Below are 72,089 nucleotides of genomic sequence, written 5' to 3'. Positions count from 1 at the left end.
TCGGAGGTGCCGTAGTTTCGGTGCTTGATCGGTCGGGCCGTGAAGACGTACGACTACATCAACTGCGTTGTTATAACACTTCCGCTTTCGGTCTATGAGGGTACGTAGACAACACTCTCCCCTCTCGTTGCTATGCATCACCATGATCTTGCGTGTGCGTAGGAAAAATTTGAAATTACTATGTTCCCCAACAGTGGCATCAGAGCCAGGTTTTATGCGTAGATGTTATATGCACGGGTAGAACACAAGTGAGTTGTGGGCGATATAAGTCATACTGCTTAGCAGCATGTCATACTTTGGTTCGGCGGTATTGTTGGATGAAGCGGCACAGACCGACATTACGCGTACGCTTACGCGAGACTGGTTCTACCGACGTGCTTTGCACATAGTTGGCTGGCGGGTGTCAGTTTCTTCAACTTTAGTTGAACCGAGTGTGGCTATGCCCGGTCCTTGCGAAGGTTAAACCAACACCAACTTGACAAACTATCGTTGTGATTTTGATGCGTAGGTAAGAACGGTTCTTGCTAAGCCCGTAGCAGCCACGTAAAACTTGCAACAACAAAGTAGAGGACGTCTAACTTATTTTTGCAGGGCATGTTGTGATGTGATATGGTCAAGACATGATGCTAAATTTTATTGTATGAGATGATCATGTTTTGTAACCGAGTTATCGGCAACTGGCAGGAGCCATATGGTTGTCGTTTTATTGTATGCAATGCAATCGCCCTGTAATGCTTTACTTTATCACTAAGCGGTAGCGATAGTCGTAGAAGCATAAGATTGGCGAGACGACAACGATGCTACGATGGAGATCAAGGTGTCTCGCCGGTGACGATGGTGATCATGATGGTGCTTCGGAGATGGAGATCGCAAGCACAAGATGATGATGGCCATATCATATCACTTATCTTGCTTGCATGTGATGTTTATCTTTTATGCATCTTATTTTGCTTTGATTGACGGTAGCATTATAAGATGATTCCTCACTAAATTTCAAGATAAAAGTGTTGTCCCTGAGTATGCACCATTGCCAAAGTTCGTCGTGCCCAGACACCACGTGATGATCGGGTGTGATAAGCTCTACATCCATCTACAACGGGTGCAAGCCAGTTTTGCACACGCAGAATACTCGGGTTAAACTTGACGAGCCTAGCATATGCAGATATGGCCTCGGAACACTGAGACCGAAAGGTCGAGCGTGAATCATATAGTAGATATGATCAACATAGTGATGTTCACCATTGAAAGCTACTCCATTTCACGTGATGATCGGTTATGGTTTAGTTGATTTGGATCACGTGATCACTTAGATGATTAGAGGGATGTCTTTCTAAGTGGGAGTTTTTAAGTAATATGATTAATTGAACTTAAATTTATCATGAACTTAGTACCTGATAGTATTTTACTTGTCTATGTTTGGTTGTAGATAGATGGCCCGTGATGTTGTTTCGTTGAATTTTAATGTGTTCCTTGAGAAAGCAAAGTTGAAAGGTGATGGTAGCAATTACACGGACTGGGTCCGTAACTTGAGGATTATCCTCATTGCTGCACAGAAGAATTTCGTCCTGAAAGCACCGCTGGGTGCCAGGCCTGCTGCTGGAGCAACACCAGATGTTATGAACGTCTGGCAGAGCAAAGCTGATGACTACTCTATGATATTCATTTTTTAGTTCATCCATTTTTGTAATGAACAAAACTTTAAATCCATTCTAAATGTAATATTTAGCACTTTTTATGACATTCGTAAATGACTTTCGTACTCATATTCGAATAGATACTGTTATAAAGAACAAAGTGATAATAAATTCATCAAACAATTTCTGTCTAAGGGTAGTACAAACATTTCAACACACAACTCTTTCCAGAATCTCAACCTACAATTCCAGAAAAGAACTCGACAACAGATTTTATGAGAAGCAGATTCTTGAGGAATTTTCTAGAATCTTGATTCTGCAGAATCCTGTGTGAAAAGAACTAGGCCTAAGAAAGGTTAACAAGACCTCACAAAAAAGGGTTGAAAAGAGATCATGCATGTGTGAGAAGATTGCTACGGGGGACAAAATATTAGTAATTCCTACTTTAAGAGGTTTTTTACTCTAGACCTTAGTTTGGAGAGTAAATTTTATGCCCGCTCTATGCCTGCCATGTGTCACTTCAACTGTACCTGATGTAAATTTCCTGAAGTACCATTTTTTTTATACAAAGAACATGAGCCGTGACTGTTTACAACAAAGTTCCTTCGCTAGCATGGTAAGCCGTCAATAGAGTAGAACAACCAAAGCTAGACCACGAATGTTCAAAGCTTCTGATTACCTAGTACTCCCTCTGTAAACTAATATAAGAGCGTTTAGATCACTAATTTAGTATTCTAAACGCTCTTATAATAGTTTACGGAGGGACTACAATATATATGGACACGCTAAGTGTACCCAAACCAACAAACCTAAAGCTTCCTTCTAGCAACGGAAAGGTGTGATAGGTCCCGGGAGTCCCCACACCCCCTTATCGTACCTGTTGAGGCCTGCTGAGATTCGTGCTCTGGTGTGTGGTGTCGCAGACAATTAACAGCGGCAGCATGCTTTTCCATGCATTTGACAAAGCTGATATCGGTGGCTAGGTACTAGCCTGTGACCTATCCGACATGAGCCACAGGCAGTAACTGTACAGCTCACATGTGAAAGGAGAAAGAGAAGAAAAGACAAAAGAGGGAGAGAGAGCGTCTTGTTTCTGTCTCTTCCATGCGAATGTGTGTGAGAGAGAAGAGAGGGGGTGAATGAAAAGAAAAGTGAGAGAGACCAATTTTTTAAGAAAGAAAGCTGAGGGGAGAGAGCAGTTTTAACAGAGAAAGCTGTTGGTGGTACTGTACACTTGACGCATTTGGAAAGGTCAAATCAAGTCAGAAGGAACAGTGCTAGACTTGGCCCAGATTCCTTGAAATATTGTCAATTCTCACGCGCTTAATGAAGCCGCAGACCCGCTAATTGATATAATCGCTACAGTTTGTGGCACAGATCTCTATGCACCATATTCTGAATGGACGGTATAGATAACAGGGTGTCTAGGCACCCGGGTCCTAAAAGACCACTCTTCTAGCAATGGCAGTTCAAACTGGAGCAACACTCCTCCTGGCTCATAATTAGAGCTTGGTGGTGTAAAGGGCATCTCCAACACATGCCCTATTTTAGGACACAAAATGGAGGTGGAGTAAAAATAAAAATAGGCACAAAAACTGGTTTTTTGGGCATGGGAATTCGCCGTCTCCAACAGCACTTAAATTGGAACGATGCACTTGCACTGCACATGTTCAGAAACTACAGAGCACCAAATCGGCTGCAGACCTGAAATTAACAGAAGCACCAAATCAACAGCAGCAGCCAGATCCAGCTGGATCCCGCCCGCAGCAGCAGCAGCTCGGCCTGGGCGCGCGGCGGCGATTTCAGCTGGATCCCGCTTGCAGCAGCAGCTCATCGCCTGCGGCAGGGTCGAGGCACTGCTCGTCAGTGTTCAAATTGGGGACGCCGCTGCTCTCGCAGCCGGAGCTCGCGCAGCTCGGCCATGGCGCGGTCGTCGCCTTATCTCGCAGGGACGGGGACGAAATCAAGCCTAGGGAAGAAGGAAAAGGAGGAGGGGCTCGGTTGGAGGTCGTGGGGTTTGGGGGGCTTCGGCGGCCGGCGGCGGCGCTCACGGGAGGAGAGTCCGGCCGTGCGCGGGAAGAAACGGCTGCCGGTTGGTGCCTCGCGGGAGGGCCTCCCTCGTTTTTGCGGCAGCCGGCTGCGTGCCCCAAATTTGCTGCACGAAGTGCCCTTTTTTTGGGCTGGTCAAAAAAATATCTTTTATCGAATATTTTTGGAGCACATTTCTACAACCGTCCATACCCTCTTGTAGAGCTGCTGTTTGGAGATGATCTCCCCTTCAGCAAGTCCAGTTTCTGACCCGTTGAAGGAGCAATCGAGATGGGCCAGCCCACGCGTGCGGGATGCCACAACCTCCTTTTCTGTTTTTTACGTTTTCTGTTTTCGTTTTTTGCATTAATTTTTTAGGTTTGTTTATAATTTAAATCATATATATATATATATATATTAAAAAACACTGTACAGGAAATATTTGAAATAAATGTTGAATAAGTATTTGAAAATGTTGACGAAGTATTTGAAAAAATGTTCAACAAGCATTTAGAAAATGTAAAATGGGTATAGAAAATTGTTGATCATGTATTAAAAAAATGATGATTTTTTCTCATGTATACAAAAATTTTAATCACGCATTTAAAAAATAAAGAGCAAGTATTTAAAAATATTAATCAAGCGATCCAAGAATATTGAACATGTAGAAAAATTGTTGATTGTATATTAAAAACATGATAATTGTATTGATCACATATAAAACAATGTTAATCAAGCATTTGAAAAATGTTGAATTTTTTTTTGAAAATTGTTAATCAATCATTCTGGAAATGTTAAATGTGTATAAAAATGTTGATCCTGTATTAAAAAATGATGAAAAAAGTTGACCATGTATATAAAAATGCTAATCAAGTATTTGAAAAAATGTTGAACAAGTGTAAGAATAATGTTAATCATGCATTTGGAAAACATTAAATGTTTACAGGAAAATGGTTGATCATTTATTCAAAAGATAATAATATTCTTATTTGACAGCTTTTAATCAAGCATTTAAGAAATGGATTGAAAAAATGTTGACAATGTATTAAAAATATGATAATATTGTATATAAATTTTTAATATATCATTTAAAATTGTTTAAAATGTGTATAGAAAAATTGACCATATATTAAAAACATGTTAAATTTGTGTTGGAAAAATAATAAACATGTATTATAAAAAATGTTGTTGACATATGCAAAAAGTGTAGAATGAAAACCAAAAGAAACAACTAAAACCAAAAAATGGAAAATAAAACCAAAGAAAAAATGCAAAAAGAATAGAAAAAAGAAAGAAAAAAGAAAAGAAACAATAGATATAGAAAAAAAAGATGAAAAACCCTGAGAAAACCGGGTCGAATTTGCTCAAGAAGGACGCCCTCCTGATTACTAGCCATGAACTTGAAGCGGGCGGAGTGGCTAGCACCGCCGGACTTCTGCCTGGAGGTACTGGGATCCATCCCCGCGCGTGCTTGTTTTCTCCTCCTTCTGTTTAAAAAGTGTGCCGACGGGCTGGCCCAGTTGCTTGCGCGAGGAGCGATTCCCTTCACTGAGAGCAGCTTCGATCTCGCTTATTGTGAGACATAGCTCCAGCGCTCTAATACTCTTTATTTTGTAACTATTCAACACTGTAGCATACGTTTTTTTTTGCAACATGCAACATATCATCTTTTTATAGGGGACTGCAACATATCATCCGAATTAGCCACTGATTGCGATATCCACGGGTAGGCCCAAGACAAGGAAAAGGTCCAGCAAGTCCTGAGGTGGCCCAAGCGTACTCAAGAAAGCCACTCGGCCTCCATCCAAAGATTTTTTTTTGTGAAAAACAATCTATGCAGCAAGGCATGATTGTCTTTCTCATCAAAAAAAAACTTGTGCTCGAGAAACAATTTACATAGAGGCTTTTCGTCGAACAACTAGTGGCCAAGGAAGAGAATTCCGGCCGACTGGTCGTCCGAACCGAGGTGCTGGCCAAGTCGGCTAGGAATGGCCTCGAGGGTGGTCTTCAAGACGCTTGGGAGTTGGGGGTTGTGGCAAGAGCTGCGTTGTCGCGCCGTCCGAAAGGCGAGAGCTTCGAGGGAGCAACAACTCATCTCGGCGGCCACACTCACGTGGTGGTCGCGACGGACACTAATTGACCTCAAAGTACGCATATATAAACCTTAGAGAAGACTAACATAGTTTTAATGAATAATTTGATCATAAACCCACAGTTCATCAGATCCCAACAAATACACCGCAAAAGTTACGTCGAATGGATCTTCGAAGAGATCAGAGAGAGAGAGAGAGAGGGAGAGAGAGAGGGAGAGAGAGAGAGCCATTTAGCTACTGCTGAACCTGTAGGTCCTGTGGGAACTACTCGCACATCATCATGGAGGCATCAAGTTTGATGAAGATGGCCTCCGTGATGGATTGCCCATCCGGCAGGGTATCGGAAAATGCCTCCAAATGGGATCGCGGAAGAACAGAGGCTTGCGCGGTGATAAAATTATTTCTGTTCTCGCTCTGGGGGTTTATGAATTTTAGGTAATTTATAGCGCTGGAATTAGATCAAACGGAGCCACATGGGACCCACAGCTCCTACCTCCCTCAATCATTGTCTGGTGCATCCCCAAAGCTTCTAAGGTCTCTTCTGGTCCAGAAAAAATCACCGTGAAATTTCATCATGTTTGGACTTTGTTTAGTATGATTTTCCCGCGAAGCAATAGAATAGGTGAAAACAGGAACTGACATTGGGCACTAGGTTAATAGGTTAGTTCCCAAAAATGATATAAAACTACATATAAAGCGTACGATGGACATCAACAACACTAGTCACTAAAGAAATAGGCAAAAAAGTAGGAACTGGTACTACGCATTAAGTTAATAGGTTAATCCAAAAAATGATATAAAATGACATATAAAACATACAAGATTAATAATATAATAACACGAAATAATAAAAAATTATAGATATATTCGAGATGTATGAAGAATGAGGACATCAACGACGACAACGATGGTGACGAAATGCCAACATCAGCAGCAAGAAACGTCCTCGCGAAGACGATGTCGTGGGGCCATCCAACAAAAACAATAAGAAGAAGGACTAAAGCAGACTGTATATGTCCATCGTCGTTCGCTCATATTAATTTCTTCTGTTGATCCTCTCTGACTATTATATATGTGGACCTTAATATGTAATGGACGATTAATATTTGAACCTTAATATGTAATGGACTTGATTTAATTACCAGTCTGGTATGTACCTGTTGATCTCATCCTAAACGTTTAATAATTCGGAATCGATAGCGATCTTTCACATTATCGCACATAGTTGGTTTTTTCCATTGTGTGCCCGGTAGAGCACAAAAAATCGTATACGCTTTCTAGAATTATCACACATGAGTGTCCTTCAAAACCCGACTGTGTACCTTTAAACTCATCACACACGTGTAATCTTGAAGTCGAACATGTGCGCTGCTTTAAGTCATTGCACACACTTCGTTTTTGCAAAGCGTTTGTCAATCAATGCCCACAATTACAAATCCAAGACCGGCTGTGTTACGACGACATATCGTGCACGTGGAAGGACACGTGTGTCCTTATCGCACACCGTCTGGTTACCAAAATCGTGCCTGATGTATGAGCCACCACACACGTTTCGTTTTTTGGCACACGAGTATAATTTGTTATCGTCTGCGATTTGTCGACCGCACACATTTGGTCAAATGGTCTCCGATACATGTGTCGTCTTAGGTCCTTCCTGCAGTAGGGAAGCGAGCCGAATACGGACCGCCCTCGTCGCCCCTCCCTCACTGGAGCTAGGCATAACTTTTTGCAGTAGACAGTCAAGAAATCGTTATGCTAAGGCCCCATAGGACCAGCGCATCAGAACAGCAACCAATGTCGATGTAGGAAAGTATAGCTCGAAAGGATCCAACCTAAACACACACAAACATAGATGAACGAAGACCTAATCTGAGCAGATCCACGAAAGACAACCACCAACAGATTCCTTCGAGATCCGTCAGAGAGACACCATGGCCTCTCAAATCTTTGTACCTGCAACTTTTCTTTTTTCTTTCTCTTATGCTATTTTTGTTGCTTACTTATCATGGCCTCTCAAATCTTTACCATATGTTCTGCCTCATGTATGTGCGAATAATTTGGATGTTAATGACTCTGCGTTGGTCACATGGTTCTCCACTGCCAGCTGAGGAACATGATTTCTTTTCGAAAGAGCATCTTTGGTAGATCCACACATTCATATTTATCAATTTGTTTCTCCAGAAGATTCAACTTAGATGCAATTACCGTATATATTTTTGGAATACACCGGTAAATATACTACGTAATTGTAAAATCTCTTCGCCTCCTAGGATTGTTCATTTGTTTTATCGTCAAGTTATGTTGCCCAATACTTATTTTACATAAGTTTCGTTCTTTGTTTCTAACACTAGACAAATTGAAGACAATCCTTTCGGGACAGAGGTAATACCAAACCAACAAATTTTAATAGTTGACCAAAAGAAAATCTAAAAGTTATTTTTCCAAATTTTATTTCTAATGTTTTGTTCACCTATAAAGTTTGAAGTCCATTTGTCATTTCATTTGAGAAAAAAAATGGAGGCTTACTATGTATAACTTTGAACATCGTTTCAACTGAAGTTGAGGACTCTCTAGTGAAAGTTGTATTGCCATATCTGCAGAGAGTCCAATTTTTGTTGAGGACTCTCCAATGATGTTGTGTTACTGTTGGCTTTGTGCATGACTTGGAAGGCCTCTACGACCACATACTCTCCTATGTGAGTGAGAAGAATACCCATATAAAACATGGTTTCCGAGCCATCTGTAATAGGGTTCTCCTTAGTAGTGTCAGGCTCATCTTACAAAGAAAGATCCATCCACCACTACTCCCGATGTCTCTTATTCCCATGGTTCTCATGTCTTCCATGTTTTTCCAGCTCTCTCTTTGATCAATTTGCATGACTACCACATATTTGATGAGAAATAAGTTAACACTACCAACATGCCAAAATATAGTGAGTTGGTCGAGCTATTCGGTTTAAGATGAAGTGGTTTATATAAGATGAGAACAATAACGTTTTGTGTACTATAGATAAAAAGCATTGTATACACAAGTGGAGGTTGGTGGCGTAGTACTATTTGCCATATAGCGGCCAAATCCGCGGCACGAGTTGGGCGGCTCATCAAGGGTCTTGGCTGTGTTTTTGAGTGAGAAAATGTCTGTCTAATCTAGCGCTACTCCCTCCTTGTGTCGGCTTCATTGGAGGCAAGTACTACGCCTCGGGAGGTGGTCGGCTTGGTGGTCCTTTAAGCACGTGCTTCATTAACACATGCTTACAAGGACTTACGGGAGAGGGGTGCAACTTTTTCTGGCGGAGACCACGGCGATTCAATGAGGAGTGCGTATAAAGATGGAGATTAGCACATCACTTCATGTCGGGGGGGGGGGGGGGGGGGGGTCAAAACTCCCTTTATTGGTCAAACTCAGTAACCACAAACTTGCGTCTCACTGACTTGTTGAAGCACTTTCTCCATGTTTATGTGAAGACCTTGATTGGTTTGTCTCAGGATGGTTTTAAATAGCGGATAGCGGGCTGGTAGCGAATTGGGGTCCACGTTGCGGAATGCGGATAGCGGGGGACACTGCGGACGCTATGTCCGCGTGGCGGATTTTTAAAAACACTAGAATATCACGTAAGCTCTGCATATCATTTCAAACACCTCTGAGAGCACAGACTCTCCTATGTAGACGACAAGAGTGCCAATATAGAATGAAGTTTCCAAGCCATCTGAGATGAGGTTTTCTGTACTAGTGACAAACTCGCCCTACACAAGAAGATTGTTCACCACTACTCCCAGTGCTTCCTATTCCCATGGCTTCTCATATCTTCCATGTTCTTTCCGACCATCTCTCTAATCTATTTATATGACTACCACCTATTTTACAAAAACAAATTTACTACTACCAACATGCCAAAATAGAGTGAGACGTTGGGGCTATTCGGTTTAAGATGAAGCGGTATTTATGTAAGTCCAGTTTGGTGTAAGTTTCTATACACGTGTGGAGGTTGATGGTGTAGTACTATTTGCCTTAGAGTGGTCAGAGTCGTGACACGAGGTGGGAGGTCTCCATGAGGGTCACGGCGGTGTTCTTGGGTGGGAAAATGTCCCACTCATCTAGCGTCACCATCAGTCCATCACTCGCTTTTTTATGCAATTCTGGGTTTGTTAATCGTTGTTTTCATCCCACCAGTACCACGAGCCCTCTAAGAGAGCATCTCGGCCCACCAGCCAGGAAACTGAGAGCATCACGAGCTTATAATGAGGCATTATTCCACTGCCACACCCCAAAAAAGAAATACTACCCTAATAGGAGCGAGCACCATCACCCTTATAAGTTGTGCTCTGCCTTCTCCCACAACATATGTGAGACTAAACCCAACATCCTCCTTATGTTCTCAGCGGTGGCTACAGAGCTCTCTGCCCAGGTGGTGGTTGGCTAGGCGGCTCGTTCGAGCATGCGCTTCGTTGATGCATGCTTAGGAGGATTTCTTGGAGAGGTGCAGTGCCTTTTCTAGCGGACACCATGACAAGCAGACTGACGTGAAAATAAGCCCAAGTGCGCAAAGTGGGACGAGCGACCGATTATGAATGGCCAGCAGATCTGGAGCACTGAGTCAACAAATCAGACGGTTTAAAGTGCCAAATAACTGTGTAAGGCCCTAGCTGGCCTAATTTTACCTTGAGTAAACTGCACTGAGTATAGGAGCCCTCCGCCTGCGATGGATATAAAGGCTCCTGTGAGGCCAAGATAAAAGAGAAAATAGGTGCTGCTATGTGGTAACTAGCCTAATTACGGACGACTCTATTGTATTTAAAGCCGGCCGGAAGATCTAGTTAACGTGGCAGACACTTTTCCATTCTGGACAGCCTTGCAATATGATTATCCTCGCCAATTTTCATTGAGGCTCTCCATTTCACTTCGAACTTCTCTGGGAGCACAAACTCTCATGCGTAGATGGCAAGAGTAGTCATATACAATGGGGTTTCCCAGCCATCTCAGATCGAGTTTTATGTACTAATGACAGACTCGTCCTCAATGGAAAGGTCGTTCCACAACTAATCCCGATCTCTCCTATTCCCATGGGTTCTCATATGCTCATGTTTCTTCTGGCCCTCTCTTTGATATATTTGTATGAGCACCACCTATTTGATAAAAAATAAGTTAACACTACCAACATGCCAAAATAGAGTGAGACGGTGGAGCTATATATAAGATGAGAAAAATACTCATGCAAGTTCGGTTTACTATAGATAAGGAAGCATGGTATACAGAAATGGAGGTTGGTGGAGTAGTACTATTTGCATAGAGCATCTCCAATAGATGATGTAGAAGTTGGTACTGAAAAAAGTTTAGGGAAGGAGAGAGAAGGTTTTAGGGCATCAGAAAGTTTTTTGCCATAACAAATGATGTAAAACTTGTGTCCAAAAAACATTTACCCTAGAAGCTTTTCATCGAAAAACTAGTGGGCAAGGAGGACAATTCAGGTCATCTGCTCGTCGGGGAGGAGGTGGTTTATATCGAGCCATTAGAGCCGGAAGAACCTCGCAAGTGCTATGGGAACCAAGTAGGATGCATCCTACGGGAATGCGCGAGCATCAGCGATGATGACTTAAGGAGTAAAGAACATTTGAGGCAGTTGCTCCTGACGAAGTTGCACAAGAGATTCAAATTCCCCGACCGGGATGATAGCATAGAACAACCGTGGGATGATACGAAGATGAAAAAGATTAACAATCACGCCATGGGCATGTTCAGCAATGATTTGGCCTCCTAGAAAAAGGAGGGTGAAACGAGCTATTGAGGTTGAGGAACACCTGTCCAAGATTCTGGAGGAAAATCCGACACTTAGGAAGATGAGTTTGAAAAGTTCAAGGACACTTGCGCTACCGAGGCAGCCAAGGCTAAAGCTGCGAAATTCATGAGCCTTCAGCAAGGGAACACGGGGAAGCATCGCCTCGGAAGCCATGGCTATCTCGGTAAGAGGCCCATATGGGATAAGGAGGACGTGGAAGTTAAGCCGCGGGTCTCCCAGACCCCTTCACGAAGTTCACCAACCCCTTGGAGCGAGACTTCTTCAGGGCCGCTACAAGTGGGACAAGAAAAAGAAGGTTTTTTACACGGACCATATCACGAGGAGATTGATTAGAATACTACTAATTATTCTTTTACCACCTTACATTTAGCTCCTGATCAAGTCGACTACACATTCGTAAACGGTTCACGTTCCTTCTGCAGGAGAAGCAACACCAGCTTGTAGCCAAAAGCCCTACTTCTCCGATGTGGCCCAAGTGGGACACCCCTCTCAACCGAACCTTGAACAAACTTAAGGGACTCCATTTGGGCCAGCGGCCGCAATATGGACGTGTGCACGGCGCCGGAGACGGCGCCACATGGAAGGTGTTTTACAACGAGGGCCCGGAGGCCAAGAAGCAGACAAAGAAGTTTAGTCAGGCGGACATCGACGAGAAGGTGAAGCTTGCGTTCGAGAAAAAAGCAGCTGCACTAGTGCAGAACCGGGCAATAGCACCGGTTCGTAAGGCCCTTTAGTGCCGGTTCGGTAACCGGCACTAAATTGTAGGCACTAAAGCCCCCCCCCCCTTTAGTACCGGTTCAGCACGAACCGGTGCTAAAGGGCAACCACGTGGCACGAGCTAGCTCCGTGGGCGCGTAGGACATTAGTACCGGTTGGTGTTTAACACCAACCAGTACTAAATGTTTGGGTGTGTTTTGGTTTTAATTTTTATTTTTACTTTAATTTTGTGTTTTCAATTTAATTTAGTGATTGTTTTACATTATAATGAGTTGTTAAATCATTAGGTGAATGTACCGCAGATTAGTTTGACTGGATGCGTGGATCCTAGGCTAAGTCATCAAGTATATGTCATATCCATATTATATATACTTGATCACCTACTTAAATGATCGAGGTAATATGGATATGGCATATACTTGATCACTTAGCTAGAATCCATCCAGTTGAAACTAATATGCAATTTCTTTCATAAATGATATAATAACTCATCATCATCATCATATTAATATAAAAACTCTTGCATCATATATATCATCACCAACGGTTTTCATAGCAAAGATATCCTCGAGTTCAACATGGTAATGATATTATAAGCGTTCATAACACCATAAAAGCAAATCACTCTTTGAGATTAAGTTCAGGACGAAGAACACGGATATGAGAGGACAAGTACTAAGAGCATGAACTAGCTAATTAATCACTCCTGCTGCTCTCTCTCAGGTAAAATAGCATAGAACATGTATAGCTTTGCTGATTTATCATATTGGAGCATGCAGATGAACCTGTCTCCTAATCGTGGGTTGCGCTTCTGATTGCTGCCCCCTAGTACTTCTCTGTGATCGTTCACAATTTTGCTCCAGTCTTTTACTATTAAGCATTCCTCACTATTAGAAATCATGAATGCACTAAAGTGCATTGTAGGATATCTTGGCCGTAAGCTAACAATATTCATGGTACCTTTAGTCTCGATCCAATCAGGCACAACATTCATCGGGAGTCCCTGTTGAAGAACATCGTATAGTAACATACTTAGCAATGAAGTTTAGCTTAAAAAAATAATGTACGCAAAAGATGCACTGAGGAGAAATAGTAGAAATCTTACCATCTTTCCTAAATATATGTGACCATAGTTCAGTACGAAGACTATTGGTCGCACGTTTTGAGTACTAACATTTCTAAGTGCAGGAAAGAAATTTGTCTTGACAGCATCAAGATCCTCAAGCCATGAAACATAATGACTTGTCTCCTTGCAGTTTAGTTCAACCCCGGGACAGTGGACGGTCCTGTCTACCAAGCGCCGGACATGTTTGCTTGATTGGAAGTAAGCTGTCAATATAAATTGAGATCTATTAATTATTCAACTGGTTGAAATAATCTCATATCGAAGACAAATATGATTGAGAAACTGACATAATGGTAGAACTGGAGGCGTCTGCACATCGACCCTGATGTCTCTATTACCTTCAATATCATCTTCCGGACGAATATCAAAGGTGATAACCATATCAGGCTCAAATGCATAAGCCTTGCATAGTGCTTGCCAAGTTTTGCATTCAAAATAGGTGTATGTGTCTGCATTGTATAATTTGACGTTGAAGGTATAACCATGCTCGGTCTTCAAGTAAACTCTTTTTACCTCCATAGTTTCGTTAGGACTGAAACCTATCTTATCCAAGACAAAAAATTTTGCATGGCAGGGGATACGGTAGTAGAATAGTGAAAAATTAAAATTAAAAGTTGAAGCAAATGACGCATAAGTCATGCTTAATTACGAAAAAAGACTTGTCGTTGTGACTTACTGTATCCACTTCGAAGTTCTCATCCAGCTTGATGCTGAACCAACTATCATCAACTAGAAAATTTCTGCCGCACAGGCCGCGCTGGTCTTCGCAGTATTCACACATAATGAAATCGTGTTCGTCGTGAGACGACATTCCTATGTTCATAGGTGAAACATTAAACACTTATTAGTTCTATTAATTCAACTAATTCTGTTAATTCAACTAGTTCAACTAATTAATTTAACTAATTCAACTAAGCACTTACGAAAAATATACCTAATTAATTGAACTAATTCAACTAACTAGTTCAACTAATTAATTCAACTAATTCAACTAAACTAGTTCTATTAATTTTCTTACTAAAAATAAGGTAGCTAGTTCTATATAATAAAATGTTAATTAGATAATGAAATCTCATATAACTAAATTAAATATATATCTAACATATAATTTATATCTAATTCATCTAATATTTGACATTAATATCTAACATATGTTCATATATAGTTGAAACATTAAACACGTACTAGTTCTATTAATTCAACTAAATAAACTAGTTCTATTAATTCAACTAAGCATTTACTAAAAATAAACTAGTTCTATTAATTTCTTACTAAAATAAAGTAGGTAGTTCTATATAGTAATATTTTGATTAGATCATCAAATCTCATATACCTAAATTTTCTTACTAAAAATAAACTTGTTCTATTAATTTTCATACTAAAAATAAACTAGTTATATTAATTCAACTAGTTCAAATCTCATATATATTTAATTGGGACGCAAAAAACAGCCAGGAGAAAAATGAGTTGCTACAGCAGGCAGTCAATGCAACTGTAACTGCCTGCAGAAGTGATTTCGCTACTAACTTGGTTTCGGCTATTATCAACTGGACGAAGGAAAATCCAGACAAGACGGTACATGATTTCCCCATGCCCAATTTCATGGCGAGCAACTCCGTGAACAACACCACCGTACCATCACCTGCTCACGCAACCGGGCCTGCTGTTGCACCCGCACCCGCTCATAGCAGCCCGTCCTCAGTCTCTGGCACGCTAGGCGGGCCTTCGTCTTTGGCTGAGTTCGACGCCCTGACGGTAATTACATGTTGCACCAACACGTGTATCTAGAATATTCCATTTTCATTGCCTTTCGGATGTTTTACGCGGCAGACATGTGTTTGCAGGCCGACAAAACCCCGTGCACCGTACTCTACTTGATCAAAGGCCAGAAGGTGGATGTGGGAAAGGGGGTGATAACGAAGCCCTTGGGACTCACATTCCACAGCCAGCTGATCCCCGTTGGGCACTTCAGGGTTACCTAGTCGAGTGTGAAATTGGCGCACGAGGATTTTCCTCCTCTAGTGCGGCTAGGGGGGAGGACGACGAGACCCTGCTGCGGATTGGAAGCTGCAAGGGTTGGGTGCTGCTATGGCCGAAGAATCTTCTTCATCTAGAGCCGGACAAGAGCACACCAATAACCACACATCACCAAGCATGTATGGAGACCACCACCCCGCCTACGCAATTACCAGCTCCTGGGTGAGAGCTGCGGACGATGTGATGAAGGGGGTCCAATAGTGGCTGATGTAATCGGCCCCGTAGAACAAAGAATGGATGATCAGATGGAGGATTCAAAGGACCCAATGGTGTAAGTGCGTCTAGTGCCACCCCTAGTTGGTTTTGGAGTACTGATGACAAACCTGGTTGAGGGACTAATGTGTTTGTGAGAATTGCAGGTAACACAGGTAGTAGTCCCTCATTGATTCGGTTTACCTACCGGAGATGACCCCTAAAAATGTATGAAGACATTGAAGACAATGGTGGTGTGTGAAGACAATCACATCGAAGCTTATGACTTGAGAAGACATTCACGTGAAGACTATGGAGTGCGAAGACATAGTTGTTTCGTAGTTTCCTTTTCTTCTTTGTTGAGTTATAGGAACCACCGTACTGTTAAGTGGGGTCCAAGTGAACAAAGTCAGATTGACTGAAGTGATGCTCAACCAAATCCTATGTCTTCGAGCGAAGACAATGAGAGCAAATCTTATCCAGAGCTGGATGAGTCAGCTTTACCTGTAGCCCAAGTCAAGCTGCCGCGTGTGTTTGAAATCTGACCGTTGGAACACGTGTCAGTTCCTTAGTGACCCAGGGTCATTCCGGACAAATCAGGTCGGATTGCCTAGTGGTTATAAATAGCCCACCCCCTACACCATAAATTTGTGGCTGCTCAGAGTTAGTGCACGACTTTTGTCGTTTGAGAGCAACCCACCTCCGAAGCTTTTGAGAGAGAGAAATCCTTGCGAGGACAAAGCCTAAAAACACCCAGAGCCAAAGAGTGTTAGGCACCACTGGAGTCTTTCTGTCCGCATGACCTAAAGACTTGTTACACTTGAGGACTATGAATCCTCCAGCCGGTTAGGCGTAGCGTTCTGAGCATCCAAGAGTCATTGTGGATCGCCGGTGAACGAAGTCTATGAAGGTTTGGAAGTCTACCTTGAAGACTTAGCAGAGTGATTGGGCAGGGACTGGGTGTCCTTAGCTCAAGGGGAATAAGGTGAAGACGTGGTCTTCTGAGTTGAATCTTAGCCTCCCTAACCAGACGTAAAGTTGTCACAGCAACTGGAACTGGTCCAACAAATCCTTGTCCTCTCCAAGAGACTGGTTCTATCTTCTCCCTCTCTTTACTTACAGTTTGTCTTCATGAAGTCATTGCCTACTTGCACTATCTGTTTGACTTTATTGTGTAACTACTTGTTCCGATTGGCTTCATACTATCTTCCATCCTAATCCATACTGCCTAGCTGTTAATAGTCCTCATGCTTTCACTTCATTGAATACTTGACTATGGCTTGCCTAGTGTAGTCTACCTTCTGTTGCATGTTAATAGGTTCATTTCTATTGTTTGTCTTCAAAACTTTCATCTTTTGAAGACTTTGATAAAAATCTCCTATTCACCCCCCTCTAGTCGATAACTAGCACTTTCAATTGGTATCAGAGCAAGGTACTCCCTTGTTCTGTGTGATTCGGTTTAACCACCTGGAGTTTTAGCTATGTCCACTATAGGGATAATCAAAGTCTCCACTGCGTGCCCTGTCTTCGATGACACTGATTACCCCTACTAGAAGAATAAGATGCACATGCATCTTGAAGCCATTGATGTCGACCTTTGGTATGTTGTCAAGAACGGCGTTCCCAAGGGCCGCGAAGGCGTCACTCCTGCTGATGTCTAGAAGTTCATTCAACTAGATTCTACCACGAAGAACATTGTAACACCCTCGATGCGGCTATATCTCCCACGTGTCGAGGCACGATTTAGAGGCATAACCGCATTGAAAGCAATGTCGCAAGTTAGGCAATCATCACAACAACCCATGTAATATATAGATAATAAAAGGGGAGATAACATAGTTGGCTTACACTCGCCACGTTAATCAAGTACATAAATAACATTACATCATCCAAACACTCATGGCCCGACTACGGCGCCAAAATAAAAGATAACCCAACATGCGACACGGTCCCGATGACCCCCAACTGGGCACCACTACTGATCATCAGGAAAGGAAACATAGTATCGTTGAGAGTCCTCGTCGAACTCCCACTTGAGCTCAAGCGTGTCACCTGGAGCGGAATCATCAGGCCCTGCATCTGGTTGTAATAGTAATCTGTGAGCCACAGGGAGTCAGCAATCTCGCACCCTCGCGATCAACACTATTTAAGCTTATAGGTAAGGCAAGGTAAAATATGTGGAGCTGCAACAAGCGACTAGCATATATGGTGGCTATCCTGTTCGCAAAAGAGAGCGAGAAGAGAAGGCAAAGCGCGAACGCATAACTAATGAGGGCAAACCTGCGGCAAGAATTACTCCAACACCGTGTCCACTTCTCGGACTCCGCTGAGAAGAGGCCATCACGGTAACTCACACGGTTGATTCATTTTAATTAAGTTAAGGTTCAAGTTATCTACAACCGGACATTAACAAATTCCCATCGGCCCATAACCGTGGGCACGGCTTTCGAAAGTTCAAATCCCTGCAGGGGAGTCCCAACTTAGCCCATGACAAGCTCTCACGGTCAATGAAGGAATAGACCTCCTCCCGAGACGTTCCGATCAGACTCGGTATCTTGGTTCTTCAAGACACTTCGACAGGTTAAAACTAATCCAGCAACACCGCCCGAATGTGCCGACAAATCCCGATAGGAGCTGCACATATCTCGTTCTCAGGGCACAGTCAGATGAGCGCTCCATATAACTAAAGCCAAACCTCGAGTTTCCCTGAGGGGGCGCTGCACAGGACTCTAGTTTGGACCAACACTCAGAGGAGCACTGGCCCAGGGGGGCTAAAATAAGATGACCCTCGGGCTCCGGAAACGCAAGGGAAAAAGAGGCTAGGTGGCAAATGGTAAAACCAAGGTTGGGCATTGCTGGAAAAGCTTTAATCAAGGCGAACTATCAAGGGGTTCCCATTATGACCCAACCGTGTAAGGAACGCAAAATCCGGGAACATAACACCGATATGACGGAAAACTAGGGCGGCAAGAGTGGAACAAAACACTAGGCGAGAGGCCGAGCCTTCCACCCTTTACCAAGTATATAGATGCATTAAGATAACAAGATAATATAATGATATCCCAACAAGTAAATAAGGTTCCAACAAGGAACGGTCTCCAATCTTCACCTGCAACTAACAACGCTATAAGAGGGGCTGAGCAAAGCGGTAACATAGCCAATCAACGATTTGCTAGGACATGGTGGGTTAGAGGTTTGACATGGCAATTTGGGAGGCTTGAAAGCAAGTGGTAGGCATCGTAGCATTGGCATAGCAAAAGAGCGAGCATCTAGCAAAGCAAAGATAGTAGTGATTTCGAGGGTATGATCATCTTGCCTGCAAAGTTGTCAGAGTTGACTGGATCCTCGAAAGCAAACTCAACTAGCTCCTCGTTCGAATTTTTCTCCCGGCTCTACCCAAACAAGACAAGCAAACAAACGGAACACAATCAACCACGTGCAAGGCTCAAACAATACGATGCAATGATGGTATGCTATGCTGGATGCGATGCGGGATGCATATGCAAGATTTGACAAGGGATGCATGAACCTGGCCTCAAATTGGGAATCCAAGTGTGCCACTGGAAAGATGAGATGAAATCGCTTGAAAACGATATAAAGAATGCCGGAATCGGAGTTACGGTTTGGAAATGGCAAGCGATTCAAATATGACCACGTTCTGCGATTTACAGCAAGTAGCCATCTAAATGCAATGAGAAGAACAAGCTACAGCACCCAAACATGACAACAAAATACATGGCAGGGATGCATACATGATGCTTAACAAAAGTCTAGCACTGAGCTACAGCCAATTCATCCATTAACAGGTTCAAACAAGCATGGCAAAAATGCATATGGTAAACAGATCTCAGACTTTGTGAAATTAACACTTGTCTGGAATTTCAGATCAGATAGCACTCTTCGGAGCAACAAAACTATATGCTACAGGACCTGAACATGACAAACTAAAGCATGGCATGTAGCTACTCAAAGAGCTTAACAAAAGTCCCTTAGTGACCTTGAGCCAAAAGGGATCAGAAAATACAATTACAAGCATGTGAACATGGCAAAAACATAATCAGTTCTCAGACTTAGTGAAAACTGGAGCATGCTGAAATAGATATCAAGTAGGCATGTTTACGAGCTCGATGCACTCACTACGGAGCAAGTCATGAGAAGTTAAGCATACACCCATCAAGAACACACAAAATGCAAGCTAGACATGGCAAGAACAATAGCATAGCATTCACGGATCAACTACAACATCCTCGGCAAAATCGCTAACAAGTAGACAATCTGCCCAGATTCACGAAGTAGCAAAAGTAGAGCTCGATTGACTCAAGCTAGGGTGCTCCATAATTGCAAACAAAGACATGGATGGATATAGCACTACAAGATTAACAAAACATCCTTACTGATCATCCTCAAAAGAAGCACGGATCACTAGGAAACAACATGAACATATGACCATATGAGATAAACAGGTCAAGGACTTGGTGGAAATGCTAAGTCCCTGAAATCAGCATTACCAAGTGCCTCACTTTGCAAGCTTGTGCTAGTCACCACACACATCACAAAAATACATGGGTTGCACATCTGGAAATATGGCAAAACCCTTAGCAAAACATCTGTAGAGCTCATGGGCATATCATGCACACAATAATCATGGCAAAGATGACAAATATCTAAATGGAGTAGCAGATCTGACAATTATCTCAATTAGCCCTCTTCTAACAGCATTTCGGGCATCAATATGAACTCAAATGAAAATGATGCAATGGAATGAAATGATGTGCTCTCTGAGGCGAACATTTTGATATGCTAAATGCGCAAAACGGAGTTATGGATGCAAAGTTACGGCATGATGAACAGGGCAACATGAGCTAGGGTTTCGGGAGAAAAAGTCAACCGAGGCGATTTGGATCTGAGATCTGCACGCGGATCGAGGTTCGTCGCCGAAGTCGCCGGAGCTCGCCGGAGTTGTAGGAGTGGTGGCCGGAGAGGTGGGGGTCGCCGGATCTGGCCGGGGCGACGCGGGTCGCCGGCGGGGGCGCGGACTCCGGCACGGCGGAGCCGCCGGAACGGCGATGTGGCCGGGCAGTTGGTGGCGACGCGGGTCGCCGGAGTAGGTGGCGGCAATGGCGCGGCGGCCGGTGCGGTGGCGGCGGGCGGCGGAGACGAGGCGCTGGCGGCGGGGTCGGGCGCTGGGTGCCGCGGGAGGCAACGGGCCTCGGGGGCCCCTCCTGGGCTTCCCGGGCCGGCGGTGGAGAGAGTGGCGGTGCGCCACGTGGTGCCACACGATTGGCGCGGAGGCGGCGGCGCGAAGTGTTCGGCGCGGACCGGACGTGTCCGGCGCGTGGATGGAGCAGGGCTAGGGTTTCGGAGAAGAAGGAGATCCGGATTTCGGGGGGGTCTATTTATAGGCATAGGGGGAGCTCGGAGAGTCCAAATGAGGTGCGGTTTTCGGCCACGCGATTGTGATCGAACGCTCTAGATGATGGAGCAGGTTTTGGTGGGTTCTGGGCCAAATTGGAGGGGTGTTGGGCTGCAACACACACGAGGCCTTTTCGGTCCCTCGGTTAACCGTTGGAGCATCAAACGAAGTCCAAATGGTACGAAACTTGATAGGCAGTCTACTGGTAGTAAACCAAGGCTGCTTGGCAAGTCTCGGTCCAATCCAGAAATGTTTAATCCCCACACATGAAAGAAAGGTAGAAATGACCACCGGAGGAGAACGAAGCGCCGGAATGCAAAACGGACAACGGGGAAAATGCTCGAATGCATGAGATGAACACGTATGCAAATGCAATGCACATGATGACATGATATGAGATGCATGACAACGACAACAACACACGGAGACAAAGACCCGAACCCGAGAAAATAAAATAACTTCACGCCGGAAACGGCAAGAGTTGGAATACATATTGGGTAAGTCATATCCGGGGTGTTACAACACTCCACCACTACGAAAGGATCTCGTCCTGAGATCTAGGACTGAAAGAACGCCGGGTACTCAGAACGGAGGTGATCCTCGCGTTCCCAGGTAGCTTCGCGGTCGGAATGGTGTGACCACTTGACTTTGAGAAATTTGATTGACTTGTTGCGAGTCTTGCGTTTAGTCTCTTCAAGAATAGCCACTGGGTGCTCACGATAGGAGAGATCTTCTTGGAGCTCAGTGTCCTCGAAGTTGACGGTGCGGTCAGGAGTCTTGAAGCACTTTCGGAGCTGAGAGACATGGAACACATCATGAACATTTGCAAAGTTTGAAGGAAGCTCGAGTTGATAGGAGAGGTCGCCTCTCTTGCTGACAATCTTAAAAGGTCCCACGTATCTGGGGGCAAGCTTCCCTTTGATACCGAGGCGACGAGTACCTTTCATAGGAGAGACGCGGAGGTAAACATGATCTCCGATCTCGAAAGCCAAATCACGGTGCTTACTGTCGTAGTATCTCTTCTGGCGGGATTGGGCTGCTTTGAGGTTATCTCGAATGACTTTGCACATTTCCTCTGCCTCTGTGATTAATTCATTTCTGAGAAGCTGACGTTCATTGGTTTCAGACCAGTTGAGAGGGGTACGACACTTCCCGCCATACAGAATTTCAAATGGGGCCTTGCCCGAACTTGCTTGAAAACTGTTGTTGTAGGAGAATTCAGCATATGGAAGACAATCCTCCCACTTCATGCCGAAGGAGATCACACAAGCCCTGAGCATATCTTCAAGAATCTGGTTGACACGCTCGACTTGACCGCTAGTTTGAGGATGGAAAGCTGTGCTAAAGCGGATGTTGGTGCCCATGGCCTTCTGAAAAGAATGCCAAGTTTAAATGAGGATGGAAAGCTGTGCTAAAGCGGATGTTGGTGCCCATGGCCTTCTGAAAAGAATCCCAAAACTTGGAGGTAAAGATGCTGCCACGGTCTGAAGAGATCACCTGTGGAAAACCGTGTAGAGAGACAATTCGAGAGGTATAGAGTTCCGCCAATTGAGCTGCAATGATTGACTCTTTGATAGGCAGAAAGTGAGCCACTTTGGTGAACTTGTCGATGACAACGAATATAGCATCATTGCCACGCTTGGACTTTGGAAACCCAGTCACGAAGTCCATTTCAATGTGGTCAACCTTCCATTCTGAAATGGCAAGAGGTTGGAGGAGACCCGCTGGCCTTTGGTGTTCTGCCTTCACTCTTCTGCAGACATCACACTCATTCACGAATTGAGCAATCTCGCGCTTCATTCCAGTCCACCAATAAGCTTGCTTGAGGTCCTGATACATCTTCGTGCTCCCAGGGTGGATGGAGAGGAGAGAATTGTGAGCCTCGTTCATGACCACTTTACGGAGGTCACCTTTGGGTACAACAATACGATCCTCGAAGAAGATGGTGTCCTTGTCATCAAGGCGGTAGCACTTGTACTTGGGTTGGCTCTTGGCAATCCCAATCTTCACCTTTTTCACCATAGCATCAAGAAGCTAGGCTTGGCGAATCTAGTCTTCCAAGGTAGGAGAGACTTGAAGGTTGGCGAGGAAACCTTGAGGAACAACTTGCAGATTAAGTTTGCGGAAAGCTTCACAAAGCTCGGGTTGATAAGGCTTGAGAATCAGACTATTGCAATAAGCTTTCCTGCTCAATGGGTCAGCAATCACATTGGCCTTGCCTGGAGTATACTCGATACTCAGATTATACTCTTGAATCATTTCGACCCATTGAGTTTGCCTGAGGTTGAGATTAGGCTGAGTGAAGATGTACTTGAGACTCTTGTGGTCAGTGAAAATGTCCACTTTTCTTCCCAATAAGAGATGTATCCAAGTCAAAAGAGCATGCACAACTGCCACCAACTCGAGATCATGAGTGGGGTAGTTCTTTTCATTGGGATTCAACTGGCGGGAGGTATAAGCAACAACTTTCTTCTCTTGCATCAACACTGCGCCAAGACCTTGGAGAGAGGCATCACAAAAGACCTCGTACGGCTTGGATTCATCAGGCGGAGTCAGAACTGGAGCAGAGATCAATTTCTCTTTCAAAGTGTTGAAAGCAATGTCACACTCCGGAGACCAAACGTACTTGACGTGCTTCTGGAGAAGATTTGAGAGAGGCTTCGCGATCTTAGAAAAGTTTTCAACGAATCTTCGGCAATAGCTTGCGAGACCGAGGAAGCTACAGAGTTGCTTCACTTTCTGAGGAGGTTCCCAATTCACAATTGCAGACACCTTCTCAGGATTCACCGCAATGCCCTTGGCAGAGATGATATGACCAAGTAAAGAACCTCATCGAGCCAAAATTCGCACTTGGAGAACTTGGCGTAGAACTTGTGTTCCCTCAGCTTGTCGAGTACCAAACGCAAGTGCTTGGCATGATCTTCCTTGTTCTTCGAGAAAACCAGAATGTCGTCGAGATAGACCAAAACAAAGTCATTGGTGTAGGCGTTGAAGATGAAGTTCATCATGCGAGAGAAAGTCGGAGGAGCGTTAACGAGGCCAAAAGACATGACAGTGTATTCATATGAACCATAGCTTGTCCTGAAGGCCGTCTTGGGAATATCTTACTCACGGATTCGAATATGATGATAACCCATACGGAGATCAAGCTTGGAGAATACTTGGGCACCTTTGATTTGTTCGAACAGCTCGTTGATGTTGGGAAGTGGGTATTTGTTCTTGATGGCCTTCTTGTTCAATGGACGGTAATCAACACAAAGTCGGTCCGTTCCATCCTTCTTCTTCACAAAAAGAACACCACAACCCCACGGAAAAGAACTAGGCCGTATGAGACCCATTTTCTCTTGAATATCGAGTTGCTTCTTCAGCTCCTTCAACTCTTCAGGTCCGAGCTTGTAAGGACGCTTGCACACAGGTTCCGTACCGGGCTCAAGATCAATAACGAATTCAACTGGCCGGTGCAGAGGCATTCCTGGAAGCTCTGCTGGAATGACGTCTTGATATTCGCAAACGACTGGAATTTGCGAGATGGCATCGAGTTCACCCTTCTCATTGAGAGAAAACAGACGGATGGTATTATCCCGAGCGGCAAAGACAATTACATCCTCAGACGAATGAGTCAATTTAATCTGCCTGGCAGCACAATCAAGATGCGCCTTGTGCTTAGAAAGCCAATCCATCCTGAGAATAAGATCAATATCCGAGTTACCAAGAACAATTGGGGAAGAAAGGAACTTGTAGTCGCCCAAGGTGATAGTAACCTCCGGGACGCAGGTGTTAGCTGTCATCTGCTTGCCCGGTGACACAATTTGCAAGGAACTTTGCAGATACTGATAATCGCACTCATACTTTGATGCAAAAGGTTTGGAAATGAAGCAATGCGATGCACCAGTGTCAAAAAGAACTTTTGCAGGGATATCGTTAACTAGAAGGTTACCCATGATGACATCTGACGAATCCTCTGCCTGAGCTGCGTTCATCAAGTTGACCTTGGCGTGCTTGGGGTTATGCTTGACCACAGCTGTACTTGCCGATCTCACAGGAGGAGGAGGGGTAAGACGCCTCTGATTGAGACACTTGTTGGCATAGTGACCCTTCTGTTGGCACTTGTTGCACGTGACCTCTGAAAGCGGACGGTGATACGGAGCACTCGATCTTGGAGCTTGAGACGAAGTCTTGTTCTGAAAGCCAGGGTTGGGTGGGTGGGAAGATCCACTGCCACCTTTGCTCTTCTACTGATACGGCTGACGGAACGGAGGAGGAGGAAGCCAATACTTCTGCTGCTTGGCCACTTGAGTAGAGGAAGAAGGAGTAGTGTCTCTGACTCGCTTCTTGGAAGCATCACACCTCAATTGAGCAGCCTCTTGCTTCAATGCCATGTTGTAGAACTCATCGTACCTCAAGGGCTCAAAGAGAACAAGAGCTAGCTGAATTTCTTCTCTGAGACCACCCCTGAACTGGTATATCATGCTCTTCTCATCAGGTACGTCCTGCTTGGCAAAGCGGGCGAGCTTCTGGAACAACTTGTTGTAGTCATAGACAGACAAAGAGCCTTGCTTCAGGTTGCGGAATTCCTCACGCTTGCTTTCAACCACGCTCTGAGGGATATGGTGAGCTCTAAAATCTTGATGGAATTCATCCCAAGTAATCACACGTCCACCTCTGGAATCCTTGTAATGCTGGAACCATTCTGCAGCTTGATCTTTGAGTTGGAAGGAAGCGAACTTGACGAAGTCCTCAGGCCTAACGTTACTGCACTCGAAATGCTTGCACAGATCCACGAGCCAATCGTCAACATCGGTTGCCTCAACACAATTGCTGAAAGTCTTTGGCCCATTAGCAAGGAACTGGTTGAGTGTAGCAAAGTGATTCTGATTGTTGCCTTGGTTCCCTTGGTTGCCTTGATTGCGCTCTTGGAGAATTTGCATGATCAACTGTGTGTTTGCATTGGTTGCGGCCATCACAGCTTGCCATGCCTCCGGAGGAGGGGGAGGTGGTGGCGGATCTTGATTCTGATTCTGATTGGTGCTCTTAGCGGGAGCCATCCTGAAGAGGTTGACCACCGTTAGCACATTGACAGATAAATGAAGCTGAATCCAATGGAATGAAAATTGCAACATATAGTCTTCACATCCGAACAAAATGAACGAATGCATTCCTCTTGAAATGGTCACATATCCATAAATTAAGAAGCCACGTAGAATATAGGTAGAGAAATAAATCAACAAGGTACGGATCAAGAACGAATAATCGGTAAGAAATCCCAATCTCAAACCAAATATCCGTGGAAGAAGAACCAGAGCTACTTGAATTCCCACCTATGAAACTCCCGAACCTTTCCGATTATGCAATCAGGTGTTGGGGATACAGGGGAAGCATAATATCTCACCCAAATCTAGCAAATCCTACATCCAGCTATATCCATCCTTCAACACATAACCGAGAAAAACTTCGGAAACCATCTACCTCAACCTTCGAAAAGCATCCGTTATACAAGTTATGGCGATACTCCCGAACTCCCGCCCCAGTACTTGGTGGCGTCGAGGTTATCTCACCAACGAACTGCATAAAAGAGATTTTCGATGTCAGCGTACTAAACTCAGGTATTCCAGAACTGCAACGATAAAATTATGACGACAACACCTCAGAGCCGAACTCCCCGGGACACTTCCACAAAACCCCTGACAGGAGGCACCAAGACAATGTTCTCGTCATAAAACCATCGGAACGATTCCAAGATACCCGCGTGATCCTAAATTTTTTTTAGTGAAATTTGCACTACTAGGAAAAGGCATGCTAGTGGCGCACCGAATTTGCCTTCTAATGGCGCACGACCGGTGCGCCACTGGCATCACGCCATTAGAATTAAATTCTAATGGCGCACCGGTAGTATCTGGTGTTCTAATGGCGCACCACGTAGTGCGCCATTAGTATAGCCTGCAGTGCGCCATTAGAATGCCTCCCAGGGGGCCATATGTACCCATGTGCTTTGGCATTCTAATGGCGCACCAGCAGTTAATGCGCCATTAGTGTGATGATCACAGTGCGCCATTAGTGTCTTGTGTGGTGTGCCATTAGTATGAATATTAGGTTTTTTTTTGCTTTTCTGATGTTTGCACAGGTTACAAAATATATTATTGGACAGAATATAGACAGCAGCACACAGCAACATCAGATTCATCGAATACAATAGAAGATTAGTCTCCAAATACAATTCATCATATTAGTCTCTGAATTCAAAAGACCGAACAAAGATAAAACATTACAAGTCTCAAGACCGCGAGTATCGAGTTTGTCGGAAGTAATACTAATCCTAACAAGTCCTACCAATCATCATCATACAACTTCTACTCGTTATTCATAACAAGTCATACGATCATCATCTTGATAGTCTCCGAACCAACCCTACTTAATTGTTCTTAGCACATGATCATCAGTATTAGACAGGACCTAAATACCCTATTTAAGCTAAAATAGCATAAAACAATATAGACCCTGACTCTCCATTATGGAGAATGGAGAACATCCTGTCTCCAATTCTTGCGCTTCGCTTCCTTTTGCTTCCAAGAAGCTCCTTACGACTGTCCATACATTTTTTCCATCCTTTGATTTTCATGTCTCCACTTCTTTTAGAAATCTCATATGGACAGTTGAGATTCGTAGGACGACCTGGCTGTATGTTCAAAACATTAACACTACCTTTCAGATACATCATATGAGGCACACAATTCTCTAGGATTATCTGTTGAAAAACATAGTAATAATTTCATAGTTATAAATGATGTACTAGTTTTAGAAGTATGCAAAAGATGCACGGATGTCGTAATAGTAAAAATCTTACCAGGGTATCTCCATGGTAGTTACCGTAGTTGAACACGTGCACTAGTGGCATGTATTTACCATAATGTTGAGGAGTTTGATTGTAGATATAGTAATTCTCAATGTCAGTACAAAATCCGACCAAATGATTTTTCTCCTTGTAAGTTGTTAATTCGGAGCCATCAGTGTAGTGGGTTTTGTCTACCATCTCCCGCACATTCTTTGAACAATAAAAATAAGCTGTCAACTATTTTGAAATAAACAATATAAATTAGCTAATAACTATGTTTGAGAAACTCACATAGCGGTAGAACTGGAGGCGTATCAACAAGGACCCAAATGTCCATATTGTCTTGGTTGATGTCAGGATTACCAAGATCCATGGTGATAAGCATACCCTCATCAAAAACATACATCTTGCAAAATGCTTCCCAATTTTTGCAACCAAAATGGGTTACGCTCTCAGAATTATATAGATTTACTTCAAAGTCCACATCGTGATGAGTCCTTAGGTGAATTTTCTTTGTTTCAGAAATTTCATGGTCTTCAAAATCCATCCTCTCCAAGACATAGCGTCTTGCATGACATGGGATAAGCTATACTCGAATTGTAAAAGATGAAAATTACACGTTGAAATAGTTGAAGTCATGCTTAATTATGAAAATAACACTTGTCGTCGTTGTGTACCGTTTCAACTTCGAAGGTCTCCTCGAGCTTAATGCTGAAGCGCCGATCATCGTCCAGGTGAGGCATGTCGCACAGACCTCGACCGTCGTGGCACCAGTCGCACTCCGCCGGGAGACTTTCGTCGTCCGATGATGATGACGACATATCCTACGTTCATAATTCAAAACTACATCATTTAGGGTTTGTCGACACCGTGGCACCCTAAAAGCCTAAGCTTTCATCACTTAGGTTTTGTCGACGCCGAGGCACCCTAAAAGCCTAAGCGTACATCATTTAGGTTCTCATCGACACGGAGGCACCCTAGGTTGGGCCTAATCACTTGGCACTAATCACTTGGCTCTATTGCCACCTATGTTGGGTTTATCATCTAGGGTTTATCGATGCTAACGAGAATTCTAAGTTGGGCCTAATCACTTGGCTCTATTGCCACCTATGGTTTAATGCAGCAAGAATGGCGGGGCAGTTGATCCTACTTAATTAAGTACTAAGATACCCCGGCCCATGCATTAGTAGCAAGTACCCCATATGTCCGATTTTTAGCAAAGTCATGCTAAAATTCACGGAAATTTTCAGCATGACCTTTGCTGAAAATAAGACATATGGAGTACCCGAATTTTCCGGAACGGAAGTTAATCGACATTCCGGCAAACTCAAGGGCCTCTCGGGGTACCTGCAAAATCATCACGACACGATGGTTGGAGACAAAACCCAGCAAACTAGCACCACAATGTGCCTCTACTTTCATATGGATGAAGAGGCCACAGACCATATGGTCCTTTGCTTTCATATGGACAAAAATCAGCTCAACTTATGTGAGCTTCCGTTCCAGATCTAATAGGTCACCCAACAAAAAATCATGAATAGTTTTAGCTGAAAAAAATCATGGATTGCTGTTAACTGAAAATTAGTGAAAGAAACTGTTGCTGATCATGGATTACTGTTAATTAAAAATAGAGCATCTGGCTTGTCTTATCATGTTCACTAAGTCCACAAAAATGAATAGGTTCAGTAAATTTGAAGTACTCAACACTAAACATGGTTCAGAGCTCACTACACTACACTACATCGTGCAATGGTTCAGACCTCACTACACTAGAACAAGCTCACTACACTACACTACACTACACATGCTTAAACTCTGAACATAAACAAACACCAGCAATGCAATATGTAAACTACCTCTATTTCTAGGAAACAAGAGTTATCATCAATGCTTTTGAGTTTATTAAGTACCTTCAGTTCTGAGTTTTAAATGTCAAAAGAGCTTCACAGAATCTTGAATCCTCCAAATCACTCTTAACAGTTCTGCATTGCACAAAGGCAGCAATGAGCCAATGATATCAGTAGCAATAATAGTGCTTACATTCTCATAACGTCAGTATTATTTAACCAAAATTCAACCTACAGAGTTCTAGTATAGTGAGTAACTCCCAATTCTTTTAATAGAAGCACAATTAACAACACAACTAGGGAGTCTAGGACAATGCCACCAGATAGAATTTGAAGGAAAAATGTTCTTCCAGAACCTTCAAGCCACAATCATACATAGAGTGGCTGATCATATAAGCTATATTTAAATAAACATCAACTAAACTTGATGACAAGAAAAACTACAATCACATTGATACAAACTAGAGCATATAGCAATAGTAAATTGCTGCTCCATATAGCAATAGTAATGCACCTAATCAACATTGTAGAGCATCCTGTTACAAACTTGTTCTGATCCTGCAAATTAATGGGGAGGAAGAACTAGGGAGGGAGGGAATGGTAATGGTTCAGAGAAGAACAATAGTAATGCTCCATATAGCAATAGTAATGCTCCATATGTTCTGATCCATATAGCAAGAAGAACTAGGGAGGGAGGGAATGGGGAGGAAGGGTGGAGAGGGAGGAAGGAGGAGAGGTACCTGGGCGGGCGTGGCCAGTCGCCGGAGGGGTCGGGGTCGGCGGCGGCGTCGAAGGGGTGGCTCGAGGGCGTCCGAGCTCGTCCGGGTCCTCGTAGTCGAAGAGGAAGACGACGACGGTCCTCCTGGGCGCCTCGGTTGGTCGTGGGGAGGCCGGCGGCCACGTGCTTTGCGGGTCGGGGGGCGCGGGGGCGGCGGCGCGGGGGAGCGGGGGCGGCAGCGCGCGGGAGCCGGAGCGGGTGTGGCGAGGGATGGAAGGGGATCTGGCGAGGGAGATGGAATGAGGTACCGGGCGAAGGGGTGCGCCATAAAAACACTCATAGCAATGGCGCACCATTCTCTGGTGCGCCATTAGTAACTTTTTTTTCCTGATAGCAATGGCGCACCCTCCTCTGGTGCGCCATTAGTAACTTCTTTTTTTCATTATTTCTTGTTGCATCTAATAATTTGTTTTTTTATCAAATTTGTTATTTTCATGAGGACTAGAACAAAATATATCATCAAATATCATCAAATTTGTTTTTTAATATCATCAAATTTGTTTTTTATTTTTAATTGAAAATATCATCAAATTTGTTATTTGAAAATATCATCAAATTTGTTATTTGAAAATATTATCAAAAAGCGGGGGAGGGTGCGGGGTGTCGGCGGCCGCGGTGGAGCGGGCCGGGGGAGGGTGGAGGGGGTCGGCGGCGGCGGAGCGGGGGAGGGTGCGGGGGGTCGGCGGCAGCGGTGGAGCGGGGGAGGGTGCGGTGGGTCGTCGGCAATGGTGGAGCGGCGGAGGGTGCGGGGGGTCGTCGTCGGCGGCGTGGGTCAGGGCAGCGGGGGGAATTAGCTAGGGGGGCGAGGGAGAGGGATGAAGGGGATCTAGCGAGAGGGAGGGAATTAGCTAGGAGAAATCTTACTAATGGCGCACCAGCCAGAGGTGCGCCATAAGTAATTTTTTTGTTGCATGTAATAATTTTTTAGAAAATGAATATGAATATGAAACAGTAATATTTTTTTTTATAAAAACAGTAATAATTGTTGTTTAACAACAATTTTAGTCTACACTTTTTTTTATTATTTTTTTAAAATGAAGAGGGGAGAGGAGGCGCGGGTGGGATCGAGATCGAGATGGAGGGGGATCGAGATCGAGTGTCCTCATGAATATTCAATATTTTATCATATTGAATATGAAAAAATATCATCAAATTTGAAAAAAATATTCATGAATTCAAAAAGTGCCCATGAAATTTAAAAATATTCATGATATCAAAAAGTGCCCATGATATTTAAAAATATTCATGATATCAAAATATATACTAATGCCGCAGTTTTACAGGGTGCGCCATTAGTAGTTTAAACTACTAATGGCGCACGGTGAAGCGGTGTGCCATTAGTAGTTTTGCAAAAAAAAGAATAAAAAAAATTCAGTACTGGCGCACTCCTTGTCTGGTGCGCCATTACTAGTTAGAACTAGTAATGGCGCACCAGACATAGGATGCGCCATTAGTATGTATGTAAAAATAATAATAATAAAAATTTATCACTAGTGGCGTACCTGTTTTCTGGTGCGCCATTAGTGTCTTCCACACTAATGGCGCATCACCAACTGGTGCGCCATTAGTATATAGTAGTGGCGCACTACTTCCCTGGTGCGCCATTAGTGTCAATCCTATCTATATCCCTTTTCCTAGTAGTGTTGAGAAGATTAGAGTCAGAACTCTACGTCAAGATGCCTTACCAGAGCGATGAGGAGACTGGGAAGTAAAACGAATTCCTAAACTCTCCGATATATAATTCTTAAATGACTCAAAACATTTTTCTAGACACAACTCGGCAGCTAAAAACGATCAAGCAATGGGGCTCCTAAGGTCGGGGAAGGCTCTGATTACCAACTTGTAACACCCTCGATGCGGCTATATCTCGCACGTGTCGAGGCACGACTTAGAGGCATAACCGCATTGAAAGCAATGTCGCAAGTTAGGCAATCATCACAACAACCCATGTAATATATAGATAATAAAAGGGGAGATAACATAGTTGGCTTACACTCGCCACGTCAATCAAGTACATAAATAACATTACATCATCCAAACACTCATGGCCCGACTACGGTGCCAAAATAAAAGATAACCCAACATGCGACACGGTCCCGATCACCCCCAACTGGGCACCACTACTGATCATCAGGAAAGGAAACATAGTATTGTTGAGAGTCCTTGTCGAACTCCCACTTGAGCTCAAGCGCGTCACCTAGAGCGGAATCATCAGGCCCTGCATCTGGTTGTAATAGTAATCTGTGAGCCACAGGGAGTCAGCAATCTCGCACCCTCGCGATCAAGACTATTTAAGCTTATAGGTAAGGCAAGGTAAAATATGTGGAGCTGCAGCAAGCGACTAGCATATATGGTGGCTATCCTGTTCGCAAAAGAGAGTGAGAAGAGAAGGCAAAGCGTGAACGCATAACTAAAGAGGGCAAACCTGCGACAAGCATTACTCCAACACCGTGTCCACTTCCCGGACTCCGCCGAGAAGAGGCCATCACGGTAACTCACATGGTTGATTCATTTTAATTAAGTTAAGGTTCAAGTTATCTACAACCGGACATTAACAAATTCCCATCTGCCCATAATCGCGGGCACGGCTTTCGAAAGTTCAAATCCCTGCAGGGGTGTCCCAACTTAGCCCATGACAAGCTCTCACGGTCAACAAAGGAATAGACCTCCTCCCGAGACGTTCCGATCAGACTCGGTATCTCGGTTCTTCAAGACGCTTTGACAGGTTAAAACTAATCCAGCAACACCGCCTGAATGTGCCGACAAATCCCGATAGGAGCTACACATATCTCGTTCTCAGGGCACACTCAGATGAGCGCTCCATACAACTAAAACCAAACCTCGAGTTTCCCCGAGGGGGCGCTGCACAGGACTCTAGTTTGGACCAACACTCAGAGGAGCACTGGCCCAGGGGGGCTAAAATAAGATGACCCTCGGGCTCCGGAAACCCAAGGGAAAAAGAGGCTAGGTGGAAAATGGTAAAACCAAGGTTGGGCATTGCTGGAAAAGCTTTAATCAAGGCGAACTATCAAGGGGTTCCCATTATAACCCAACCGCGTAAGGAACGCAAAATCCGGGAACATAACACCGATATGACAGAAAACTAGGGCGGCAAGAGTGGAACAAAACACTAGGCGAGAGGCCTAGCCTTCCACCCTTTACCAAGTATATAGATGCATTAAGATAACAAGATAATATAATGATATCCCAACAAGTAAATAAGGTTCCAACAAGGAACGGTCTCCAATCTTCACCTGCAACTAACAACGCTATAAGAGGGGTTGAGCAAAGCGGTAACATAGCCAATCAACGGTTTGCTAGGACATGGTGGGTTAAAGGTTTGACATGGCAATTTGGGAGGCTTGAAAGCAAGTGGTAGGCATCGTAGCATTGGCATAGCAAAAGAGCGAGCATCTAGCAAAGCAAAGATAGTAGTGATTTCGAGGGTATGATCATCTTGCCTGCAAAGTTGTTAGAGTTGACTGGATCCTCGAAAGCAAACTCAACTGGCTCCTCATTAGCGAACTCGTCTCCCGGCTCTACCCAAACAAGACAAGCAAACAAACGGAACACAATCAACCACGTGCAAGGCTCAAACAATACGATGCAATGATGGTATGCTATGCGGGATGCGATGCGGGATGCATATGCAAGATTTGACAAGGGATGCATGAACCTGGCCTCAAATTGGGAATCCAAGTGTGCCACTGGAAAGATGAGATGAAATCGCTTGAAAACGATATAAAGAATGCCGGAATCGGAGTTACGGTTTGGAAATGGCAAGCGATTCAAATATGACCACGTTCTGCGATTTACAGCAAGTAGCCATCTAAATGCAATGAGAAGAACAAGCTACAGCACCCAAACATGACAACAAAATACATGGCAGGGATGCATACATGATGCTTAACAAAAGTCTAGCACTGAGCTACAGCCAATTCATCCATTAACAGGTTCAAACAAGCATGGCAAAAATGCATATGGTAAACAGATCTCAGACTTTGTGAAATTAACACTTGTCTGGAATTTCAGATCAGATAGCACTCTTCGGAGCAACAAAACTATATGCTACAGGACCTGAACATGACAAACTAAAGCATGGCATGTAGCTACTCAAAGAGCTTAACAAAAGTCCCTTAGTGACCTTGAGCCAAAAGGGATCAGAAAATACAATTACAAGCATGTGAACATGGCAAAAACATAATCAGTTCTCAGACTTAGTGAAAACTGGAGCATGCTGAAATAGATATCAAGTAGGCATGTTTACGAGCTCGATGCACTCACTACGGAGCAAGTCATGAGAAGTTAAGCATACACCCATCAAGAACACACAAAATGCAAGCTAGACATGGCAAGAACAATAGCATAGCATTCACGGATCAACTACAACATCCTCGGCAAAATCGCTAACAAGTAGACAATCTGCCCAGATTCACGAAGTAGCAAAAGTAGAGCTCGATTGACTCAAGCTAGGGTGCTCCATAATTGCAAACAAAGACATGGATGGATATAGCACTACAAGATTAACAAAACATCCTTACTGATCATCCTCAAAAGAAGCACGGATCACTAGGAAACAACATGAACATATGACCATATGAGATAAACAGGTCAAGGACTTAGTGGAAATGCTAAGTCCCTGAAATCGGCATTACCAAGTGCCTCACTTTGCAAGCTTGTGCTAGTCACCACACACATCACAAAAATATATGGGTTGCACCTCTGGAAAGATGGCAAAATCCTTAACAAAACATATGTAGAGCTCATGGGCATATCATGCACACAATAATCATGGCAAAGATGACAAATATCTAAATGGAGTAGCAGATCTGACAATTATCTCAAGTAGCCCTCTTCTAACAGCATTTCGGGCATCAATATGAACTCAAATGAAAATGATGCAATGGAATGAAATGATGTGCTCTCTGAGGCAAACATTTTGATATGCTAAATGCGCAAAACGGAGTTACAGATGCAAAGTTACGGCATGATGAACAGGGCAACGTGAGCTAGGGTTTCGGGAGAAAAAGTCAACCGAGGCGATTTGGATCTGAGATCTGCACGCGGATCGAGGTTCGTCGCCGAAGTCGCCGGAGCTCGCCGGAGTTGGAGGAGTGGTGGCCGGCGAGGTGGGGGTCGCCGGATCTGGCCGGGGCGACGCGGGTCGCCGGCGGGGGCGCGGACTCCGGCGCGGCAGAGACGCCGGAACGGCGAGGTGGCCGGGCGGTTGGTGGCGACGCGGGTCGCCGGAGTAGGTGGTGGCAATGGCGCGCGGCGGCCGGTGCGGTGGCGGCGGGCGGCGGAGACGAGGCGCTGGTGGCGGGGTCGGGCGCGGGGCGCCGCGGGAGGCAACGGGCCTCGGGGGCCCCTCCTGGGCTTCCCGGGCCGGCGGTGGAGAGTGTGGCGGCGCGCCACGTGGCGCCACACGATTGGCGCGGAGGCGGCGGCGCGAAGTGTCCGGCGTGGACCGGACGTGTCCGGCGCGCGGATGGAGCAGGGCTAGGGTTTCGGGGAAGAAGGAGATCCGGATTTCGGGGGGTCTATTTATAGGCATAGGGGGAGCTAGGAGAGTCCAAATGAGGTGTGGTTTTCGGCCACGCGATCGTGATCGAACGCTCTAGATGATGGAGGAGGTTTTGGTGGGTTCTGGGCCAAATTGGAGGGGTGTTGGGCTGTAACACACACGAGGCCTTTTCGGTCCCTCGGTTAACCGTTGGAGCATCAAACGAAGTCCAAATGGTACGAAACTTGACAGGCAGTCTACCGGTAGTAAACCAAGGCCGCTTGGCAAGTCTCGGTCCAATCTGAAAATGTTTAATCCCACACACGAAAGAAAGGTAGAAATGACCACCGGAGGAGAACGAAGCGCCGGAATGCAAAACGGACAACGGGGAAAATGCTCGAATGCATGAGATGAACACGTATGCAAATGCAATGCACATGATGACATGATATGAGATGCATGACAACGACAATAACACACGGAGACAAAGACCCGAACCCGAGAAAATAAAATAACTTAACGCCGGAAACGGCAAGAGTTGGAATACATATTGGGTAAGTCATATCCGGGGTGTTACAAACATCATCTGCGGTCATCTGACCAAAGGACAGTGTGGCCGTGTGAGTGCTCTGGAAACATCGAAGCTAGTCTGGGACTGGCTCTCCAAGGTCAACGAAGGCGTCTCAACCCAGAGAGATCGAAGGATCAGTGTCCTTCGCAACCTCTTCAACCGCTTCAAGAGAAACGACAATGAGAATGTCCAGCTCACGTTTGATCGCCTCACTAACATCACTAATGAGCTTCATGCTCTTGGTGCTACTGAGATCACCAAGCAAGAAATCGTCAAGACACTCCTGAGATCACTTGACAGCTTGTTTGACACCCTAGCCCTGATGATTCAGGAACGCCCTGACTTCAAGACACTCGATCCGTGTGACATACTTGAGAGGCTCAACACACATGAGTCTCAGCTATCTGAGAAAAGAGATATCTATGGTCCCAACTATGGCCGAACTCGCGCTTTGAAGGCAAAGGCTGTTTCCTCATCTGAAGAAGAATCTGACTGCAGTTCTGGTGATCCTGAAGGCATTGGAAAGGAGCTTGCTATGCTTGTGAAGTTCCTGAAATTCACAAAGAAGAAAGTCTTTATAAAGTCTTCACGATCCAGCTCAAGAAATCATGAAGCTTCTACTCATGACCACAAGAAGAGAACATGCCACAAGTGCAAGAAACCTGGTCACTACATCTTCGAGTGTCCACAGTGGGACAATGAAAACAAGAAGAAGAAGAAGAAGAAGAAGAAGAGCAAGGAATATGATTTCGATGACAAGAAGAAGAAGAAATCCTCAAAGTCTTATTCCAAGTCTTCGTCCAAGTCTTCATCACACAAGAAGACCTCATCTGGCAAGGCTCGTGCTTTTGTTGGAAAGGAGATGGATTCAGAGGAGGAGTCTGCTTCAGAGGAGGCAGAGGTGGAGTCTGAGGAGGAGTCCGACTCTGGTGTTGCAAGTCTGGCTCTAGCCACAACTTACGTTGCCAAGTCCATCTTCAACAGTGAAGACAATGGCTCCGTCACCAACACTGATGATAATGACAAGGACGACTTCGCTCCCACCTACTGCTTCATGGCACGTGGTGCCAAGGTAAACTCACGCGATGCTTACTTTCAAACATCAAGTGAAGATGACTCTGATTGTGAATCCAAACCCAGTTACAAAACACTTCCTAAAATTGCAACTGAACAACAGAAAGCTATGGAACATATTCAAAAACTGCTAGACAAAAGTGATGACCTGTTGGACGCGGAAATGACCCGATCTCAGTCCTTAATTAAAGACATAAAAAATCTTCATGTTAAGTACGAGGAACTTGAAAGTTGTCATGAAATGCTCTCAACAACTCATGAAAAGCTTTCCTATGATTATCTTCAAAGGAAGCAAGAACTTGAGAAATTGAGAGCAGTTCATGAAGCTCTTCAAAAAGAAAACGAGTCACTTCGCGCTCAACATATCAGTCCCGCTCAGGAAGAGTTTGAACCACCATGTCTAAAATGCCTTGAGTGTGATAACGCTACTTCTGTTGCTGAATGTTCTACTGCTACCTCTGGTGCAATATCTTCAACTGTTGATGTGGTAACTAACCCCTCTGCTGAGGATGCCACCAATATTGCTGATGAAAATGCTAGGTTGAAGACATTGCTTGAAACAGGGATGTACAAAAGTCTCAAAGGGCATCAAACACTGTGTGATGTCCTCAAAAAGCAGATTCTGAACCAAAACCCTAGGAAAGAGGGTATTGGGTTCGAGAGGAAAATGAATGTTGATGGTTCTTACTGGAAGCCTCAGCAGTACCCCAAAACCACATGGGTTGCTGCAAAGGAACCTTCAGTGGATCCATCCACCTTATCTGGCTTCACTTGTGCTAACCCTATTATCATTGATGAATCCTTTGATGCAAACTATAAACTGTTTAAGAATTAGAATGGTGAAGTGTTTGCCAGGTATATTGGTACTAATTGCAGGAATGGACCACCTGTGAATAAGATCTGGGTGCCCAAAAGTGTTCTTGAGAATCTTCCTGTGAATGTCATCATGACACCACAAGGGAAGAAGACAAACCCCAGACAAAAGGCTTCATATGGCCCAAAGGCTTCATACGGACATAGGACACACCTGAGTCACCCTAACACCAATGTTTTGCAGGAAAATCATACTCAAACTTATGAATATGAGCGCGTATTATCAAACCGCTATGTTCATAAGACTAAGAACTACTCTGCTTATTCATATGAGTACTATTCGCCTCTTGTAAGGCTATTTGCTAGGGCTCCAAAGCCGAAGTTCTCAGATGCTGCACTTAGACTCATTGCTTCTAAGCCACCCCTGAAAATGTGGGTGGTTAAGAAAAAATAACTTTCTTTTGCAGGGAAAGGTCTCCAGCTGGAAATCAAAGGCGTCCGATGCTTTTGCTGGGGACCTAAAACATCTTGTTAGGCACAAGATAAAATGCCGAAATGGTCTCACTATGTATTTTGTTCCTGAATCGATTGCCAATCATCCTATCACTCCTAACCTTGAGCTTTGATAATCCTCTTGTGCGTCAAATGTTTATGCTTCACAATACTCTTGGTGAAGCCTATCCCCCTAACTGTACTGTAGGGTATGACACCTCATGCTTCAGAATGGATTATGGACAGCGGATGCACTAATCATATGACTGGTGATCGAAGTCTTCTCATGGACTCAACCTTACGTCCATCTAATAAGAGTCACATCACATTTGCTGACACTGGTAAAAGCAAGGTATTGGGTCTAGGTAGAGTTGCAATCTCAAAGGATCAGCACATGGATAAAGTGATGCTTGTTAAATCCCTTGGTTTCAACTTAATGTCTGTCTTAATGCTTTGCGATTTGAACATGATTGTGATATTTGGAAAATATCGTTGCCTTGTTCTACTGGAATCTAACAAGTCTCTAGTCTTTGAAGGGTGCCAAAAAGATGATTTGTACATGGTAGATTTCTCAGCAGGACCACAGTTGGCTGTATGCCTTCTAGCAAAAGCTTCAGAGTGCTGGCTCTGGCATCGGAGGTTAGGGCATGCTGGCATGAGGAACTTGCACACTCTCGCAAAGAAGAAGCACGTCATAGGCATCGAGGGAGTCAAGTTCAAGAAAGATCATCTGTGCGGTGCCTGCGAAGCTAGAAAGATGGCGAGGGCCAAGCATCCCTCGAAGAAAATCATGACGACATGTCAACCCTTCGAGCTGCTACACATGGACCTATTCGGCCCTACTCACTACTCTACTCTCACTACTACTACTTGTCTCTATGGCTTCATCATTGTTGATGATTATTCAAGATATACATGGGTGCACATAATCCTCTAGAAGACTGAAGTGCAGGATGCACTACTAGGAAAAGGCCTGCTAGTGGCGCACCTGTTTTGGCTACTAATGGCGTCACTAGCATCACACCATTAGAATTTTTTACTAATGGCGCACTACGTGGTGCGCCATTAGTATCTAGTATCTGGTATACTAATGGCGCACCACGTAGTGCGCCATTAGTATATCCCACAGGTGCGCCATTAGTATCTGGTATACTAATGGCGCACCACATAGAAGTGCGCCATTACTAACAATTTTATTTAATTTTTTTTTAGAATTTTTTTTCAATTTTTTCGTTTTTTTTCTTAATCTCGGGTCACTATGGCTTAATCTCGGGTCAATATGCTTAATCTCAAGTCAAATCGCACTCTGTGGTCAAACTTCCCGGAAGGTCACCCATCCTCACACTACTCCAGCCGGAGCACGCTTAACTTCACAGTTCTATCCAACCCCAGCACCAGCTCACTTCACAGGCACTTGTTGATATATCTATCATATCAATCCTATTAAACCTTGTTGATGTCTAGGACTTTGTTCATGTTCATGAGTGTGATGAAATTTTGAAAAAATATTTCAAACTTCCCGGTCATATTACGTATCATATTTTGAAAAAAAAATTCCAATTTTCTTTTGAAACCATTTTTTTTTCTGTTACTAGTGGCGCACCTAGCAAATGGTGCGCCACTAGTAAGTTTGATTTTTTTCATTTCCCCCCTCTAGATCTTAAAAGTCCCGTATCTTTCGTTCTGTTAGGTTTTTTGGGATTTTGAAGATGTTGAACGCGGTACTCCCGTTCTATTCAGATGTAACTTTTCGAGTAGATGATTTTTCATATAAAAAACTTTTTAATCCGAGTTCGTATGCAAAAGTTATGCCCATTTTACTAAATTACAGAGAGATTTCGCAAATAAAGTCAAAATTCATATTTGTAAATTTTCCCAACAACTAGAACACATATCACATGGGAAACTTATTTTCTTTTATTTTTTGACATTTCCATCATTTTCTTTTATTTTTTTAAAACTGAAAAGGCGGTCCACCGGGGGGGGGGGGGTGCATTTAGCACCAGGGTTACTAATGGCGCACCTGATGTGTGGTGCGCCATTAGTAGTTTTGAAAAAAATAAAAAAAATTGTTAGTAATGGCGCACTGTCCACTGGTGCGCCATTACTAACAATTTTTTTTATTTTTTTCCAAAACTACTAATGGCGCATGGTGGGTGTGGTGCGTCATTACTATGTCAACTAGTAATGGCGCACTATCCCATTGTGCGCCATTACTAACATAGTTTTTTTTATTTTTTTTCAAAACTACTAATGGCGCACCACACACCAGGTGCACCATTAGTAATATATTAATAATGACGCACCTGTATCTGGTGCGCCACTGCTATATAGCAGTGGCGCACCACATACACGGTGCGCCATTAATGTCCATATCATCTATAGCCCTTTTCCTAGTAGTGATGTCTTCAGACGCTTCGCCAACCATGCCATGAACAACTATGGCGTCAAGATCAAGCATATCAGAAGTGACAACGGCACAGAGTTCAAGAACACCGGCCTCGATCTTTACCTGGATACATTGGGCATCACTCATGAGTTCTCCGCTCCATACACACCTCAGCAGAATGGCATCGTGGAGCGCAAGAACAGAACACTCATTGAGATGGCTCGGACGATGCTTGAAGAATACAAGACTCCAAGAAAGTTCTGGCCTGAAGCTATTGACACTGCATGCCATGTCATCAACCGTGTTTATCTTCACAAGCTTCTGAAGAAGACATCCTATGAACTCCTTACTGGTAAGAAGCCAAATGTTAGTTACTTTAGAGTATTTGGTGCTAGGTGCTGGATCAAGGATAAACATCACACGTCAAAATTTGCACCGAAAGCACATTAAGGTTTTATGCTTGGTTACGAAAAGGATTCACACTCCGACAGAGTCTTCGACCTCTTTCACTATAAAGTGGTTGAAACTGTGGGTGTGCGGTTCGATGAGACTAAAGGCTCGCAAAGAGAGCACCTGCCAAATGTGCTAGATGAAGTTCCACCTAGTGAATCCATCAAGCTCATGGGAACTGGAGAGATCATACCTTCTGAGGCACAACCTGAAGAGGAACTTATCATTTCTGCACCTAATCAACCCGAAGACAACGCTCAGCCTGAAGACAACACTCGAAATGAAGACAATAATCAGCGAGAGAAAAATCTTCATCCAGTTCATCCTCGTGTTGCAAATGAAGTACAGATTGAGAAGATAATTGATAGTATCAATGCACCAGGTCCACTCTCTCGTTCAAGAGCAACATAGCTAGCAAATTTCTGTGGGCACTTTGCATTTGTCTCAATATCAGAACCCAAGAAAGTTGCTGAAGCCTTCATGGAACCTGAATGGATTCAAGCTATGCAAGAAGAGCTTCAACAGTTCAAGCTAAACAATGTGTGGGAACTAGTCAAGCGTCCAGACCCTCGCAAGCACAACGTAATAGGCACCAAATGGATATATCGCAACAAGCAAGATGAGCATGGTCAAATCATCAGAAACGAGGCTCGTCTCGTTGCTCAAGGATACACTCAAGTTGAAGGGATTGACTTCGATGAAACATTTGCTCCTGTGGCAAGGCTTGAAGCCATTCGCATACTACTAGCCTACGCAAATCATCACAACATCCTTCTGTATCAAATGGATGTGAAGAGTGCCTTTCTCAACGGCAAGATTGAAGAAGAAGTGTATGTTGCAAGCTTAACAAGGCATTGTATGGCCTCAAACAAGCCCCTCGCGCTTGGTATGACACACTCAAGGACTTCCTGAAGAGCAAAGGCTTCAAACCTGGTTCCCTGGATCCCACACTCTTCACGAAGACATATGATGGTGAACTATTTGTGTGCCAAATATATGTGGATGATATTGTCTTCGGCTGCACTAACCAGAAACAGTGATGATTTTGGTCACATGATGCAAGAGCAATATCAGATGTCCATGATGGGTGAGCTGAGTTCTTCCTTGGTCTTCAAATTCATCAGCAAAGCAACGACATCTTCATATCTCAAGAGAAATATCTCAAAGACTGCCTGAAGAAGTTTGGAATGCAAGATTGCAAAGATTACACGATGCCAATGCGAACCAAAAGTCATCTGGGTCCTGACGCCAATGGTAAAGAGTTCGGTCAAAAGGTATACCGCTCCATGATTGGTTCTTTACTTTATTTATGTGCATCTAGGCCAGATATAATTCTTAGTGTTTTCATGTGTGCCCGATTCCAAGCGGCACCAAAGGAATCACATCACTTAGCTGTGAAGCAAATTCTTCGTTTTTTGGCTTACACCCTAGCATTAGGATTATGGTATGCAAAGGGCTCGGAGTTTGATCTAGTTGGATTCTCGAACGCTGATTATGTTGGTGACAAGGTGGATCGCAAGTCTACATCAGGAACATGTCACTTTTTGGGACGATCACTTGTCTGTTGGTCTTCAAAGAAGCAGAACTGTGTATCTCTCTCCACTGCTGAATCTGAATACATTGCTGCTGGATCTTGCTGCACTCAACTTCTATGGATGAAGCAAACTCTCAAGGACTATGGCATCCATCTAAAACAAGTACCACTCTACTGTGACAATGAAAGCGCCATCAAGATTGCCAACAACCCAGTTCAGCACTCGAAGACAAAACACATTGAAATTTGTCATCACTTTCTCAGAGATCATGTCATGAAGGAAGATATTGATATCATTGACGTCAACACTGAAGAGCAATTGGCAGATATCTTCACAAAGCGCTTGGACGAGAAAAGGTCTTGCAAGTTGCGGTGTGAGCTAAATATCCTAGAATCCTCAAATGTCCTGTGATTAGGCACACATCCTAACACTTATGCATGATGATGACTTAGATGTGCAACACACGAAGTAACGTATATCTTCAATCAATGAAGATTTACACTCTAAGTGTGAATACATTAATACGGAATTTGACTTCGGAGCGCCACAATAATTGTGCGCCGTGTCTGGGTCTAATACTTCCTATACGGTGGGTAACGCCACCACCAAACTTTTGTTTGGAGTATTTTTCTCTTGGCATTGCATTTCCTAAGTCTTCGCATTTGATTTATCTTCAACATTGATTTGTCTTCATTTTAATCTTCACTTTGTTGATTTGGTCTTACACTTATATACTTGTGTTCTGTCCTCTACAACATTCACTTATAGCTATGTATTCCTTTTGAATCTTTTGGACTAAGTGAATTTGATCGGACCCTAACCTCTTCTATGCTTCTACCTCAAATTATATCTATCCAAATCATATACATTCTATTGAAACCGTTGAATGTCTTCTCTACGTCCTTGTCAGCAGAAGATACAGAGACAAACATTGAATCTGTTTTAAATGCTCAATCCTTATTGCCTGAAATCTGGAGAAGCCGGAATGACCACCCGACAGTTCAGGCGTGTGTGGGAACATGGAACAACTTCCAATGTGTTGCATGTTCGCCACGTGTCCCTCAGATGTGAACCGCCAGGGGCACCTGCGTAATTGCGCTGTGTTGTCCCTTTCCTTATAAAAACACATCACATCGCAGTCAAAATATTTCTTCCACCTCTCCACCTCAGACAAACCCTAGCGCCACCGCTAGCTCTCGATGATGCCGGCGACGAAGTGCTAAGCTGCGCGACGTCACCGACGCTGTCCTCACGCTAGCCGTGGACCTCGTCTTCTCCGCCGCCGCCGTAGGTGTCTTTCGTCGCCAAGTTAGGGCAAGGAAGATCGAACTGCTCGGCCTCCTCTCTACTCCGTCTAGTAGTTCTTCGAGTGGTAATTAAAACTTACTTTTTACCTACTTTTTGATCTGATAGATTCATCCTTCCTCACCAAAAGTGGTTTCTGTGGCTACAAATTTGGATCTATCCTGTTCTGCATCTCATAATATGCCTAATATATTCACTTATGCTTCACATGTAGTTAGATTCCTCACTTGTACCTATTCTTGGATTCGTACAAATCTGGAACCAACTCTTAACATATAAGTGAATGTCTTCGCGCTATGAGGTCAATGTCTTCTAAACTGATTTATCTTCAAAATCTTTTGAGAATGCATATGACCTCTTCCCCTTCCCTCGCATCTCTAATGCTGTCACAGGTACATGTCCGTGGGAGAATCCCTTGGTTCTCATATTCTGCATTCATTTGCAGAATTCTTACAGCATCACATTAACTCTCCCGAAGCCAGTTCTTGTCTGACCAGCAGACGGAAGACTTTGGCAGTTTTGAAGCCTTTCAGTCTGAACTTCATGGCAATAGAAAAGTCTGCAAGGAAGGGCAGAAGGCAGCATCGTGGGGGGACATCAAGGGATTCGCCACCAGATCTCTATGCACTATACAAGACTGATCCAGAAGAGGATTACAATCAACGCAAAACACGAATCCAGTGGATTCGAAGATATTGGGCTGAGCAATGGTTCAAATACAGGTTCGTGACTCAGGAGTATGCTTAGAAGAATTCCATCAAGAGTCCTTGGGGTGATATTCTCTTTCGAAATCTTCAACCCAAGAACAGAGCTGAAGCTATTGCTCAGGGTTTCTACACCTGTATGGTCCGTGGACCACAACCTACCTATGCTAACCCATCATCATTGCTATGGTGTCGTGATGACAATCTTTTCAAGCGCAACTTTCAGACTGCAAAGGCATCGGCCAAAGAAAACAAGAAGTCGCTGGGATTAGACTTCAACCCCGGTCCCTCTGCTCCTCGGACTGATGGCACACGTGATGCTGAACCCAATATTGTTGGGTCCTTCTACAACCTTGAAGGTCTCATCACTCACATTATGGTTCATGGGGCAGCCGTGGAGCACTCTGCAGATGACGCTGACTCTGATGAAGCGCCTGCTCCGCCAAAACCACAAAAGCAGAAGAAACCCAAGGCTTCAAAGCCCTCCACTGCACCAAGAGCTTCACGTGCGAAGCCTCTGGCCATTGCTCCTCCTGCACCAAGTGTGCATTCTGAAGATCTTTCTCGCATCTCCAAGTCTGAGAAGAAGAAGAAGAAGAAGCCCATGCAGACTACTGGTCAAGCACTAACCCCAGCTGCCGTTCTGAGAAATGAGAAAGAAGCCATTGATCTGTCTAGTGACGATGATCTTGGCAATGATGCTCTTGAGCTGCTAATAAAGAGCAAGCAAGAGGCGGAAATCTTCAAGGATCTTCCCCTTTTCGATGTGGACATCTTGAACAAGTTCATTGACGAGTGGTTTGACAGCCCAAACCTCAGTTTTGATGATCTTCAGCTCCCTATTGGCCCCAGTGTCTCCTTCCATGGAGCCATTGCTCCTGAGCTGGCTCTAGCTCATAGGATTGTTAAACTAAAGCACAAAATTGACTATGAAAAGGCTCAGTTCAAGAAGCACATGGCCAAGCTCAGTGTGACTGATGTCCAAAACTTCAAGCAAATGATGCATGAGCTCAAGGAGGCGTTTCACAAGAAATGTGATGAAGCTAAAGGTTCTAGAGAGCGCATGAAACACCTCGCCGCCAAATGTGTTCAAGCTTACAATGAAGCCGAGAAGCGCAAGGCACTTAGGCATCCTGGCATTGACCCCAAGATGGCTGCCAAGAAGAAGCCTACTGTGGCCTGGGTTTTGATTTTCGGTTTGAGCTTTTTTTCGCCCTAGGCCGAGATGGCCGAATTTCGGTCATTTTCAAAAATTTCGGCTGAAATTTGACCAAATTTTGACTTAAATTTGACCAAAATTTGCCAAATTTAAGCAATTTCGGCCTAAATATACTTTTCGCCTCAGGCCAAGATGGCCGAAATTCGGCCAAAATCCACTTTTTGCGGCCGAAAATCAAAACACAGCTGTGGCCCCAGCTGAAGCATCCAGGCGGGAAGAACCTCGCATTGTCTTCCCCGCCAGCATGACAGGCGTGAAGCCTAAGGTCCCCACAGTAGCTTCAGAGCTCAAGAAAATAAGAACAGCCAAAGCCGAAGCCAGAAAGCGCAAGAGCAAGAGCAAGAACACCACTGATGATGCGCCACCAACCAAGAAGAGAAAGACTAAGAAGAAAGATCGGGCTGCTCCCACAGAGCCCCTTATCGTCGAGCCAATTTCAGTTGCTCGTCATGTGTCAGAACACTGAGAGCCTCAGATGATAGTTCACGAGCCTGCTACCACAGAGGCTCCTGAAGCTGAAGACATTCTAGCTGTTGACCCCATCGCAGCTGAAGACATTGGTCCCCATGACAATGTAGATGATGATGAAGTCCTTCCTCAGATCGAACACCGAATGGAATCATTGCCTTTTCTCACGAACAGCAAACTCATCAGCATTGGTCGTCCTTTGACGCCAATTGCCCAGGATGATTCATGGGCTGATCACCCTCAAGACTCCCCCCCGTCAAGAAGAATCACCTCATACTCCCCCAACTCAAGTCACCACTCCGGTGCTTGATGATGACGACTTTGAGGCCCAGCCAACTCCATCTCCACAAGTGTCGCAGCATTCCGCAGGCTTCGCAAAGGACCAAGGCCACAAGTCACTCTTTCAAGTGTTCCCGAAGGAGAAGAGCACCACCACTCAGTATCACGTCAAGTGTTTCCTGAAGCCACTCCAACTGTGAACATCTCAGAGTTTGAAGCCAAAGCTGATGAAGACATTCTGGCTGCATCAGCCGATGAACAAGAAGAACCCCCGTCCACCCAAGAAGTTGTTCTCGAGGAGAATGTGTCTGACCCTCCATCTACTCAAGTGGAGGTTGACAATACTGAGGCGGCCACAAACAACACTACTGAAGCCAATGACGTTGTCATGGCTGAAGCTACTGTGGCGCCTGAAGTTAATGTGGTGCCAGAAGTAAATGCACCTGAAGCCAATGCTGCACCTGATGCAAATCTGCAGCCTGAAGTTAATGCCAATGCCACTGCTCCTGTACCGCCTCCAAGGCCACACACCATTGAGCAAGCATTTGATCATGGTCAGCTGGTTATTGTCAGATGGCCCATTCTGGTTCCTTCACCTGCTGTCGGTCCACAATTTGACTATCATGTAGAGCACATACCTCAGGTCCAGAAGCCTAAGCCAAGTTTGCCAAGGTTTCCAGGTACTGCAACTTCACGAGGATCCTTCAATGCAAATGACTTCATTTCAAACAACACCTTCTTTGATAGTGCCAAGAACCCCTACTCCAAGCCAAGAATTTCATCTGATCGGTTCTGGAGCTATCAGCAGCGCAGTTACTATTCACGTGTTCTTTATGATCAAGGGCTCATCTTTCCCCCTATGCGTCTAGACTGTGAAGCTATTGCTGGAATGCCCTGCTTAGAAGAAGCCCTTGACTGTTTTCGTGATGCTGGTCTTCTGCAATTTGTGACTGATAAAAAGCATTGGAATAAAGAGCTTCTGCTACAATTCTATGCTACCCTCCACATTCGCGGCTACAACAGGGATCCGAAGACTGGGATCCTTGAGTGGATGACAGGAAAGGTACACCACGAAGCCAAAGCTATGGATATTATTGACCTCACAAGCCTACCCACTCCAGGTGAACTCTTCGAGCCTGGTTGTCAGCTTCACCGCAATGCTTTGGAAAGCATCTTCCATAAGCCTGAGCCCAACATGAGACAAATGCTGAGCATGATGAAGCCTCTGCCTCGCGACGCTGAATATCCAAGGGAATTCCTTGTTGAAGACCTAGAGTATCTACCCCGCACTATTTATCATATCATCAGGCGAACTCTATGGCCTGTCAAGGGACATTCTTCTATAGCGAAACTTGAAGGAGCAATGAATACATTGGTCTTTTATATCTTCAATGGCATCAACTTCAATGCTCAAGACTTCTTTATCAGGCAATTGGCTGCATCTGGCTCTGGTCTTTTTGGATTGAAATTCTATGCTCCATGGGTAATGCGCCTCATCAAGCTTCATTCTGTTGTCAACTATCAGCCGTCTGCGTGCAACCATCTAATATTATTGCCAGAGGTTGATATGTCTATTGAAGCCATCTACCCAGAACCTGCCAAGGAGCCAATTTATCTTCACAATGCTGATCACCAAAGCTTCACTCAGCCCATTGAAGGAGTTCTGGCTGCCACTCGTGTTTATCCTTTGGCTGGCAATACATGTGCACCTCATCGTGCCCATACTGAAGCCACTGAAAGCACAATTGCTCAAAGGCCTCGGAAACATTCTCGTGTCCTTAATGATCGAGAGCTTCTCGTTGCCCTGCATCAAAAACAGGATAAGCATCACAACTGGCTGAAGCGTCAGATGCAAAGCCTCTTGGTGGATGTCAATCGTATTCACAACCTTGCCACCAAGAATGCATTTGTCACTCATGAAACCTGTCGGAGGTCATGGAAGAGTCTGACATTGCTTAGTGCTGAAGCTGATCTTCAAGATGATGGCTTCACCGAGAGATTCAAGTTTGATTCCACTCCTCCCAGGAATGTTGTCTTGCGTCGGACTCCCTCACTCGAAGACTCTGAGTACTCCTCCTCAACTACAACTATAAATGCCAGAGTCATTGATGACCAAGATGATGCTACTTCACCACCTCCAACATTGGCGTGTATCGACACTGCACCAAGTTCCTCGGCACCACCAAACCTCAACGACGACCCTGCTGCTTCACCACCTACTCCTCATGGGAACGAGTAGAGGCTCTATGTCTTCAAACCTTTTTGGTCCTCACTGACAAAAGGGGGAGAAGCATATGAGTTGATAGTCTTCAAGCGGGTCCATATGGGTGGTTGCTATATTTTTTTCCAAGTGCGTACAACTCTCTCTTTTGATACTTCTGGTTCTTTGAGTTGTAACACTTAAACTTGATGGTTGTCTGCTACTTTTTCTGCTATTCTGTGATGCGATGATAAATTCCGCATATGCGATGATAAATCCCACACGAAGTCATATTGCAGACGTCCATTTTCATTATGCATGTCATTATCTTCGTTATATCTTATCATGCATGACGAATTGCCTTCATAAGTTGAAGAGGATCTCCACAAGTACAACCTGCCATGTGCATTTGCATTCCAAAAGCAAAATACTTATATGCACATCTTCAGGGGGGCCTTTTGCTCTTATGAAGACAATATCTTAATCCTTTACAATTTTACATACTTTTATCCCCGTTGAAAACTTCAACCAGTTTGTCATCAATCTCCAAAAGGGGGAGATTGTAAATGCATCTAGTGCCACCCCTAGTTGGTTTTGGAGTACTGACGACAAACCTGGTTGAGGGACTAATGTGTTTGTGAGAATTGTAGGATAACACAGGTAGTAGTCCCTCATTGATTTGGTTTACCTACCGGAGATGACCCGTAAAAATGTATGAAGACATTGAAGACAATGGTTGTATGTGAAGACAATCACATCGAAGCTTATGACTTGAGAAGACATTCACGTGAAGACTATGGAGTGTGAAGACATAGTTGTTTCGTCGTTTCCTTTTCTTCTTTGTTGAGTTATAGGAACCACCATACTGTTAAGTGGGGTCCAAGTGAACAAAGTCAGAGTGACTGAAGTGATGCTCAGCCAAATCCTATGTCTTTGAGCGAAGACAATGAGAGCAAATCTTATCCAAAGCTGGATGAGTTAGCTTTACTTGTAGCCCAAGTCAAGCTACCGCGTGTGTTTGAAATCTGACCGTTGAAACACATGTCAGTCCCTTAGTGACCCAGGGTCATTTTGGACAAATCAGGTCGGGTTGCCTAGTGGCTATAAATAGCCCACCCCCTACACCATAAATTGATGGCTGCTCATAGTTAGTGCACGGCTTTTGTCGTTTGAGAGCAACCCACCTCCGAAGCTTTAGAGAGAGAGAAATCCTTGCGAGGACAAAGCCTAAAAACACCCAGAGCCAAAGAGTGTTAGGCATCACTGGAGTCTTTCTATCTGCGTGACCTGAAGCCTTGTTACACTTGAGGACTGTGAATCCTCCAGCCGGTTAGGCGTCGCGTTCTGAGCATCCAAGAGTCATTGTGGATCGCCGGTGAACGAAGTCTGTGAAGGTTTGGAAGTCTACCTTGAATACTTACCAGAGTGATTGGGCGGGGACTGGGTGTCCATAGCTGAAGAGGAATAAGGTGAAGATGTGCTCTTCTAAGTTGAATCTCAGCCTCCCTAACCAGATGTACAGTTGTCACATCAACTGGAACTGGTCCAACAAATCCTTGTCCTCTCCAAGAGACCGGTTCTATCTTCTCCCTCTCTTTACTTTTAGTTTGTCTTCATGAAGTCATTGCCTGCTTGCACTATCTATTTGACTTCACTGTGTAACTACTTGTTCTGATTGGCTTCATACTATCTTCCATCCTGATCCATACTGCCTAGCTGCTAATAGTCTTCATGCTTTCACTTCATTGAATACTTGACTATGGCTTGCCTAGTGTAGTCTACCTTCCGTTGCATGTTAATAGGTTCATTTCTATTGTTTGTCTTCGAAACTTTTATGTTTTGAAGACTTTTATAAAAATCGCCTATTCACCCCCCTCTAGTCGATAACTAGCACTTTCAAATGGGTTTCCTCAATACAGGCGCCTATGACGGTGACTTAGATATGATGAGTCAGCCATATGACGAATCAGGCTATCAGCATGTTGATGAGGATATGGATGGTTTGCCTGGGCAGGAACGTGCTAGCAGGGATTGCAAGAAGTCCCTCTTCATGAAATCCTCACAGGACACGCCTGAAGATGCTGCCTCAACACAGGCTCAACTAGTCAGGGGTCGTACAGTGCTTAGCGCGGCAACACTGGGTTAGGGGTTAAGGAAGGGTCTGGAAGGTGCGCCCAAGAAAAAGGAGAGGAAGAGACCGAGGAAGCTAGGCTCAGCTTCCTACAAACAAGCCAGAGCACATAGCTGCCAGACGGTGGATTTTGAAGAGCGTGTACCCGTCAAAGGTGCGGCCATGTTCCATGTCACGGGCGAGCCGATGCTACCGCCGAAACCGCTGGAGGCATTATTAGGGGATCTCAGGGGACTGCACGACCATGTGCTGTCGACTGAGAAAAGCCTACTAGCCTTGAAGGATCCAGGATATCCGACATACGCGGCTCGTGTGCCTGAGGGGAAGTGCTACGTCGACACACCCCCCGCGGAGGTCTTCTTACTGCGGTTTGACCATATCTTCGAGATTCTAACAAGGCGGCTCAATTTTACAATCGTCCGCCTTTTCGCGCTACATATGAGCTCCATCATGAAGAGAGAAGAAGTCTTGCAAATCTGTGTGGCAGATCTGTACTACACGCACGAGTCCTTCTTGAGTCTCGGCGACTTTGAGCGTGAAACTGCTAGGGAGTACCTTCAAAACTTCATGCTACTGAATAAGGACCAGGAAATTGTCCTCCTGCCTTATCATCCAAAGTAAAATCAGTTCCGGACAACTCTTTTGTACATTTCATCATTCCTTCTGGCTCATATGGAGAATAATTTGAGGTGTCTTTTTCCCCGTAGCAATGGGCGCGCCATCCTTATCGTTCTTTACCTGCGAGTCTCCCACGTCATGTATTTCGACCCTACCAGAAACTACCAGAAGAAGGACTACACCCACATAATGAATATTCTAGATGATGCTCTCCAAGGCTTCAGCATTAGGGGTGGCCACCTGCAGATCAGGAAACAAAGGAACAAGAAGTTGGGTTTCTTGCATAAAAATAACTTCTGCTGCATCCATGTCCCAAAACCAAGCAAGAAAGATGGATTCTACCTCCTCCATCTCATGATTGAGTTCAGCATGGATCACCAAAAGCGTCGCATGACAAGCAGAGATGATGATCATATCCGCAAGTGGGTAGAATCTCATGGAGAAGCGAATTATAAACTTAGAGATGACTTCTTTCGCATCCAAAGGGACATTGCGATGATCATCATGAAATGAAGTTGTCGATGAGAAGGGGATGTTCCACCACGGCCCTATATCGCGAGCTGACGTCCAAACTCGCATAGGCATGCAACGTCATGACCTCACGCCGTTCAAGAAGCTAGGATCCATCCTTGATGATATGGAAGGATGGAACTTCTAGTGATTTACGATGCCGATGATGATTATATGTGTCGGTTGAACTTGTATACTTTCTGTAGCAATGAATCTTTGTGATGTCCATGGTCCCTGCCAAACTTGCGTAATGCTACTTTGTTAGTTTCGGTATGATGACCTGCGTACCTCTAGTTAATTAGTTTGCGTGCTATATGCTGCATCTAGTTGCCAACCCTTTCTTTTTCGTGTTGCTCTTGTATTTTTTGTTGCATATGATTGTACATTCTCTTGATGAAGATGCATCTCTAACAGGTACCTAGATTCTTGATGGCGAAGAAGTAGTGCTATGTCGTGTACAAAGGGAAGGTTCTGGGAGTGTATGACGAGTGGCCTGAGTGTCAGGCGCAAGTGGACGGGGTCTCGGGCGCCAGCTATAAAGGCTTCAAAAGCAGACAAGAAGCCGAAGCTAGTTACTTGAGGTTCACGCTAGCGCGAGAGAGGACTTGTAACCGGCACCTCATGTACTGCATAGTTCTGCTCTCACTCATAGTGATAACTCTTCTCGCATATATCATTGTTTAGATGGATGACGATGTAGTTGCAAGTATTCGAGACTTGTATCGCTATTTTCGAGATGATGACGAGAGACCACTTTGTGTTGGATGATGATTATGATGATGACATGATTTGATGAGACTATTTGTATGTATATGCTATGATTACATTTGTATGTGTATGATATGCTAGAAATCATTGTATAAATCCCTAAACAAAATTCCGCAGCACAAAATATGGAGCAGAAAAAAATTCAAGAACTAATAACAGTAGCGCGGGGTATGGCATTAGCAGTAGTGTGTTCTTAGCAGTAGCGCTCTTTGCTCATGGGCGCTGCAGCTATTAGCAGCAGCGCTTGTTGCAAACGAGCGCTACTGCTATCCCTAGGTAGCAGTAGTGCGTGTCAAACCACGCTACTGATAAGCATTAGTTGTAGCGCCGTATCAGTAGCGCGGCCACACTACTGATAAGCATTTAACCCACGCTACTGCTAGACTTTTCCCTAGTAGTTGGGTAATAGGCTGAAGATCCCGAGGACAGCATCCAAGACACTTCCATCGATACGGAGACCTGGGAAAAGTTGGGCGTCTTTGCGAATGGAGACATGGCGGTGGCTACCTAAAAGTGAAACCATCCCTCAGTGGTTTTGGTAATGATTAACAACATATAGCTCATTGAGATAACACTATTTCAAGATAAATATTTCAGGAAAGCTCAATGATTGGCATGGCATGGATTAGAAAGTGGACCCCTCAAAATGCTAAGGACAAAAGATTGGCTCAAGCTCAAAGCACAAGACTCTACATTTTATTTTTAGTGATCCAAGATCACATTGAGTCCATAGGAAAAGCCAATACTAGGAAAAGGGGGTGAGGTGTTGCTTAATGAATTTCTTACTCAAAATGCTTAGTGATATGCTCCAAAAACCCTCAACTACTTTCTCATATCCACATATGTCCCAAACCAAAAGTCAAACTTGGCCCCCCACCGAAACTTTGTATCCGGTGCCACCGAGTTCTCTTGACATAGCCACTGCCACAAACCCTAGTCACTTCGGTCTCACCGATAGGGATCTCGGTCTCACTGAGATGGGATAGCAAACTCTCTATTTCCCTTCATAACGTTTCAGTCTAACCGAGATGAGCGATCGGTCCCACCGAGTATGCAATGCAAACTCTCTGTTTCCTTTTCGTAACGCTTCGGTCCTACCGAGACGAGCGAATCGGTCCCACCGAGTTTGCCTGACCAACTCTCTGTTTGGCTATTACCAAAATCGGCCCACCGAGTTTGTGTAATCGGTCTCACCAAGATAACGTTATGTCCTAACCCTAATAAAATCGGTAACACCGAGTTGACATATTGGTCCCACCGAAATACCTAACGGTCACATTATGAACCAAATCAGTCCGACCGAGTTTTCTAATTCGGTGCCACCGAGTTTGGTGATTTTTGTGTAATAGTTAGATTTTGTGTGGAGGCTATATATACCCCTCCACCCACTCTTCATTCGTGGAGAGAGCCATCAGTACATGCCTAAACTTCCAACATACATTTTCTGAGAGATAACCACCTACACTTGTGTTGAGACCAAGATATTCCATTCCAACCACATAAATCTTGATCTCTAGCCTTCCCCAAGTTGCTTTCCACTCAAATCATCTTTCTACCAAATCTAATCCTATGAGAGAGAATTGAGTGTTGGGGAGACTATCATTTGAAGCTCAAGAGCAAGGAGTTCATCATCAACACACCATCTATTACATTTTGGAGAGTGCTGTCTCCTAGATTGGCTAGGTGTCACTTGGGAGCCTCTGTCAAGATTGTGGAGTTGAACCAAGGAGTTTGTATGGGAAAGGAGATCGCCTACTTCGTGAAGATCTACCCTAGTGAGGCAAGTCCACTACTAGGGAAAAGCCTAGCAGCAGCGCGGGTTTTAGGCCTATTAGTAGCGCAGGACGATGCACTACTGATAAGGCGCTACAGCTAACATGTAGCAGTAGCGCCTATCATCCCATGCTACTGCTATACATGGATAGCAGTAGTGCGCTTTGGTGAAGAGCGTTGTTGATAATATCTGCAACGCTTTTTACAGGGAAGCGCTACTGGTAAGGCGGCGCTACTGCTAACTTTGTTCCCCTCGCTACTACTAGTTTTATTAGTTTTTTTCTACATATTTGTTTTCTATTTGAATAGGCTTTATACAATAATCTTTAGCATATCATACACATACAAATGTAATCATAGCGTATACATACAACTAGTCTCATCAAATCATGTCATCGTCATAATCATCATCCAACACAAAGTGGTCTTTCATCATCATCTCAAAAATAGCGATACAAGTCTCGATTACTTGCAACTACATCATCATCCATCTAAACAATGATATACGCGAGAAGAGCTATCACTTTGAGTGAGAGCAGAACTATGAAGTACATGAGTTCGTATCGCTCTCTCGCATTAGCGTGAACCTAAACTAACTACTGCCTGTCGCTCGGAAACCGGAAACCGGTACACCTGGGCCTGACACTCCGGCCACTCGTCGTATATATACTCAGCACTTCTTTGCCATTGATGATTTGTGCACCTGCATCGTCACATGAGTTGATGATATGCAACATATATAGTTGAGCAACAGAAAGAGACAGACTTGGAAAAAATAGAAGCAACATATCATAAGCATAAATAACAAAGTTGATCGTACCCAAAATGCCCTAACTAGAGTGATCGTCGCTAGTCAAGGAGGACGGTTTAATTACATCACAAATAAAGTTTCGTCGTGCATAACTCAAAGTTTCGTCATACAGAAAGTATGGACTAAATGGACACAATGTCATATATCAACAATCACTCCAACATGTTGTGCCATCCATCCAAGTCAGGGAGATAGTCCCCGAGCCTAGTGAAAGGCTTCAGGTCAAGACGCTGAGAGGCTACCCGTGTTCGGACGTCTTCCCGCGATATTTGTCCTTCTTCGTAGAACATCCCTGTTTTTCTGATGACCTCCTTCATGATGATTTGGGCAAGTTCGCGCTAGATGTGATAGAACTCAGCTCAAAGTCGATGTTCCTCGATATCTCCTACGTTCTTTGCCCATTGCAGAATATGGGCATCACCGGATGTAGGTGACATGCTAAGGTTCTGGTGATCCCATCTGTACTTCAGCATGTGGTGTAGGACATAGAATCCATCATTAAGAGAATCACTCGGCTGCTAGATGCAGCAAAAGTCGGTCTTATGGCCGAAGGCAAGCCTGTCGCCCCTTCTCTTCTTGTCCTGGACCTCTCCACCCGTGCTTCGTAGTAAAACATAGCACTGTCGAGAACATCCTTGATGTGGGTGTAATCCTTTTCGTTAATGTTCTTCGACGAGTCCAAGTAAAGAGCGTGGGAGTATCAGGGGTAGAGGATGATGAGGACGACGCGCCTGCCGCTGCGCAAAATAAGTACACCTCAAATTAATTAGCCTCCACCGTGCAAATGAATGATTGAAATCGAAGGTAGGATATCTGCATGGATTACTTATAGGGGATGATAAGGCACGGGAATCACCTCCTTTTCCTTATTGGCGAGCATGAAATTGACGATGTATTCCCTCGCAAATTCATGGTGCTTTGTGCAAACTCCCAAGAAGCTCTCGCGCATGAAGTACGGGTCAGCGACACAGATATGAGGTATTTGCTCAATCCCGATGATGTAGTTCATGTGCAAGGCATAAAGGCGGACAAACGTAAAATCCAGCTTCTTCACGTGAAACATGTCGAATATGTAATCGAATCGAAGGAAGAACTTATCTACAGGGAAGAAGTTGACGTACGACAATTGCCGCGGAACGTTAACCACGTAGAGTGGGTATCCTCGATCTTTCGAGGCGATGAGGCCTTTCTCTATGCGCAACACACATTGATACGTCTCCAACGTATCTATAATTTTTTATTGTTCCATGCTATATTATATTCTGTTTTGGACATTAATGGGCTTTATTATACACTTTATATTATTTCTGGGACTAACCTATTAACCGGAGGCCCAACCCATAATTGCTGTTTTTGCCTATTTCAGAGTTTCACAGAAAAAGAATATCAAACAGAGTCCAAACAGAATGAAACCTTCGGGAACGTGATTTTCGGAACGAACGTGATCCAGAGGACTTGGACCCTACGTCAAGACATCAACCAGGAGGGCACGAGGTAGGGGGCGCGCCCTCCACCCTTGTGGGCCCCACGTTGCTCCACTGACGTACTTCTTCCTCCTATATATACCTACGTACCCCCAAACTACCAGATACGAAGCCAAAAACCTAATTCCACCGCCGCAACCTTCTGTACCCGTCAGATACCATCTTGGGGCTTTTCCGGAGCTCCGCCGGAGGGGGCATCGATCACGGAGGGCTCCTACATCAACACCATAGCCTCTCCGATGATGTGTGAGTAGTTTACCTCAGACCTTCGGGTCCATAGTTATTAGCTATATGGCTTCTTCTCTCTTTTTGGATCTCAATACAATGTTCTCCCCCTCTCTTGTGGAGATCTATTCGATGTAATCTTCTTTTGCGGTGTGTTTGTTGAGACCGATGAATTGTGGGTTTATGATCAAGTTTATCTATGAACAATATTTGAATCTTCTCTGAATTCTTTTATGTATGATTGGTTATATATCTTTGCAAGTCTCTTTGAATTATCAGTTTGGTTTGGTCTACTAGATTGATCTTTCTTGCAATGGGAGAAGTGCTTAGCTTTGGGTTCAATCTTGTGGTGTCCTTTCCCAGTGACAGTAGAGGCAGCAAGGCACGTTTTGTATTGTTGCCATCGAGGATAACAAGATGGGGTTTATATCATATTGCATGAGTTTATCCCTCTACATCATGTCATCTTGCTTAAAGCGTTACTCTGTTCTTATGAACTTAATGCTCTAGATGCATGCTGGATAGCGTTCGATGTGTGGAGTAATAGTAGTAGATGCAGGAAGGAGTCGGTCTACTTGTCGCGGACGTGATGCCTATATACATGATCATACCTAGATATTCTCATAACTATGCTCAATTCTGTCAATTGCTCAACAATAATTTGTTCACCCACCGTAATACTCATGCTCTCGAGAGAAGCCTCTAGTGAAACCTATGGCCCCCGGGTCTATTTTCCATCATATTTAATCTCCCAACAACAAGTTATTTCTAGCGTCGTCTTTATTTTGCTTTCTTTACTTTGCATCTTTATTATAAAAATACCAAAAAAATATTATCTTATCATATCTATTAGATCTCACTCTCGTAAGTGACCGTGAAGGGATTGACAACCCCTTTATTCCGTTGGTTGCGAGGATTTATTTGTTTGTGTAGGTGCAAGGGACTTGTGTGTGGCCTCCTACTGGATTGATACCTTGGTTCTCAAAAACTGAGGGAAATACTTACGCTACTTTGCTGTATCACCCTTTCCTCTTCAAGGGGAAACCAACGCAGTGCTCAAGAGGTAGCAAGAATGATTTCTGGCGCCATTGTCGAGGAGGCTTACGTGATGTCAAGTCAAGATTTCACTCCCGACAACGAGCCATTTCTGGCGCCGTTGCCGGGGAGTGTACAGAAAAGTCAACATACCAAGTACTCATCACAAACCCTTATCTCCTGCATTACATTATTTGCCATTTGCCTCTCGTTTTCCTCTCCCCCACTTCACCCTTGCTGTTTTATTCGCCCTCTCTTTATTTCGTTCGCCTCTTTTTCTCGTTTGCTTTGTCGTTATGGCTAGTCCTCTATCTTCTCCGTTGTCTCCCGAGAATGAAGTTCTAAATTTTAAGCAAAGGGAGGGAGAAAATCTAAAATACGCTTGGTATAGAATTTGCAATGCTCAAAGTAGATCTACCAGGAAGCAATCTACTTCCGTTCTTCTCCGCAATTTTTATGTAGGCGCTACTCCTTGCTACAGATATATCCTTGATACCATTACCGGAGGGAATTTCTTGGGTAGCCATACTTTTGATTCTTATAATGCTATGATAGATTTGTTTGGCTGACCACCTCTTTTGTTTAATGGAACTATGTTAACTTTGGAGCATATAATGCAAAGACTTCAAATTATTGAAAATAAAGTTGCTACCGTAGAGTTAATTGAAAATTTGGATAAAAATATCCACAACCAAATTACCCAATATGGATCTAAAGTAGGAGTCACTTTCAAAAATATTAAGGAGAAGGAACCCATAGTTAATGAAAGAATAAATCAGGATTCCACTAGAATCGATAAACTTGAGGGTATCATTACCAACTTGGGAACCGCTTTTTCTTCTGTAAAGAATACTCCAAGTCCTCCAACTAAAATTGCCAAGCTTATGTATGTTCCTAAAAATAAGGGTGAATCCTCTAGCAAGGAAACTACGGATCTCAAATCTATAAGTATTCATCCCAATTTGATAATTAATGAAAAGAAAGAAACTCCTAAGTGTGATAGATTTCTCATTAAAGAATTTCCTACCAAAGATGGCAATACCTAGATCTATCGTTGCTATTATGCCTAGCTAGGGGCGTTAAACGATAGCGCTTGTTGGGAGACAACCCAATTTTATATTTAGTTTTTTGCTTTTTGCTTCTATTTAGGAATAAATATTTGATCTATCCTCTGGTTAGATGTGTTTTTATGTTTTAATTAGTGTTTTTGCCAAGTTTAACCTATAGGATCTTCTTGGATGAGAGTTATTTGATCTTGCTGAAAATTGCAGAAACTTTCTGTTCACGAAAATAAGTATTAGAAATCACCAGAACGTGATAAAATATTGATTCCAATTTCTGCTGATCAATAAACAAACTTTCTAGGTCTTCCTATTTTGGCTGAATTTTTGGAGTTCCATAAGTTTGCGTTAGTTACGGATTACTACAGACTTTTCTGTTTTTGACAGATTCTGTTTTTCGTGTGTTGTTTGCTTATTTTGATGAATCTATGGCCAGTAAAATAGTTTATAAACCATAGAGAACTTGGAATACAGTAGGTTTAACACCAATATAAATAAAGAATGACTTCATTACAGTACCTTGAAGTAGTGTTTTGTTTTCTTTCGCTAACGGAGCTCACGAGATTTTCTGTTAAGTTTTGTGTTGTGAAGTTTTCAAGTTTTGGGTAAAAGATTTGATGGATTATGGAATAAGGAGTGGCAAGAGACTAAGCTTGGGGATGCCCATGGCACCCCAAGATAATCTAAGGAAACCAAAAAGCCAAAGCTTGGGGATGCCTCGGAAGGCATCCCCTCTTTCGTCTACTTCCATCGGTAACTTTACTTGGAGCTATATTTTTATTCACTACATGATATGTGTTTTGCTTGGAGCGTACTGTATTATTTGAGTCTTTGCTTTTTAGTTTACCACAATCATCTTTGTTGTAGACACCTTTGGAGAGAGACACACTTGATTCGAAAATTATTAGAATACTCTATGTGCTTCACTTATATCTTCTGAGTTATATAGTTTTTGCTCTAGTGCCTCACTTATATCTTTTAGAGCACGGTGGTGATTTTGTTTTATAGAAACTATTGTTCTCTCATGCTTCACTTAGATTATTTTGAGAGTCCTACTGTCGTGGAATTGTCACGGCAGATGTCCTTAGTGTCAGGACTTTAGTCGCGAGGCCAACGCATCTATGTGGTAGCTTGAGAGGGGTTGAGTGGGACGAGAGACGCAGGGCGGATCAACACGCAAGACAAGGATTTAGACAGCTTCGGGCCCCGGGAAACATCATCCGGTAATAGCCCTACATGCTGTTTGAGGCTAGGTCTCATTATCATCACGAGGGAGTCGCCGTAAACCGGCCCTCCTCTTTGTGTCTAGCCCTAGATCTTATTTCCTGTTTCCCTTCTTTGGGGAGCCCTGCCCCTCCTTATATATGTTGAAGGGGCGGTTTACATGTGGAGTCCTATTAGGATTAGGACTAGTCTATCTCTAATACAAACCGGATACGAGTCCTGGTCTTAACTCCTTGTAAGGTAAATATTCCTTATGCCTTTCCTCTTAAACCGGCCCACCATAGTATGACCCGGCCTTCATGAACCGCCCGTTGGGCCACCGGGTCTTGTCGCTCCTCTGACCCGCCTGCCGGATTACCAATGAACCATAAACCGCCAGGTCCAAACGGGTGGCCAGTGAATCGTCAAGTCTTAGCCGGGTCTCAAGTAAACCGCCAAGTCCGGCCGGATTATACTTCCGGCCGGTTTATGCCGCGGGGTATATCCCCGACACCTACAAAACAGCATGGTAGTTTGCTTTGGCAATGATAGGCATTCAAGATTAGTAAAAAAATCTTATGAGTGTGTTGAATATTATGAGAAGTTTGATACTAGATAATTGTTTTGAGATATGAAGATGGTGATATTAGAGTCATGCTTGTTGAGTAGTTGTGAATTTAAGAAATACTTCTGTTAAAGTTCGTGATTCCCGTAGCATGCACGTATTGTGAACCGTTATGTGATGAAGTCGGAGCATGATTTATTTATTGATTGTCTTCCTTATGAGTGGCGGTCGGGGATGAGCATGGTCTTTTCCTACCAATCTATCCCCTAGGAGCATGCGCGTAATACTTTGCTTTGATAACTTGTAGATTTTTGCAATAAGTATATGAGTTCTTTATAACTAATGTTGAGTCCATGGATTATACGCACTTTCTTCCTTCCACCATTGCTAGCCTCTCTAATACCGCGCACTTTTCGCCGGTATTAGACACCCACCATATACCTTCCTCAAAACAACCACCATACCTACCTATCATGGCATTTCCGTAGCCATTCCGAGATATATTGCCATGCAACTTACCACCGTTCCGTTTATTATGACACGCTCCATCATTGTCATATTTCTTCGCATGATCATGTAGTTGACATTGTGTTTCTGGCAAAGCCACTGTTCATAATTCTTTCATACATGTCACTCTTGAATCATTGCATATCCCGGTATACCGCCGGAGGCATTCACATAGAGTCATATTTTGTTCTAAGTATTGAGTTGTAATTGTTGAGTTGTAAGTAAATAAAAAGTGTGATGATCATCATTTTTAGAGCATTGTCCCAAGTGAGGAAAGGATGATGGAGACTATGATTCCCCCATAAGTCTGGATGAGACTCCGGACGAAAAAAAGAGGCCATAAAAAAGGGCCAAATAAAAAATGAGAGAAAAAGAGAGAAGGGACAATGCTACTATCCTTTTACCACACTTGTACTTCAAAGTAGCACCATGATCTTCATGATAGAAAGTCTCCTATGTTATCACTTTCATATACTAGTGGGAAATTTTTCATTATAGAACATGGCTTGTATATTCCAATGATGGGCTTCCTCAAAATGCCCTAGGTCTTCGTGAGCAAGCGAGTTGGATGCACACCCACTTAGTTCCTTTTATTGAGCTTTCATATACTTATAGCTCTAAGTGCATCCGTTGCATGGCAATCCCTACTCACTCAAATTGATATTTATTAATGGGCATCTCCATAGCCCGTTGATATGCCTAGTTGATGTGAGACCATCTTCTCCCTTTTTTGTCTTCTCCACAACCACCATTCTATTCCACATATAGTGCTATGTCCATGGCTCACGCTCATGTATTGCGTGAAGATTGAAATTTTTTGAGAACACTAAATGTATGAAACAATTGTTTGGCTTGTCATCAGGGTTGTGCATGATTTAAATACTTTGTGTGGTGAAGATAGAGCATCGCCAAACTATATGATTTTGTAGGGATAACTTTCTTTGGCCATGTTATTTTGAGAAGACATAATTGCTTAGTTAGTATGCTTGAAGTATTATTATTTTTATGTCAATATTAAACTTTTGTCCTGAATCTTTCGGATCTGAATATCCATACCACAATTAAGAAAAATTACATTGAAATTATGCCAAGTAGCATTCCACATCAAAAATTCTGTTTTTATCATTTACCTACTCGAGGACGAGCAAGAATTCAGCTTGGGGATGCTTGATACGTCTCCAATGTATCTATAATTTTTTATTGTTCCATGCTATATTATATTTTGTTTTGGACATTAATGGGATTTATTATACACTTTTATATTATTTTTGGGACTAACCTATTAACCGGAGGCCCAGCCCAGAATTGCTAGTTTTGCCTATTTCAGAGTTTCGCTGAAAAAGAATACCAAACGGAGTCCAAACGGAATGAAACCTTCGGGAACGTGATTTTCGGAACGAACGTGATCCAGAGGACTTGGACCCTACGTCAAGACATCAACCAGGAGGGCACGAGGTAGGGGAGCGCGCCTACCCCCTGGGCGCGCCCTCCACCCTCGTGGGCCCCATGTTGCTCCACCGACGTACTTCTTCCTCCTATATATACCTACGTACCCCCAAACTACCAGATACGGAGCCAAAAACCTAATTCCACCGCCGCAACCTTCTGTATCCGTCAGATCCCATCTTGGGGCTTTTCCGGAGCTCCGCCGGAGGGGGCATCGATCACGGAGGGCTCCTACATTAACACCATAGCCTCTCCGATGATGTGTGAGTAGTTTACCTCAGACCTTCGGGTCCATAGTTACTAGCTATATGGCTTATTCTCTCTTTTTGGATCTCAATACAATGTTCTTCCCCTCTCTTATGGAGATCTATTCGATGTAATCTTCTTTTGCGGTGTGTTTGTTGAGACCGATGAATTGTGGGTTTATGATCAAGTTTATCTATGAACAATATTTGAATCTTCTCTGAATTCTTTTATGTATGATTGGTTATCTTTGCAAGTCTCTTCGAATTATCAGTTTGGTTTGGCCTACTAGATTGATCTTTCTTGCAATGGGAGAAGTGCTTAGCTTTGGGTTCAATCTTGCGGTGTCCTTTCCCAGTGATAGTAGGGGCAGCAAAGCACGTATTGTACTGTTGCTATCGAGGATAACAAGATGGGGTTTATATCATATTGCATGAGTTTATCTCTCTACATCATGTCATCTTGCTTAAAGAGTTACTCTGTTCTTATGAACTTAATACTCTAGATGCATGCTGGATAGCGGTCGATGTGTAGAGTAATAGTAGTAGATGCAGGCAAGAGTCAGTCTGCTTGTCGTGGACGTGATACCTATATACATGATCATACCTAGATATTCTCATAACTATGCTCAATTCTGTCAATTGCTCAACAATAATTTGTTCACCCACCGTAATACTCATGCTCTCGAGAGAAGCCTCTAGTGAAACCTATGGCCCCCGGGTCTATTTTCCATCATATTTAATCTCCCAACAACAAGTTATTTCTAGCGTCGTCTTTATTTTGCTTTCTTTACTTTGCATCTTTATCATAAAAATACCAAAAAATATTATCTTATCATATCTATCAGATCTCACTCTCGTAAGTGACCATGAAGGGATTGACAACCCCTTTATTTGTGTTGGTTGCGAGGATTTATTTGTTTGTGTAGGTGCGAGGGACTTGTGTGTGGCCTCCTACTGGATTGATACCTTGGTTCTCAAAAAGTGAAGGAAATACTTACGCTACTTTGCTGCATCACCCTTCCCTCTTCAAGGGAAAACAAACGCAGTGCTCAAGAGGTAGCACACATCGTCATGAAGTCTCCTTAGATAGCCGAATCTGGCCCCTAGCGCTGCTGCAGGTAGGATTGGTTGGTCGGGGATATGCAATTTATCCGCACGAGGGATATCTATACGGTTTTGAACCCGAGGCTGCTGAGGCGGCTGGATCATAGAATCAGCTTTCTTGCCTTTCCTCGGTCTCTTCCTAGGCTTCTTTGCCGGAAGGTCATCTATAATACGTTGAGCCTCCGGAGGCGGCAATTCAGGTACCGACTCATGACGCTCAAACCCTGAGTAGGCGCCAGTATAGACATACTGTTGAGTGCCATCGTCATCCTCATCCTCATCCATGGCAACGTCATCAGCGACTAATGGAGCCTCTTCCTTACCCCGTCCGCTATCACCCAACTCGACACCCAACGCTAATTGGGTTGGTGGGGTGTTGATGTTCATACCTTGCTGAGGCTGCATGCTCGTGGGTGTGCTCCCGGCCGCCTCCAGACGAAGCAGACTCTTTGGCCACAACAGGACCCACCCATTGCAACAATCACCAAGCCGCTGCGGGGTCTCGTCGTCATCCCCCCTAGTATCAGAGGAGGCAAATTCTTGTGGCCCGGTTTGACACTGGCCACGGAAACCTTGAAGACGTTCGGGGGGATCGGCCGGCTGTGGAAGAATGGTTCCTCCGGCTTCATTATCGTCGCCTTCCCCACGTCCACCTTCTGGTTGCCGATGGTGTACAATATGGTGCACGGGGTTTCGTCGGCCTGCAAAGAAAAGTCTGCGACGTGAGACATCCGAAAGGCAACGAAAACGGGATATTATACAATTATTGAAGGGGGCCGGTGTGACAGATACCGTGAGGGCATCGAGCTCAGCCAAAGACGAAGCACCGCCGAGCACGTCCGGTGCGGGAGCCGGTGCGGGAGCAGGTGCAGCTGCAGGTGCTGGTGCAACGCTAGTCGAGGTGCTCCCCAAGAAGTCAGCAAGGGGAAAGTCCGGCGCATTTTTTTCTGGATTTTTCCTGGTCCAATTGAAAACGGCCAGAACCAAGGAAGTAGACATATCTACAACCATCTGTTTTGCAGCAGCTACCATTGTTGCGACTGTCTGAGATGATTTCTTCTCAACCGCAATCTCAACCTTCTTGTCGATGTTTTCTTTGGTTAACCTCTGTCTTTCCTTTCTCTCCTCTGTGGTCTCGCTGTAGTACTTTTTCCACGTGGCACCGTCTCCGACACCGTGCACGCATCCATATGATGGTTGAGTATCCACCGGGAGTCGTTTCAATATGTTCAACGCCCGGTTGAATGGAGTGCCCCGCTTGGGCCTCACCAATGCCTCAGACGGCGAGTCGCTTTCGGCCGCAATCCTATGCTGCTCTCTCTACAAAAGGCACAAGGATCGTTTACAAATATGCATGACAAACGTGTAGTCGAATTGATCAAAAACTAAAATTACCAGCAGTCTCATGAACTCCGTCGTGAGCGCGTTCGCCTCGAAAACCTTCTTCACTGGGTCCCAACGGTGCTGGGCCCTGAGGACGTCACGCTCCTGAGGGACGGTGAACTCCACCAAGGGGTCTGGGATGCCAGACTCACGGCTTCCGCGTCCTCCTTGGCCCATATGGACCTCTTCCCGCCGTAACCATGGATTCCGAGGTGGCGGCACCCAATGTTCCTCTGTTGAAGCCCCTTCATGTACTTTGACTTTTTTTGGCATCTTCGGCCTCGCAAGCCGCCTTGAATATTTCAAATTGCTCTGCCGTGATTGTCGGATTATCCTTTACAATCTCGGAGTAGGGTTCCTTTTTGTCGATCTTTGCTTTCACCCTTGTTTTCCAGGCGGCCAACGCGTCGCTAAACTTGGACATGGCGTGTTTGTTTATCTTCTTCATTGCCGGGTCCTTATCTGGATCTTTATAATCCTTTTCATTCCGGCCCGGGAACAAGAATATCTGGTGCAGCTTCTTTAGGAGGGAGGGCCTCATATTATCTATCTTCTGTAGTTTCTCATCATTGATGGTGGCGGTTGTCTGTACGATGCAGCCTATTTGATTGTCGTAGCACGCTGGTGCTTCCTCGGGCGCGGTTGGATCAAAATTGTCGTCGTCCACCGACGTGACCACCAGTCTAGTAGTCCTGAGTTTGTTAGGAAGCCGTTGCCTCTTTGCTTTCGGTTCTACACCGGCTCCGCTCCCCGAGGCAGCGTCGGCCTCAGTCTCAGCACCGGTTTGCGCGTCAGTCTCAGTCCCCGATGCGACCGGTGGGCCCAGAAACAACATCGGTTGATCATCGGCAAGGCTCAAAAATTCGTCTGCCGCCAGGTAGACGTCATCGCAATAACCAGAACCCTGTCCTTCATCGTTGCTAGCCATGTTTCCTATGATTAAATCTAGTCAATTAATTCTAGACCTAATAAAATGAATAATGACATAAAAAAGAACTATGTTTTGCAGGAACGTTGACTCCTTCCCGGTGCGGCAAATCCCGAGCACTCGATATGTCCTAGTTTGTAGCACAAGTCATGCCAAAATTCACAGAAAATTTCGGCATGACTTTGATAACCCACAAGTATAGGGGATCGCAACAGTTCTCGAGGGTAGAGTATTCAACCCAAATTTATTGATTCGACATAAGGGGAGCCAAAGAATATTCTCAAGTATTAGCAGTTGAGTTGTCAATTCAACCTCACCTGGATAACTTAGTATCTGCAGCAAAGTATTTAGTAGCAAAGTAATATGATAGTAGTGGTAACAGTAACAGAAGTAACGGAAGCAAAAGTAATATATTTGGTGTTTTGTAGTGATTGTAACAGCAGCAACGGAAAAGTAAATAAGTGAAGAACAGTATGTGAAAAGCTCGTAGGAATTGGATCGGTGATGGAGAATTATGCCGGATGCGGTTCATCATGAAACAATCATAACATAGGGTGACACAGAACTAGCTCCAATTCATCAATGTAATGTAGGCATGTATTCTGGTCATACGTGCTTGTGGAAAAGAACTTGCATGGCATTTTTTGTCCTACCCTCCCGTGGCAGCGGGGTCCTAATGGAAACTAAGGGATATTAAGGCCTCCTTTTAGTAGAGAACCGGAACAAATCATTAGCACATAGTGAATACATGAACTCCTCAAACTATGGTCATCACCGGGAGTGATCCCGATTATTGTCACTTCGGGGTTGCCGGATCATAACACATAGTAGGTGACTATAGACTTGCAAGATAGGATCAAGAACACACATATATTCATGAGAACATAATAGGTTCAGATCTGAAATCATGGCACTTGGGCCCTAGTGACAAGCATTAAGCATAGCAAAGTCATAGCAACATCAATCTCAGAACATAGTGGATACTAGGGATCAAACCCTAACAAAACTAACTCGATTACATGATAGATCTCATCCAACCCATCACCGTCCAGCAAGCCTACGATGGAATTACTCACGCACGGCGGTGAGCATCATGAAATTGGTGATGGAGGATGGTTGATGATGACGACGGCAATGAATCCCCCTCTCCGGAGCCCCGAACGGACTCCAGATCAGCCCTCCCGAGAGGTTTTAGCGCTTGGCGGCGGCTCCATATCGTAAAACGCGATGAATCCTTCTCTCTGATTATTTTCTCCCCGAAAGCAAATATATAGAGTTGGAGTTGAGGTCGGAGGAGCTCCAGGGGGCCCACGAGGTAGGGGGCGCGCCCTAGGGGGGAGGGCGCGCCCCCACCCTCGTGGACAGGGTGTGGGCACCCTGGTCTTCATCTTTTGCAAGGATTTTGTTATTATTTCCAAATAGACGGTTCGTGGAGTTTCAGGTCATTCCGAGAACTTTTGTTTCTGCACATAAATAACACCATGGAAAGTCTGCTGAAAATATCGTCAGTCCGGGTTAGTTCCATTCAGACCATGCAAGTTAGAGTCCAAAACAAGGACAAAAGTGTTTGGAAAAGTAGATACAACAGAGATGTATCAACTCCCCCCAGCTTAAACCTTTGCTTATCCTCAAGCAATTCAGTTGATAAACTGAAAGTGATAAAGAAAAACTTTCACAAACTCTGTTTGCTCTTGTTGTTGCAAATATGTAAAGCCAGCATTCAAGTTTTCAGCAAAGATTATGACTAACCACATTTGCAATAACTCTTAGATCTCATGTTTACTCATATCAATAGCATAATCAACTAGCAAGTCATAATAATAAATCGCGGATGACAACACTTCCTCAAAACAATCATGATATGATATAACAAGATGGTATCTCGCTAGCCCTTTCTGAGATCGCAAAACATAAATGCAGAGCACCTTTAAAGATCAAGTACTGACTAGACATTGTAATTCATGGTAAAAGAGATCTAGTCATAGTCATACCCAATATAAATTAATAGTAATGGATGCAAATGACAGCTGTGCTCTCCAGCTAGTGCTTTTTAATAAGAGGGTGATGACTCAACATGAAAGTAAATAGATAGGTCCTTCGCAGATGGAAGCGAGGATTTGTAGAGGTGCCAGAGCTCGGTTTTGAAATAGAGATAGATAATATTTTGAGCGGCATACTTTCATTATCAACATAACAACCAAGAAATGGCTATATCTTCCATGCTACACACATTATAGGCGGTTCCCAAACAGAATGGTAAAGTTTATACTCCCCCTCCACCAACAAGCATCAATCCATGACTTGCTCGAAACAACGAGTGTCTCCAACTAGCAACAGTCCCAAGGGGAGTTTTGTTTGCAATTATTTCGATTTAGTTTGCATAAAGCATGGGACTGGGCATCCCGGTGACCAGCCATTTTCTCGTGAGTGAGGAGCGGAGTCCACTCCTCTTGAGAATAACCCTCCTAACATGGAAGATAAGGGCAGCCCTAGTTGATACATGAGCTATTCGAGCATACAAAACAGAATGTTTATTTAAAGGTTTAGAGTTTGGCACATACAAATTTACTTGGAACGGCAGGTAGATACCGCATATAGGAAGGTATAGTGGACTCATGTCGGTGTCAAAACCGGCGGATCTCGGGTAGGGGGTCCCGAACTATGCGTCTAAGGGGGATGGTAACAGGAGGCGGGGGACACGATGTTTACCCAAGTTCGGGCCCTCTCGATGGAGGTAACACCCTACTTCCTACTTGATTGATTTTGATGATATGAGTATTACAAGAGTTGATCTACCACGAGATCGTAAGGCTAAACCCTAGAAGCTAGCCTATGGTATGATTGTTGTTGTTCTACGGACTAAACCCTCCGGTTTATATAGACACCGGAGGGGGCTAGGGTTACACAAAGTCGGTTACAAGGGAGGAGATCTACATATCCGTATTGCCAAGCTTGCCTTCCACGCCAAGGAGACACTACTAGGGAAAAGGCTAGCAGCAGCGCGGGTTTTAGGCCTATCAGTAGCGCGGGTACCCGCGCTACCAATAAGGTGCTACAGCTAACGTATAGCAGTAGCGTTGGTCCACCCGCGCTACTGCTACACAAGTGTTGCAGCAGCACGCTTAAAGGAATCTCGCTGCTGCTAATAGCTATAGCGCGCTTCCCCTGTGCGCGCTACTGCTACAACCGCGCTGCTGCTAACTTTTCTCCACTCGCTACTGCTAATTTTAGTAGTTTTTTGTTTTTTTCGGCATATTTCTTTTGTATTTGAACAGGCTTTATAGAAGAATCTTTAGCACATACAAATGTCATCATGATACACATACAAATGCCTACAAGACCACAAATGTAATCATAGCATATACATACAAACAGTCTCGTCATAATCATCATCCAACACAAAGTGGTATCTTGTCATCATCTCGAAAATAGCGATACATGCAAGTCTCGAATACTTGCAACTACAACATCATCCATCTAAACAAAGGTATACGCGAGAAGAGCTATCACTATGAGTGAGAGCGGAACTATGCAGTACATGAGATGGCGGTTACGAGTCCTCTCTCGCGCTAGCGTGAACCTCAAGTAACTAGCTTCTCCTTCTTGTCTGCTTTTGAAGCCTTTATGGCTGGCATCCGAGAACCTATTCACTTGTGCCTAACACTCATGCCACTCGTTGTACACCCCCGGAACCTTCCCTTTGTACACAACATAGTAGTTCCATCTCGCCATCAAGAAACTAGGTACCTGTTAGAGATGCATGTTCATGAAGAGGATGTACAATCATATATATGCAACAAAATATACTAGAGAACACCGAAAAAGAAAGGGTTAGCAACTAGATGCAACATACAGTACGCAAATTAATTAACTAGAGGTACGCAGGTCATCGTACGCAAACTAACAAAGTAGCGTTACGCAAGTTCGGCAGGGATCATGGACATCACAAAGTTGCATCACTACAAATAGTATGCAAGTTCAACCGACACATATCATCATCATCGGCATCATAAATCACTAGAAGTTCCATCCTTCCATATCATCGAGGATGGACCCTAGCTTCTTGAACGCCGTGAGGTCTAGACGTTGCATGCCTATGCGAGTTCGGACGTTAGCTCGTGATATAGGGCCGTGGTGGAACATTCCCTTCTCATCGACGACTTCTTTCATGATGATCATCACAATGTCGTTTTGGATGCGAATTAAGAAGTCATCTCTAAGTTTATAATCCGCTTCTCCATGAGATTCTAGCCACTTGTGGATATGATCATCATTTCTGCTTCTCATGCAAAGCTTTTGGTGATCCGTGTTGAACTGATTCATGAGATGGAGGATGTACAATCCATCCTTCTTGCTTGGTTTTGGGACTTGGATGCAGGAGAAGTTAGTTTTATGCGCGAAACCCATCTTCTTGTTCCTTTGTTTCCTGATCTGCATGTGGCCACCTCTAAAGCTGAAGCCTTGGAGAGCATCATCTAGAATATTCATTATGTGGGTGTAGTCTTTTTTCTCGTAGTCTCTGGAAGGGTCAAAATACACGGCGTGGGAGACTTGCGGATAAAGAATGATAAGGATGGCGCGCCCGTTGCTGCGGGGAAAAGACACCTCAAATTATTCCCCATAGAGAGAGAAGGAATGATTGAAATGTATGAAAGGGTTGTTCGAAACTGACTTACTTTGGATGATAAGGCACGAGGACAATTTCCCGGTCCTTATTCTATACCATGAAGTTTTGGAGGTAGTCCCTAGCAGTTTCACGCTCAAAGTCGCCGAGACTCAAGAAAGACTCGTGCATGTAGTA

This window comes from Triticum urartu, chromosome 3A, assembly GCF_056163025.1.
Source record: "Triticum urartu cultivar PI428250 chromosome 3A, HENAU_Tu73, whole genome shotgun sequence".
Lineage (NCBI taxonomy): Eukaryota > Viridiplantae > Streptophyta > Magnoliopsida > Poales > Poaceae > Triticum > Triticum urartu.
This window is presented reverse-complemented; position numbering follows the sequence as displayed.